The 70816-nt window shown below is 39.2% G+C and overlaps 5 protein-coding genes across 8 annotated transcripts in view; all 5 read right to left on the bottom strand.

Moving 5' to 3' along the window:
* LOC136665553 (H-2 class II histocompatibility antigen, A-Q alpha chain-like) overlaps nt 1-2727 on the bottom strand; it is a 3204-nt gene extending 477 nt beyond the window's left edge. Inside the window, exons 1-4 of the mRNA XM_066643176.1 lie at nt 2646-2727; nt 2141-2383; nt 571-852; nt 1-174 (exon numbers count right to left, since the gene is read on the bottom strand). The exon at nt 1-174 is cut by the window's left edge and continues 477 nt beyond it. Coding sequence (XP_066499273.1) covers nt 53-174; nt 571-852; nt 2141-2383; nt 2646-2709 — 711 coding nt within the window. The 5' untranslated portion in view covers nt 2710-2727 and the 3' untranslated portion in view covers nt 1-52. The remainder of the gene's footprint in view (nt 175-570; nt 853-2140; nt 2384-2645) is intronic.
* Nucleotides 2728-11557: 8830 nt separating this feature from the next.
* LOC136665549 (H-2 class II histocompatibility antigen, E-S beta chain-like) lies at nt 11558-16880 on the bottom strand. The gene is made up of 6 exons (XM_066643171.1): nt 16760-16880; nt 16152-16430; nt 15566-15847; nt 13714-13827; nt 13593-13621; nt 11558-11945 (listed from the first exon to the last, which is right to left on the bottom strand). Exons 1-5 carry the CDS (start codon nt 16809-16811, stop codon nt 13599-13601), a joined length of 750 nt encoding a protein of 249 aa, XP_066499268.1. The 5' UTR covers nt 16812-16880; the 3' UTR covers nt 11558-11945; nt 13593-13598.
* Nucleotides 16881-19097: 2217 nt separating this feature from the next.
* Nucleotides 19098-24012, bottom strand: LOC136665551 (H-2 class II histocompatibility antigen, A-U alpha chain-like). The gene is made up of 4 exons (XM_066643174.1): nt 23898-24012; nt 22462-22701; nt 20015-20296; nt 19098-19470 (listed from the first exon to the last, which is right to left on the bottom strand). Exons 1-4 carry the CDS (start codon nt 23959-23961, stop codon nt 19349-19351), a joined length of 708 nt encoding a protein of 235 aa, XP_066499271.1. The 5' UTR covers nt 23962-24012; the 3' UTR covers nt 19098-19348.
* Nucleotides 24013-40156: 16144 nt separating this feature from the next.
* Nucleotides 40157-50337, bottom strand: LOC136666641 (H-2 class II histocompatibility antigen, I-E beta chain-like). 3 transcript variants are annotated; one of them, XM_066644955.1, is made up of 6 exons: nt 50259-50337; nt 48721-48999; nt 43223-43504; nt 41151-41264; nt 41029-41057; nt 40157-40938 (listed from the first exon to the last, which is right to left on the bottom strand). In XM_066644955.1, the coding sequence occupies exons 1-5, from the start codon at nt 50308-50310 to the stop codon at nt 41035-41037; spliced, it is 750 nt and encodes a 249-aa protein (XP_066501052.1). In that variant the 5' UTR covers nt 50311-50337; the 3' UTR covers nt 40157-40938; nt 41029-41034. The 3 variants fall into 3 exon arrangements, with proteins under 3 accessions (XP_066501052.1, XP_066501053.1, XP_066501054.1); XM_066644956.1 differs by having other exon boundaries at nt 48721-48875; nt 50259-50321; XM_066644957.1 differs by lacking the exon at nt 48721-48999 and having other exon boundaries at nt 50259-50321.
* A 2056-nt stretch (nt 50338-52393) lies between these two features.
* Nucleotides 52394-67476, bottom strand: LOC136665550 (H-2 class II histocompatibility antigen, A-U alpha chain-like). 2 transcript variants are annotated; one of them, XM_066643173.1, is made up of 5 exons: nt 67352-67476; nt 56256-56504; nt 55060-55344; nt 54326-54423; nt 53200-53322 (listed from the first exon to the last, which is right to left on the bottom strand). In XM_066643173.1, exons 1-4 carry the CDS (start codon nt 67404-67406, stop codon nt 54332-54334), a joined length of 681 nt encoding a protein of 226 aa, XP_066499270.1. In that variant the 5' UTR covers nt 67407-67476; the 3' UTR covers nt 53200-53322; nt 54326-54331. The 2 variants fall into 2 exon arrangements, with proteins under 2 accessions (XP_066499269.1, XP_066499270.1); XM_066643172.1 differs by lacking the exon at nt 54326-54423 and having other exon boundaries at nt 52394-53322.
* Between the last annotated feature and the right edge of the window lie 3340 nt (nt 67477-70816).

The following is a 70816-nucleotide window of genomic DNA, read 5'->3' as shown; positions in this document are numbered from 1 at the left end:
ACTGAGCAGAATGTAACAGCAGGCCACAGGTGTGGAGTCATTTATCAGATTATCAGTTACAGTTGTTTCCTTTGATGAGGAAGAAAGTTCCCACAGCGACTCCCAGCAGTCCTCCAGCCAACCCCACTCCACAGAACACAGACGCTCCAACACCGGGCAGCTCTACATCAACCTCTGTGAAACACACACACACACACACACAGTATAGTAGTCAGTCCTCAGTCATTCACATCTGATTACTGAGTTAACGAAAGTGCCCTTCACACGTTTTGCTGAAGGTAACAATGAGAGCATATTCTTCCAGCTATGATATGATTTCATTGACTTTAACCAAGTTACCCCCAAGTTATGGTATTGCTTTTGAGTGAGAGCAAGGCCAACGTGTTACAAAAACTTACCTTGTTTAAGTAATCGATTAAAAAACAAACAAAAATTGACATTTTGCAGAAACAGGTTCCGAGTGTTCAGTCTTTGTGAACGGATAAAACCTTTTCTGTGCTATAAAGAATATTCACTCTCGATCCAAAAGAGTCACTAATGATCAGATACAGGTTAATAATCAGGTCTCACCCCATGTTCTGGGCAGGGGTCTGTCCAGGGCTGTGTGCTCCACACTGCAGGAGTAGACGTCTCCCAGCTTTGGGATTAAGCTCAGATGAGAAAACAGACTGAAGGTTCCATCATCATTTGGGTAATATCTGCTGAGACTGACTCCATCCGTCACATTCACATTGTTCCTGGTCCAGGTCACTTCCACATGTGGAGGGTAGAATCCAGTGATGTGACAGATGAGGGTGTTTTTAGAGTCCAACTCCGCATCATCCTCAGAGTAGATTGAGCTTTGAGGAGCATCTATTAATAAAGATCTTTGCAATTAATCACAAACAATACAAAAACATTTAAACTGGGGGTGATCAGATACAGGTTAGAAAGCTGTTGAGACAGGAATTGGTCATTTTATACAATAATTAACTCAAGTATGGAGGAGAAAGAGGAGGAGGGAAATGGTCTGAAGCTTTAGTTCCTGTGATGGGGTATGCTAATTCTAAATTATAAGACATTTCAGACAATTAAATGCTTCCAAATTTGTAGTCACAGTGGGTATTTGGCTCTTTCCTGTTTCAGAACGACTGTGCCCCTGTGCACAATGCAAGCCAGATAAAGAAGTAACTTGATGTTGGTGTGGAGAGACTGGAATAAGATGCTAACATTTACCAGTTTTGAAACAGTAAATAAATTCAAGTATATCTTTTTTATTTGGACTAGACATGTCTCACCTCTCGTCTTTTATCTACTGTCATTTCTCGTGGGGAATTTATGAAAGACTCACCATTAAATCTATCAGTGTGTAACATTTTTGAGCAGGCTTTGTGCTCTGGGTTAACTGTTCCCTTAGAGCTAACAGTGTCACTTTCCCTCTTTACTTTCACTTTATTCTGAAATACAGTGGAATCAGTGGAATTCAGTCAGTGGTGAATTCGACATGAACAGAGATTCTTTCTCAGATGTTGGGTAATGTGTGATATGTAGTTTATATTTACATTTAACATTAAATCACTGAAGTAACTGCAATCAAATGTGATGTATATTGCAATGTTTCTATGCAACAAAATAGGGCACAGTAGCATATGCAACTTTTATGGATAATAGGCTGTTTATTAAATACAATGATTATTGTAGGTGGGACTTTTGAGCTTTTGAGTCTGCAACAATATGTACAAAAACAACAAGGTCAACAGTGTGTGTGTGTGTGTGTGTGTGTAATATATATATATATATATATATATATATATATATATATATATATATATATATATATATATATATATATATATATATAAGGCTCTGACCGCAGTCAGTGGGTCAGAACATAGACTTCCCTAAAGATAAACATTAACACAGAGCTATGTGAAGGTGAGTTAATGAGTCCAGAGAAATGGCTGCAGGTGTGAAGTTAATACTGAGTAGCAACTGGAGCAGAAAGGAAACAATGTGAACAGGAAGAGTGCATAGACTCCCCATTGGCCTTTTAAGTGTTTATTGGTTTACTGTGTGGGTAAAGACACTATCTGTAAAGGAGGACGACTGTGGCTTGTATTTGTTTATTTGTAACCGTGTAATGAGGTGATGTTAGTCTTACCCCGTGGCTCAGGTTTACTGTGTCCTCCTGTGTAACTCTTCAAACGGTCTTTGCAGATGTCCATTCCAACAACACTCCTCTCATATGCTCTGGGATAAGAGAGAGGGTCTGAAAACGGTGGCAGTGTAAACACTCCTTTCCCTGTGCTAAAGTCAACATGGTACATCTCATCTCCGTTACTTCCGTACATCACCTCTCCATCTGTGTCAGAGCACAGAGTCACACCAATCACCCTGTGGCGAGCTGAGGCTGAGAGGAAGAGAAAAGCAAGAGTCACATGATGATTCTGTTCACATCCAATTTTTAATTCAAGCCTAAGCTTTTGGAGTTCAGTACATACTCTAAACTGTGGTGTATGGATCAAACCACACAAAGAACTGCCAATTATTCTATTATATTCAAACGGTCACTGCACAATAAAATGTAACAATGTAAATACAATAATATAAAAAAGTATAGTCCAGCAGTTCAGCTCAGCTGAACACTGAAGTATTAATGTACTCACATTTAGCTTCAGTGTGGAGCCAAGCTGTGCAAATGAGGATTAAACACAGCTTCATTCTGATCATTTCTGTAGAAACACACTCCTACAGGAGAGAGTCCAAACTGAACAGTCTCTTGGTCTCTGAGACGCCTGAGGAGAACTCAGCTGTTATGTTATTAATTCACTCTGACCCTGCAGTTTCTGGGTGAAGTATTTTCAGTCTTTGCTATTCTAAGAAATGAAACTAAGATAAGAACACTTTATTGATCCCGAAGGAAACTGTAGTGTCACAGTACTGTACATAGTGCACAAGAGAAGATGTACACAAAGAAATAACAAATAGTGCAGGGATATAGTGGGTTACAGCAGTAAAACATAAGTGATAAGATATTACAACACATAGTTGTGAAAAATGTCTATATACATCATTGACAATGTATATGTTAAACATTCATTAATTGTCTGTAACCCTTAAGCCTGGAGGGAACACACCCTGGACACATTTGAGTCTCCAATCCACCTACCAATGTGTGTTTTTGGAGCGTGGGAGGAAACCGGAGCACTCTGAGGAAACCCACGCAGACACAGAGAGAACACACCACACTCCTCACAGACAGTCACCCGGAGCGGTACTCAAACCCACAACCTCCAGGACCCTGGAGCTGTGACAGAAACACTACCACGGTGCCACAGAGACAAAAGTGGTCAGTCCAGAGAGCGGAATAATAGTGTGGGCTAGTAACAAGTCAGATAAAATAACTGTGACAGTGAGTGCATCATGGTAGCATAACTGACAGTACGGACTGGACATGTAACAGTACAGTGTAGTTCAGCACAGTTCAGACAGCAGGCGATCAGTCGTGTCTCCGCAGTAACAAGTGACTTATAAAGCCTTATTACTGTGGGAAGAAAAGACCATCCACTGTAGTGTGCAGGGGGTGTGAAGCATTGTCCATAATGGCCAGCAGCTGGTTAAGTGTCTGTTTTTCTGCCACAATCTCCAGTGTCTCCAGTTTGACTCCAACAACAGAGCCAGCCTTGATCAGTTTGTTCAGTGCACTTTTGTTGATGCTGTTGCCACAGCACAGAATAAAGCACTAAAAATTATCGACTGGTAGAATGTTCAAAGGAGTTTAGTGGACACTCAGAAGGACCTCAGTTTACTCAAAGTACAGACGTCTCTGTTCTTTATTGAACACAGCACAGGTGTTAGAGCTCAAGTCCAGTCTGGCGTCCAGGTTACATTCTGTCTACAGGTTTTATTTGTTAATTGCTCTGTTCCTAATTTAAGCAATGGTTATTTCTTCAGTCCTGAGGCAGATGTATTGTGAAGGTCACTGGAAGTAAATTGTCACCTTTTAATGTGATGTTTTTAACACTAGGTGGCAGTCTTGTATAATAGTTATGAACTTGTATTAAATGTGTGTATCTTTTTCTTTTTAGGGCAGACTTTAAAACGAGAGCTGAAAGATTGTGTTATTGAGAAAAACAAATATTGCATTTATAATTGATATTAGTTTTTACTGAATGTTAGTCTAGTGTTTGAGCAGAGATCAGTGAACTGAGCTGAGAACTGACCCCTGCATAGTTACATTTATATTACATCATTCGATTTTATGGAGAATTGAATTAGAATAGAATTACTAAGAGTCATGATCATAAAGACGTTTGCAAATGCACTGTAATGACTCATATATTGAGGATGGTACTGTTACCTGAGCTGGGAGTCAAACTCCTATGGTGTTTGTTAAACTATCTCCACTGAGATGTGATCTATATTTGGAATGTTGAACAAATTGGTCTTCCCAGTTAGAAGTCCTATCTGTGGTACCTTTCACACACCCATGGTCACTTGACAAATGTTTTGGGGGAAAAAATCCAGGCTGGTGATTTTGAGTGAAGGAAATATGTTGTGTAAAGAGGTTTTGTGCTGAGTGTTTAAGGAAGAAAGAGAAGTACAGGAGAGAATGAAAGAAGATGTAAGAAGGGAAAGAGTTTCTTTCACCCACTATGTTGCTGGAAACCTCACAAAGTTAGCTGTTCGCTGTTTATTGCAGGGGGTCAGTGCTTATCTGGGGTCACTTTCTGTGCAACCAGCACATCTTTGTGGAGTCCATAAGAGTTCAACATGGGCTCCCTGGGTTCAGGTCGAACATGGACTGAGATACTGATACTGAGATACACATGGGCTGCATATACCAGGTTTATGTAGGTAACAATGTTACTTTATATTGAGAGAAACTATGTCTCATCATACACCTCCCCTCACACCTCTTGTTCCTTATTTCCTTGACTGTCACCCTTATCACACCTACCCCTCCTCTCACCCCTATTCTTCCTCCTATCCCTCCCCTTATTTCCATTTTCTCTCACCTTTCCCCCCTGGACCAGGAATGAACTGGCTATAGACTGAACTGGTGACAAACTGATGACCAAGCTGTGCCCGTGCTTTTCTGCATGCACGTGAAGGAAACCTCTGAACCTCCAGTTTCTAAACTTCAGATCATCCTGAGATCATCTAGCTGTACTCATACATTATCCGGTGTATGTGTAAATAAACTCCAGTCAACGCCGAACTCCAGTCTCCTGACTCTTCAATGCCGAATTTCTAACAATATATAGGGTCCATTGGGCCCATATACTTCCCAAATGGACTCTATATTTAACTCATCCTGATCCCATCAATATCTTTGACCCTGGATTGCATTTATATGGAGAGCCTACATTTAACCTATGGTCAAACACAGCTGCCCCTATTGGCCCGAAAGTTTTAAATATGTTGGCTTTGTTTGTGGAGATTTGTGTGTTCTCCCTGTATCTAAAGCCCAGCCTTTGACAGCACTATAAATAAGATCAGACAGATAAAACACATTTTAACTTGAGAAATAATGAATGTTTTGGATTTGATTTAATAAAATACAAACGTTAGTTTTGAAATTTCTTTAAATCTTCAGCTGTCCTCAGTTCTGAGTGAACAATATTCTGCTTTGACTAAAGTTCGGTGACAGGGCGGCCCTGACTTGGAAAAGGTATGGCACCAGGATCCACTATGGGACAAAGGTGAGCTATGATATGTATCACCTGCCTAACACTGCACCCCTTCATAGTGACAGTATGTTTAACTGCAGTGGACTCAGCTTTATGCCTATTATGGTCTGCCATATAGTGATAATTTATTCAGGAACGGTTTGAGGAGCAGGACAAAGAGTTCAAGTTGTTGACATTGCCACCAAATTCCCTAGATCTCAGTCGACTGATCATCTGAGAGATGTGCTGCAATGGTCCATGGAGGCACCACCTCACAAATGACAAGACTTAAAGGATGTGCTGCTAACACTGTGGGGCCAGACAATAGAGGACGCTGGAGGATGCCTCAGTGGCTCATAGCAGGTTTGGCAGCACAATGGGAATCTATACAATATTCAGCAGGTAGTTTTAATTTTACGACTGACCAGTGTCAAAGGGCTCGAGTGGGCCTCAGTGCCTCAGAGTGATTCTATCTTTGACCTCTTAGAGTTCAGCTGATCTGGTGAAGGTGAGTATTGCCTTCAGATTACTTACTACTTAGCACAAAAAATTACCACCCTCAGAATCTCCCCAAAATGAGCCAGTTACTGAACACAACAGTTTAAAAAGTAGATCATTGCTCTAGGATGCAAAGTGGTCCCAAAGATTCTGCCACCAGTATTTACAGTGGGACTTCTTAGTTTTACTCTAGTCTCGTTTTAACATGAATTTCAGCAGAGGGTGTGTATATAAATCATCATATAACACACTCTCTCTTGTTTTATATCAGGCTAGTGTTGTCTAGGCTTCTCTAAAAGTTAAGACAGAGGAAAATGCATCAGCACCACAGTGTAAAGCATTAGAAACTAACAAAAAAATCCAAGCAGCAATTAAAGGAAATGAAAGCAATAAGGAGTTTCACTTGTGTGGTGCGGCCCGGTACACTGAGCATGGTTAAACCAATTCTGGAAAATCCTGAGACATTCTCCAGATATTATGACTATCTCAATGTTCTGTTAAGGTCAGAGTCGTGTCAAATTGGTGTCAACCTGAACAGTCAAACACAGAGTCTCCAGGAGACAGTGTCCAGAGGGAAACCCTCACACTTGTTCCATTACATTGCACAATGCACCGCTCACTCTGAATGTTATTCTCTTCATCCCTGTGGGGTCTTAATGTAATGAATGTTTAAAATATTTCTGGTTTCTCTGCAGATTTGGGGTTGAGTGTTGGTCTGGAGCTTGTGCCCTGGCTGCAGGCCTTTTTATTATTATTATTATTTTTTTTTTTTCAAAGCATGAATAACTCCATCACTTATCACCTGACTGGTATGTTGTGTGTTGTGTTTCTACTGAAAAAAACGAATGCAATGAGGAACTTGAGAGATCAAAAACCCATTGCATCTGTGTGTGTTTCTGCATGGTTAACTGGGCACAGTGAGATACAAACAGATTTGGAAAACCCCTAAAAACTCCCTGGTGATCAGATTGCCAAACCTGGGTAATTTCAAACATGTTTGTCTTCATACCAGAACACTGGAGGAGCAAGGAGAAAATGATGTGTTTCTCCACAAAGCTAGCCCTAATGAATGAGTGTTAATATATAGTTCACTAAAACTGTGCCTCTGAAAAGACCTCAAAAATAAAGGAACATGTTGTTAACAGAATTTGAGCTTGAGGCCCGTGACACCCAAAAAATGTGCTGGTGTGAGACAAAAGAGGATAACTGCTCTACTGTTTTGAAGCAGTCCACTACAAGCAGGTGAATGTTATAAAAATGTATGAAAGGAGTGTCCACCAAAGGGTCTGTCTCTGCAGTGAAGCAGTGGGCATGGTCACCTCTTTTTTGAGGCAAACATCATGAAAGATTAAGAGTTCAGCACCTACTGTCCATAACATTGTGAAAGATTCTGGAACCCTGCAGAAATTTTGGAAAACCACTGACGATGTACAAGCCTTCAGACAACACCATGAGAAACCGAAATTGAAAAATCCATAGTCATTAAACACAACCTGCTGCTGCATCAAAAAACGCAATCTGAGGCCCCATCCACACTGATCCATTTTTTTGCATAAAACAAGCATTACACGGTTTTAAGTGCTAGCAGTAAGTTTTTGTACACTGATGTATGTGAACATTGTAAATGGTTCATTTTTGAGTTTTGGAGTCCCTTATATGCATTTCAGGGAAGCAGGTGACCTGCTTGTCTGAGAGAGAGCAGCATAAAAGTTCACACCAGATTTACTGCAGAGCTTTAACAGTGTCATGCATGTATTTATACAAAATAAAGAAAGCAACCAGTTGTTGTCATAGACAGAGTCCTTCCTTTATGCAGCACAGCACTCAAACAACACAATGCAGAATACTTACCTGCTAATGGATGAACAGTTGTTTTGCATGAGCAACACTGAAGCAGTAAATGTACACCCGTTAAATACTTCACTATAGAGGGAGCGAGGAGCTATTTGGGTTTCAGACAGAGACTGGCATGCTGTGTGACGTCAGCGTTTCAGAAAATATTGCTGTGTTCGGGTGCTCAGTGGAAGGTTGTAGATACCAGGTAGTGGTTAAGCCATTCATGCAATTGGCTGAAGATCCACCCACTGTACACATGTCCCCAAAAAGGGATTAATCTTTAAAGAACAACTAAGCATTTTTTGAGTATTATCAAATCTGATCATATAATTTTACTTTTATCTACAGAAAACGGCACAATGAGACAATTCAGACGCCAATTTGCCGTTTTTCTCAGGGGAAGATTTAAAAAGTTGCGATATGTCCAGCTTCGTAAACTCGTGCGTCATCTAGAATCCTGAGTTTTCCAGTGGGACATACAAATTTGTCTGCTGTTCGGATGCAATATAAAAGTAGGAAAATTGGTATCTTACATCACTTGAACATAGCATGTATATTTCCCTTCACCCACAAGAGAACAGTGAAAACACAGATTTCCTCCATATTCAGTGACCTAAAACACTGTTCATGTGGAAGGGAGGCCAAAACATAGACTATAAAATAAACACGGAAACACAGAAAATAAACTCATTCATGCGAATGGGGCCAGAGACTCTGTTACACAAGGACAATGATACAAACTCTCTGCAGAAACACTACTGAGTTCTGGATCCAAGCTCATTTCAGATGGTCCAATAGACATTAGAAACTTGTATTGTAATCAGATGAGTCTGAGCTGTCCAAATCTGTCAATGACTCTGATTCTAGTTAAAGTAGAATCAGTACAAAGTACATATTGTAAGGGAATTTTTGCAGTACAAAATAAGTACAAAATCTTTATGGTAAATCTATATATAGAAACATATGAATACTCAAGCTTGGTGATAGCAAGTGTACAATATATTTAATATAGTGTCAATTAAATTATATATTCAGTATTAAATCAATCAATCTGACTTGATTGGAGTTAGCCCGGCACACTGACTAATGGTTGAAGATGCTGACAGGTTTAATTATTTCATAGTGCAAGGCGTAAAAATAAATACAGTATATAAATAGTTAAATAAGAAATATTAAAAATGCAGATATAGTTCATTAAATAAATCACAAACATTTACGCTTTTATTTAAAATTCTAATTAAATTAATTAATTAATTCATTCATTATTTGTAACCCTTATCCAGTTCAGGGTCGTGGTGGGTCCAGAGTCTACCTGGAATCATTGGGCGCAAGGCGGGAATACACCCTGGAGGGGGCGCCAGTCCTTCACAGGGCAACACACACACACACACACATTCACTCACACCTACGGACAATTTTGAGTCGCCAATCCACCTACCAACGTGTGTTTTTGGACTGTGGGAGGAAATTGGAGCACCTGGAGGAAACCCATGAGGACACGGGGAGAACACACCAACTCCTCACAGACAGTCACCTAGAGCGGGAATCAAACCCACAACCTCCAGGTCCCTGGAGCTGTGTGACAGTACCTGCTGCGCCACCGTGCTGACCCCTTTTAATAATTAAATGAAACATTTAATTGTCTCCTTTTAATTATTTCTTTTTCATTTAATTATATATTATTGTCACAAAAACCTTCCAAAAAACACACGCCAACTCACAAAATGAGTTAATGACAACAGTCAAACTTAGAACATGCCAAAATATATTTCTTGTGCTATACTTACTAATGTAATCAGTGTATTATTCATTAAATTATACAACTGACATTTGTCTTTTTTTAAAGTAACTTTAACAAGGTGGCCAGTAACTGTGGACATGATGTTATACTAATTAATGCTTATATAACATTAGAGAATCAAGCTTTGTTTTCTGAAATGGATATCATTAGCACCCACCATGTTTTCATGTGGTGTATCGTGGACTACTTTTTTAAATTTTATTTTATTTTTTCATTTTGTATGTGTGATTTATAATCTTTCTCCCTCTCACCAAAACTGGTATCTGTGATTGACAGCTGCAGCTAAACATACAAGCCGGCATTAACAAAATATGACACTTCCTGGTTCTAATTTTGTAGAGTTGGCAAGAACAAAGTGACACAATCCTATCAGACCAGTTTGGGACAATACCTGACGAGTCTAGCCATTTATTGTGATGAAAGCTGATATATGGGAGCTTCATGGCATACGATTCAAGGGCCTGCCTGAATCTGGGTTTGGCAAATGCCAGGAAAATGTTACCTGCCTGACTGAAACTCTTAATGTTTGGGGGAGGAGGGATAATGCTATGGGGCCCTTTGTGAGGGGTTGACTTGGAGCCCTTAGTTCAAGTGAAGAGAATTCTTTATGCTTCAGCAGAATACCAGCGCTCACACATACCATTTGTATGCTTTCAGATTTGTGGGAACATTTTGGGGAAGGCCTGTTTAAGGTAAAACATGACTATGCGGAGCTCCACTATTGCGTGAACTTAGTGTAAGGAACACAGTGGGACAGTATAGAATAGAGAGTGCAGGCCAACAGTCTCGCATCCAACATCAAAATTTCTGACCTCCCAAATGCTCTTCTGAGTGAAGGGCAAATAATTCCTATAGAATTTCCTATTCCTTAGGAAAAGTGGAAGCCATTAAAGCTGAAAAGGAAGTACCAATTCCATATTAATGCATGATATAATCTATGTTCAAGAGATGTAAGCTGTGATTTACACATTGTTTTACATTGCACTAAACTACTTTCAAAATAATGAATTGCTGTTTAGGTCAGACCTTGTCGTTAAACAAAGTTCCAAATATCTGGGGAAACTGGAGAAGGATGATCCTGTGTTTTACATTTTGTAGCTGGAAAAGCATCATTCTGTGCCAAACTGCAATGATATAATGTGAGCAGTAGCTATATACAGGATTTCTGTAAACAATGCCTTGATGATAATGTCCAGTTTGGTGGTCATCTGTGTTTGTTTACACTGGGAAAAAGGCCACACTAGTTTCCTGTTAGGGTTGGACTCAGTCAGGGCTCATTATCACATATTTTGTTCACAACCTTTATAGACTTTATTTCTCTGCCTAGCCAAGTGATGGACAGTGTCTAGTTTGGTGGTCTCAGGATGCCATAGATGATGAGGTCCTGTTGGCTTCATTGAGCCAGGATCTCTAAATAATTTCACCTATTTTTTGGAAGTCTACCATTTGCTTTCACATTACTGATTCTACAACCTATCCACAATCATTGATAAAAGGTCTGAGGCTCTGTTCACACCTAAACAAACAAAAAGGTTTTAGTTTTAACTGTAGATAGACCTTTGCTTATGGTTCTATTGTCAAAGAATTTTTTTTTGTTCATTGGCCACCTGTATTTTGCAAATAAATTGCATCTTCATAAATCATGTAATGAGTTTTCAAAAGATAGTTTTTCACACTATTTTTAATCCCTTCACTACATACATGATTGACATAAGTGGCTAATTATACTGTCCTGTATATATAAACTTGTTTAAATTTCACTGTAAGACCCCATGACTGGACATCACAGGTTTCAGAGACACAAAAATGTTGAAACATTGTTTCAGATCAATAAACACACACCTTCTGATATGAGAAAACATGTCTCAGTTGATATGCATTTACTGTGAAAAAGCATTACAATGAGAAATGAAACATAGTCATTTCATTGTTTTTAAATCTTTGGTATAATCATAATAAAATTTTGTTTGTGCTAATATACATAATACACTTTACATACTCTGTTGAGTAAAATAAAGGAGCTGGTTATGCATGATCTAAAGTACCACAGGATCAAACTAAAGCTGGTGTACTGTAAAAATAAATTGATATCTATTTTTGTTAAGGATTCACAGAGATAAAACTCCTGTGCTTTATCATCAGCCCAAGCAGCCAAAGACCTGCAGGAATTCAGAGAAATGTGTAATGTTTTAGTTTTCTGAACAACAGTAACATCACTGTCTGTGTTACACTGAGTTTATCAGTATGTAAGAGTCATTCAAGAAATAAGTTATGAAGGTATTTACTATTAAACAATTAGTAAACATATATTATTAAGCAGGGTATAGGTGATATATTAAGATCTATAAAGTTAACATAGTTATCATTAAATAACCTAATAATTAAATAATTGTAACTTTTTTAATATATATATATATATATTATTTGATCTATTTGTGTAGCGCTTCAACAATACATATAGAAAATTGTCTGTACACCAAGTGTGCTGTATAACACTGTATAAATGTTGAATTTCAGAATTAATTAAAACAACAGCAACAATCACAAGACTGCCATGTAAATATAAGGGTTACTTACACAGTAGCACTAAATAAATACAATAAGATGGAACTATAAATCAACACTAGTGTTTTAGAAGCCTGTGCATTAAGTGGGAAATTGTGACAAAAAAAAAAAAAACATGTTGAATTAATTAATCAAGGTCATGGTGTGTCTGGGGCCCGGAATCAGTGGGCGCAAAGCAGGAACACACCCTGGAGGGGGCGCCAGTCCTTCACAGGGCGACAAACACTCACAAATTCACTCACACACTCACACCTACGGACACTTTTGAGTCTTCAATCCACCTACCAACATGTGTTTTTGGAACAGAGCACCTGGAGGAAACCCACACAGACACAGAGAGAACACACCACACTCCTCACAGACAGTCACCTGCAGGAAACCCACGCGGACACAGAGAGACCACACCACACTCCTCACAGACAGTCACCTGCAGGAAACCCACGCAGACACAGAGAGACCACACCACACTCCTCACAGACCGTCACCCAGAGGAAACCCATACAGACACAGAGAGAATACACCACACTTCTCACAGACAGCCACCTGGAGGAAACCCACGCAGACACAGGAAGAACACACCACTCTCCTCACAGACAGTCACCTGGAGCGGGACTCAAATCCACAACCTCCAGGACCCTGGAGCTGTGACAGAGACACTACCTGCTGCTCCACCGTGCCACCCTGCTATAAAGTTATAAATGTCTTCATTACTGTTATCATTATACATTAGTAAATTTACTACAATGATATTCTCATTAGGCGGCACGGTGGCGCAGCAGGTAGTGTCGCAGTCACACAGCTCCAGGAACCTGGAGGTTGTGGGTTCACTTCCCGCTCCAGGTGACTGTCTGTGAGGAGTTGGTGTGTTGTCCGCGTGGGTTTCCTCCGGGTGCTCCGGTTTCCTCCCACAGTCCAAAAACACACGTTGCAGGTGGATTGGTGACTCGAAAGTGTCCGTGAGTGTGTGAGTGAGTGTGTGTGTGTCTGTGTTGCCCTGTGAAGGACTGGCGTCCCCTCCAGGGTGTATTCCCGCCTTGCGCCCGATGATTCCAGGTAGGCTCTGGACCCCCCGCGACCCTAAATTGGATAAGCGGTTACAGATAATGGATGGATGGATGGATATTCTCATTAATTATTCATTAATGAATGCCTTAATTGATGTAAATCCGTGTACTTTACCTACAGAGTGTTATTTAAAAGATTTTCACCAAAAACAAAAGAATAAAGACTATGAGTCTTACCAGAGCTTAGGTGGGTATTTGGAGTTTCCCTGTAAAAGTAAAGGAACAGCTGTGTTGTAAATCACATGTTAAAACATCAGAGGGTTCAGTGATGATTAAATCTTCTTGTTTTACCACTGACCAAGCGTTTTCTTCTTGTAGTAGAGGACTCCAACGACAATCATGACAAAGCCCAGCATCAGCCCTGAAGCTCCAGCAGCAATCATTCCCTGTTGAATCTCAGGAAGAGAAGGGTCTGAGGATGATAAATGGTTATTATATTTTTAAGTAACAAATAAAATTTGTTTGTATTATTGTAATTATAAATGTGTTTAAGAAGAAAACTGAACGAACAAGCAAGAGACAAGTTTAAGAACTTGGACCGTAATCAACATCTTTACACAGAAAAGTGCTCATTCGCTAAAATCTACCTACGCAAGAGAAAGGCAAAAAAAGTTAAATATTTAGATTAGACAAGGCTGGTGTTACCTATTATTTTTTTCTTTATTATTATTATTTCTCCTACACCATAAATGTCGTGTAGGAGGCAGATCTTATCCACAATCTTCATAGTCAGACATTTCGTTCCACCTTACATGTGTCCGTTTACGAGTCTTATTGGCCTTTTTTTTACCAGGTTCTTGAATTCTCTTTTCCACCCTAAGAGCTGAAGCTAGCGCTATACCTTTTGAAACTTTTTGAAGCAACTGTTATTCCACTTTATCTGTTTAAACACACAAACCATGTGTATGTGATGTCACTAAACATTTACCTACTTAAGCAAAAGGTAAAAATATAAAGAGCCACTGCCATCTTCCTTGCAAAAATTCCCTTACAATATGTACTGTCTAAACCACCTCAACATTTTAGACTTATTTAGGTCTTATTTTCCCTTCAACCATAAATGTCATTTTAGGAGGCAAATCCTTGCTTCCTATTCACAATTTCTACATTCAAGCATTTAGTTCCATCTTAAATGAGTCAGTTCAAGGGTCTTATTTGCGTTATTCTCCAGCTACTTATTAAACAAAATAAACAGAACCACCTTAAACAGCTATATGAAGCTAAAGCTAGTGCTAGGTTTTATAAACAAAAACTTATTTTGAAACACTTCTTATTTCCCATCTTATCCATTTAAAACACCAGACCAAGTATAGATCATGTCACTAAAACATCTACCTTCTAGTGAAATGCTTATATTTGCTGTGTACTACCTGTTTCACCTTAAATAGATGAATATGTGGCTTTTCAAACACAATTATTACTCCTTAATTTAGTTAAACACACAAACACACCATCAATTTCTTTAAAACAAACAAACAATGGTATTTGCACTTTTCCTGTTGTTATTCACCTTCTTTGTATAAAACACACAAAATACAGTCCTAACACCTTTCAAACTTTGCTATGCCTCACTTTCTTTATATAAAACACACAACCTATGGCTTTTACTCCTTTTAATCTATACATAGGCGTCTGTACTTATATATTTTTTCCAGAAATGATTGCTGTTGCCTGTTCATGAGGAAATTAGAGCAGTGGGGCATTTTGGGTCAGATAAAATATAACTTTAGCTACGTTCATTTGGTCATTTCAAGGCTGCAAGACACTTTGTAGACCTGGCTACATGGTGGACTGTAAAATGATTGGACAGAGGGCAGGACACAGGAGCTCCACAGTTCTCCTTTAGCAATGCTGTGAGAGGCAGCAGTTTTAGCTTTGACTGTTTCCTTAATTTATGATGACACACCCTGTACATTTTATGTCCAGGTACAGTAAATATCCTACAGACTGCTGCTTTAATTAACATATTTCATCCTTCTAAATTTTTCTGAGCCATATAGCCTGTTAATGTTGATATATTGCTGGTGCTATGTTTACGCTGAGCTTTTGAACAACACACTGTTACTGTTACGGTTCAAAGAGTCCATGAAGCATGCAGTGGTCCAGTGTAAACAGACTAAAGGTGTATAATAATCAGACTCTATCCTCACCCCAGTCGTAGATCATGGGTTCTGTGAAGTTGGAATGCTCCACCACACAGGAGATTGTCTCTCCAGATCTGGGGGTGTACTCCAGGTGAGAGTGGACCTGGTAGTACCAGTCTCCATTAGCCAGCTCCACAAGGTAAACTGGGTCACTGGTCACCTTTTTATTGTTTCTGAGCCAGTACACATCAATGACTGGAGGGTAGAAGTCATAAGCGCTGCACACCAATATCGCCAAATTACCAGGGCTGAACTCCTGCTCTGAACTGAGCTTGACTTTTGGCTGTGCTGCAAATATTAGTAAAATCATTTTATTTATATATATATACAACCAGAAAAAAACACAATCAACAATCAATAATTATTGTTTTTGTATATAACATGAGATGTTTTTAGAAGCTAATGCTTTCTAGAGTCACTTAAATATGTGCTTTGTTGTCTACCCAGAAAATGCCTCTTGGTCTGTGATATACTAATTAACTGTTTAATTAGTAACTGATTAATTGTTTAGTAATTAGTAATTGAGTGCACTGTAAAGTGAGCTCATCTCTCTCCTGCTTTTCCAGTGTCAAGTGTTTTTATGAGAGATCACCTGTTTTATCAAGAATGGTAGAGTAGTCTTTTTGTAGATTGGGTATGCAGTATCTATCCAGTTCTCCTCTCAGCTGCTGTAAATAAGTACCACTGTTCCATCTTTTTGAAATGTTCACTCCAAGCTCAGTGAATCCTACAAACTCTCCTACAGTGCTTTTAAACTGCACAAGCACATCCTTATTATAATAATAGGTATATATTAATTGCACATCAGACAGATCTGGTGAACTGGTGGTACATTCTTCCACTATGGCCAAATAATTTCCAGCAGTAATATCTGGCAATGAAAAAAAAAAACAATGTAAATCATTCATATATATATATATAACTGCATTTTTTATACATTTAAAAATGTTTATGTGATTTAAAAAATGTATATAGTTTTTGTTTTCACAGATTTCTTTTTACAGATTTTAAGCTCAAATTCAAGTCTAAGTCAAACTAACACAATAAAAACATAAGTGATTCAAGTGAATGTGTACAAACCTTTGTGTGTACTCTATAGAACTGTTAACTATATCATATATATTAAATATTTATTTGTATGTATTTTTTAAAAACCCATTAAAATATGAATCCTAAAATAATAATTAAATATAAACCTACCAGTTCTTATAGTCAGAGTCAGCAGGATCAGCAGCTGCAGATTCAGGAACATTTTTTATCTTGACGTGTCCAATAACAACTGAGAGTGTTTCAGAGTGTTCCAGTTCACCTAAATTACTCGTCTGACTGAGGAGAACCAGCTACACCACTCCATCACAAGTTACTAGGCAGAGGAATATGTTCCATTTAAGAGAGTTTATGAGATTAAAGTTAACAAAATGTAAGGAATTCTGTGTTTGTCTATAGTAATATATACAATCCCTTTCCAGTGTAGGTTTTACAGGTATTATGTGTAAATGGTCTTCCATTTTCATTAGCTTCACTTCATTCACTTTATTCGCAAACAGCTTTCCTCATGAAACCAGGTAAAATATTGAAACAATAAAAGGTGTTAGAAAAACAGCATCACTATAAATAATGAGGGAAAAAAATCTAGCCTAAACAAATATGTTGTATTTGTTGTATTTTGTATTTGAAATGTATACATTTCAAACTTTCAGTTTTAAAATTCACTGGAAAGATTTTCCTTGATTTAAGAGATTTATTAGAAAATTATTTTCCACTAACTGGGCTGTAAATGAAATTGTAGTCAGCCAACATAAGCTGAACAAATTGAACTATTCACAAGATATGTCTTGAAGCCCATGAAGGGCCTTTTTTTTTTTTTTTGGCCGGGGGTGGGTGTTTAAGTTCATCATTTGAAGTTAGAGCTGAATACATTAGCCCATAGTCATTAAAGTCACATTCTTTGCAAGTCTGTTTGTACTCAGTGTATGGTTAAGGAAACTCTTACAATGCTTTTAATATTAACCTTGGTTTTATCGACCACTGCCCTATCAGATGCTTTAGGAATACAAGCATGAAACCCAGAACCCCCAAACAGTTTAATAAATGTTTTTTTATTTTTTATTTTTATTTTTTTTCTAAATAACCATCTATCCTTATTTATTAACCCTCAGTGATATTTGCTTTCATTTCACATCTGAAACACAAGATATCCACTTCCTACTAAAAACTGTAATTCATTCATTTATTGTCTGTGACACTTATCCAGTTCAGGGTCGCGGTGGGTCCGGAGCCTACCCGGAATCACTGGGTGGAAGGGGGAACACACCCTGGAGGGGACGCCAGTCCTTCACAGGCCCCTAATAATTTAAATGTAATAATATATTAATATAAATAAAAGTAAACCTACAAAATTCAGAAAAGATATTGTCCCTGGATCATTAAATTTCTTCATTGCTGAAGTGAGAAACAAAGCATGGATCCTTTCAGACAAAGAGACAACACTGATCACTGACTTGCATCATGTGCTACATGCCTCTTAAAATACCCATTTAACACCTGTTGACAGGTGTGTTGCCATGACATTGCCATGCCTCACTTCATCGCTTCACCTTGTTTGGGCCTTTTTGACAGTGTGTGTTTTGAAAAACAAAACCAAAATTCCAAAATGTTGGGAAGTATGCGAAATGAAAACAATAACAGAGCAAAGTGATAGTATGTTTTCAACAGCGTGAAATTAAAAACAGTAGAAAGAAATGTTTTACATAATGAAATGTATTGTTTTTCTTGTAAACAATCTTTGCAGTTTAATGCCTGTGTTTCATTTAAATGGAACATATTCTCCCTCATCTCCAGTTCAGCTTCTTAGTGAAACATTTGTGTCCTGCTTTGGTCAAAACGAGCCCCACAGCAGCATTCTTCCCCTGTTCCTTTAAATGATAATGAGCCGCTCGCTGTTCACTCTGACCCCGAGCGCACAGCAGTGAGGAGCAAGGAGCAGAAACTGTGTTTTTTAGCTGTTTTCGCTCAGTTCTCTTTCTCATCTGTTCTTATTTTCTTAGTTTTTACTCAGAGCTCTTATTTCTCTGCACTCGTTGCATCTGTTTTGCTGGGTTTAACCTCGTCTTTATGCTCTCACATAAACGCGGGTCAAGTGCTGTGATTGGACAGACTTGGATGAGGGGGCAGGGCAATTCTAACGTCTCTGTACTTAAAGTCAGAAGCGGAGCAGAATCAGAACGACTCGTTTTATTCCATGTTTTCTGACTAAGGCAGCACACAGAAAACTGACTGGGTGGTGTTGTTTCACAGTGTGTGGGTTGGTTGGCTTCAGATTCACACATTAATGTGAACATGACCCGAACATGGAATTTCTACATAATGCTTGTCTTTTAAAGGAAGTTGAGACAGGAGCATATTGTTTGAGTTTAAGGAAGTGTGGCAGGTCTGTCTGGCCAACTATTAGATTTTTATTTAAATTGTGACAAGCTATATTTCAAAATAAGAACACACAAACAGAAACATATATTTAATTGTTACAATTTAATAAAATTAAGAAAATATTACTTTTAAGCTCTTGATGCAAAAGTAGTGGGAAAAGAAGAGCTGGCTCCATTCAGTGTGCACGGGCGCTGCTGTGAGTGACACTACACTCAGGTGCTGCAGGGCCTGCAAAATTACATTATCTGTGGCTCTGGACAAAGGGGCTACACAGTTAATGACTTGTTACATACAGCTCACAATCAGTAGAAAAAGCATTGTTAGTTAAACCAAATTAATTTTATAATGTTTACAGTCAGATCCTCAGCTGAACTTTCTTCCTTTGATGAGAAGGACAATTCCAATGATGACACCGATCAATCCCACACCCAAACCCACTCCACAGAACACAGCCGGACCAATACGGGGAAGAGCAACCTGCACATCTGTACCCCACACACACACACACACACACACACACACACACACACACACACACACACACACACACACACACAGAGATTAAACCTGTTTATGGAAATAACTATATTAACTTATATTAATGTATACCTTGTTTAAACACTGATATAACATGTACTCTGTAAAAAATAATGTTATGTATTGTACTCTAAAGTAATGTACTCTATACAATACTGCCTGCTGCGGTTGCCAGAATTTCACAGTAAAATATATGGCTGTGGTGTATAAGATATTGTTATATCCTTTCTCTGTTAAACATGCATTTTATATTTAGTTTACATCACTGCGAAAAAGCATAGTGCAGATAGGAGCAAGGAAACAAGAAGGGAATCTCTCTGCAGATGTACAGATTTTTTCAGTAAAATACAGATATATTCAGATGTGAAAAGTACAGCATGTAAAATGGGACTAAACCGTGAATCACAAAACAACAACAACAAAAAGAACAAATAGGTAGTGTTGATGATGGAAAACACAAGTTTAAATCTTATAAGCAGATGTAAATCTCACCAAATACTTTAATCAGGGGTCTGTCCAGGGCTGTGTGATTCACACTGCAGGTGTAGACATCCCCCTTCTCTGGAATGAAGCTCAGAGTAGAGACCAGTTTGTAGGTTCCATCAGCAATTGGATAAAAGTTGCTGAAGTTAGCTACATCTGTAACAATGACATTGTTCTTGGTCCATGTCACTTTAATGTGTGGAGGGTAGAATCCAGTGATGTAGCAGATGAGTGTGTTATTAGAGCCCAGCTCCACATTTTCCTTGGTGTATATTGAGCTCTGGGGTGCATCTAAAGATAAGTCAGAAGACATTTTGAAATCTGGTAAATGCATAAATAAATACAGTGTGATATTTACAGCGCTGTGTAAAAGTCTGGAACCATACTTTCATTAAAATAGTATACTCCTATTATGCCATGAGAGACAGCTGTATTTTCCATTAAACTACATATGTACAGTACTGTGCAAAGGTTTTAGGCTCTAGAGATGTTTTTCTGAGCAGTAAGTTTTTATTTGCTAATAAAAAACAACAATAAATTACAAATAACAGCCAACATTAGAATAAACCCAATCCCATTACTCCAGTGTGATCCTCTGTGTGTGAATGTATTTAACTTTGCCCAAGTCTCTCCTCGTGGAGTCTGTATTATTTGAGGTTACCACCCAGTACCTAGTTTTAATGGTGAATAAAAAATTAGATTAAATAATGTGTGCTGTATATTTAACAAATTCATCCAAATCAAGGAGAATCTGAACAAAACATTGTTCTTCAAACTCACTTTCACCCACTGCTTTATATAAAAAAAAGATCTTATATTTCTGATTTTATATTATTATTTATTTGTGTTTACTGTGATTATATATAACTTTATACCAGCCCCACACTCACTGAGAGGGCATTTTAAATATGTATCATTTTCTTAGGGGCCTAAGACTCCTGCGCAGTACTGTAGATATACATACCACAAAGGATTTACATGTAAGTATTAAAAATAATCATTACATTTAAAATTACATTTGCTTAATTGTCCAATTATTTTGAGATTGTGAAAATTGAGGGACTATGTAAAAGTGAAGTCTGTCCATTGTGTCAAATCCTTTGTGAAGTCTGAAGCCATACATGCTTGGCATTTTAACACCACTGTCATATACCAGCTTGACAACATTTGTGAGTCAGAAGGGGCATCTGTCAGCACGTATGTGACACACCAGGGTATAAAATGGCAGTGGAGCCTAAAAATGCCACCCTATTTAGCCTCTTTCTCTCAGCCCCATCTCAAAACCTGCTCCTCCACTCCACTCTGCGGAAATACTTTGCGAAAGCATCTCTCTGTTGCTTCTCAAAATGATTTCTTTATTAAATTATGTTAGCCACCTTCTTGAGGTATAGTTTTTATTGCTTTACCAGCTTCTTTTCCTATATTGTTTTCTTGATGCTTGGTTATTTTCTTACGGAGCCTGGTAGGGGCCGTGCATAAAATAATAATAATAATAATAATAATAATAAATAAAAAATTGGACTCACACATTTTAATTAAAATATATTTTCTTAATCGGTTTATTTTTTATTTTTTTGAAGGTTGTTTCAGTTCATTTCTAACTAAGCCTACATATTGTTCTTTATTTATTACTAATATTTATTTATTACTAATAATGATCATTTTACTTCATGTGCAATGACTGTAGTCATTAGTACCAGGGAACACACATTATTAGAATTCTGGCAAAAGGCTGCTGCCTTCTATGCAGCCCCCAGTGAATTAATTAGTTACTCATTCACTCAAATTATTTATTTTCTTTTCACCCCAGGGCCCCTCCCTGGCTCTGTATTTGTCTTGATTTCTTTATTTCAGTTAAACTTTGTTAAATCCTCCCAGTCTTTGGTTTCCTCCAACTCTCTGTGTGAGTCTTGCCCTGTGTTTATGATTCCAGTCAAACACTGATCAGCATCCTCCTTGTTTCTACACTCACTGCTGGATGTTTTGGTCGGTGGACTGTTCTCAGTCCAGACACTGAGGGGTTAAAAAACTCCAGCAGCACTGCTGTGTCTAAACCACTCTACACCAGCACAACACACACTCACACACAACCACCACGTCAGTGTCACTGCAGCGCTGAGAATGATCCACCACCACATCACACCTGCTCTGTGGGGGTCCTGAGCGCTGAGGAACAGGGGGGAAGGGGGCAAACCCATGAATCCTGCTTTGGTCTACAAGCCCCTTGGAGTGCCTCAACATTTGTACAAAACTATACATTTACTGCTTTTCTTTTAATGGCCATTTTGAGTGCAAATGAAATAAATTATAGGGTGGTCTCTGACATCTGCACGGTCAATATTTTCACAGATTAATACTTTTCATGAAATATAAATTTGAACTTTAAACAGGATTAATATTATTCTGCATCACTGCTGAATATAACTGTGAATGTGTTGCTGTAATGATGGTCTTACCTGCTGGTTCTGTGACAGCTGGTGTAAGTACAGTCAAGCATTGTTTGCAGTTTTCAATATTAAAAACACTAGTGTCATAGGTTCCATCTACATAGTCCACAGGAACTGCAAACATTGGTAGTGTCAACATTCCTATGTTCTGACTGAAATCAGCGTGCCACTTTTCTTCTCCATCAAGTCCAATTATTACCTCTTCATCTGTATCAGAGCAAAGGGTTAGGTAGATATCGCTGTGCAAAACTGTGAAGTAGAGAAGGGGAAAAGAACATCAATGCACAATTTCAAACATGTTTTTTAAACACTTTGTTGGGGGGTGGTATGTGCTGTGATTTTGTTGGGGATGTGCTACCAGTAGAGAGAGGTTGTGTTTTTTTTATTGTGCTATCAGCAGAGTGTGCACAGGACATTGAATTCAATGAAACAAAAAGAACTTGGGGGAGGGTTTGCACAGCTCACATACTGTGGCTCACATTAAACAATTCCCACCCCCCTCAAACACACACACACACACAAACACACCGTTTACCCCACACTGTGATTCTTCATCATGTTCATAACAGACACATTTTAGGGATTTAGCCGAGCAGAGATTAGGGGACAGTGTCTCTTTGACACAAATTTCTAGAGAAACTCAAGAGTATCGGCTTCAGAGATGTCCCAGAGCGATCATTCACACGTGTACGTCACAGCAGGAGATTTTCAGTGTCAGGAGCTCCCACAGCAGAAAATGAAACACAAAAGGCTTGCTGGAAATGAACTGTGCTTCGCCTTGGTGGTCAGCGGGGAGGGTAGAAGCTGGTATTAGATTACTTATCAATATATTTAATGGAATATATGTTTTCATTGTAGAGGTTATTTTGTGCTTGCATTCAGAGTAGCTTCTGGTTCTGAAACAATGATGAGATCCTGAGAATGCTATAACCCTAACCCTAGAAAATAATGATCTACACATAACACACAGCTTCACACCTGGTTTTGTGCAAGTAACTGGGCGCTCTTGAATCCAAATAAGTCTAAAGTAATTTATTGCTGATATGCGGTTTTGTCAGTTAATCGATAATTAAATGCAAGGTACATATGAATATGGACATTCATTAATTCATTCATTGTCTGTAACCCTTATCCAGTTCAGGGTGGCGGTGGGTCTGGAGCCTACCCAAAATCACTGGGCGCAAGGTGGGAACACACCGTGGAGGGGGCGCTAGTCCTTCACAGGGCCTTTTTTTAAACTTGAGACCCAATATCCAATAAACAATTTAAAAAGTTAATAAATTAAGAAATGCTTTGTTCTGACAGCAAGAGTAAAGGGCCATCCCAAATATTAAACTCATATCTATGCACCAGATTATTTTTGTATATATTAAACGCATCTGGTATTGGTATTTCTCTCTGTCGCACAGATCAATACTTAATTTAATAAAAATTACTTTACTCACTGCTTGTTACAGTGGGAAGAGTGGGAAGCAGAGCTGCGCAGACGAGGATTAAACCCAGCTTCATTGTGATCAGTGCAGAGGACACACACTCACACAGGAGAGAGTCCAAACTCAACACAGTCTCTCTGTGTGTGTGTCATCACACCTGAATACTCTCAGGTAAACTGTCCAATATGAATTTTACTGCTCTGACACTGCAGTATCTGGGTAGAGTTTAGTTTCAGCTTCATCAGTGGTGTATCAGTACTTCAGTGACAGTACAGAGACAGTGCAGAGTCAGTACAGTACATTCCAATATCACTCGTTTTACATTGGGATTCTTGAACACAAAACCTAGTATTTTGATCTACAGATCTCTGGATTGTATCACTCAGTTGCATTTCCAAAGCATGACTTTAGTGATATGGGATAAACATGATGACTTTGCTCATTAGGAGCTGTTTATTCCATTAAGGGTTTCAGTGCAGGTTTTTTGAGTGTAACATCAAATCTGTCAAAGATTAAATTAAAAATAAAGTTCTAATATATATTCAAATATACCTTGCACAGTTAATTCCCCAACTCAAAGTCCAGGGAATTTGTGCAATGACAGATTCACAATATCAAATATCATATATCAAGGAAAGGAAAGAAAAATATGTCTCTTCAATTTGCAAATAAGCCCCTTGCCACACATTTTTGTGGTTGATAAGTTAGAAATAATAATTTATTTGGCTTGTCCTTCGGTGTTGTATAAAGCAGTGGCTCTCAAACTGGCATGTGTACCATTGGTGGTACGTGAAGCAGCAAGTGGTGCCAGGCGACCTCAGAAAAATTACTTTTTCCTTAAAATACTAATTAATAATTAAATATCTGAACCTGAAAAATGTTCATGTGTGTAGTGTATGTTGGTTTTTTTATCATACACCGTGATAAATAATTAAATATATTTGAAATATATATTTATATATTGTGTTTATAGCGTTGACCTTATTCAAACCCTTATAGTTACTGATATTTAACTAATGATAGCAATTAAAGTTTATAATTGGCTTAAGCAATTAAAACGTTAATAATTAGTTTGAGAATAAATAATAGTCAAGCTAAGTGAGATCTTCAGGATTTTCAGAAATTTAATGAATAGACTGTACACACTGTAATTTCAAATAATGAAAGTTTTATTGACAAAGAAGAAGGATATTTAATTAACATAGCATAATCTTGAAATCTCACGGCATCAACGCAGGGGAAACCGATTCGACTTTAAAGATAAGCTAGGCACTATGACTTGTGACTAAAATGTTGCTAACTGAGGCTTGATTATGTATAAATTTATAAAGGGACTTAATTAGGCATCAGCTTCTGGAGAATGTGAGAATTTAGCTGGCTTACTTGTTTGCCGTTTCACCGACCCGTCGCGTCCTGCTGTTTTAACCTCCGTGCTTTAGGGGTTGTTTCTCGTCCTTCCCGCGTCGTGAAAGACAGGCCCGCTTGTGAAGGAGATTCCCTTCCGGTTGAGTCAGGCACTCTCGGCCTCAGGCAGGGCGGCGTCGATCGAGAGTTCTCCTTTTCGGAGAATTGCAGGCGTGGCTGGTTTCTCCCCGGAGTGGAGTGGCTTCTTCAGAGTGTTAGCTCGTCGCTCGATTCTCCAGAAGAAGTGCCCTCAGAAGTCAGCTTATAACGCTAATATATCCGCTATCAACTAATCTAAAAGGGTGATATCTTATTCTGGCCACGAATAAGTTTCACCTGCTTTGATAACTCGTGAGATCAAACTTCGATGGGCGATAAAACAAAAACACAATTAAAAGAAAAGAAGGCATTCAAATCATTCGACGTACTCGTAGATTTTCTCACACTAGCTAACTCAAGACGTCTCCTGGGAGCTTTAGTGAGATTTCTTCAAAAGTCTTTTGTTCGTCGTCGTGAGGAGGAGAAAACTTCTCGCTTGGAGAGGTTCGAGCTTGAAGAGATAAAACAAAGAGAACGCGTGCAGGCATTCAGAGCGGAAACGAAGTTAAGAGTCAGAGAGAGAGCTTAGAGAAAATACGTAAGAGCGGAAGTTAAGAGCGAGGGTTTCAGAAAAGAAAAAAGAAGCGAGTTGAGCTGAGCTTCCACTGTTGAGCTTCTGATCTTCTGAGCTGCTGTTGTGCTGAGCTGAATTGAACTGCATTGTCTTTTCAAAGGCAGCGCGGTCACGCCATATTGGGAGGTGTACTTCTTTTGATTGGATGCGAGTCCGAGGCTCACGTGACTCGCCTCCCGAAAGAGAAAAGAGGGGGAAGGTTTAGACCAGAGATTCACACAGAAAAGGTAGAAATTTCTTATACATGTTAGTAACATATCACAATGAATGTCCTGGATTATTAATATCAAACATTTACATAAGATTTTATCTTGGGTACGTCGTGTTTACATCCCATTTACAATATTGTTGGAAGATATTAATTCGTTTTTCTAATCAGAGACAGAAACTTCCTTTCATGATAGAAACAGTAATACACATCATTCCATTAGAAGGTGGACGTTCATCTGAGGACACAGAGAGTGACATTCATACATTTTGCATAAAAATACTTATTAAAATTTCATTAAGTCCATTATGTATTTGGACGGCCTTAGGCGAGACGTGATTTCGCAAACGTCCACCTGGGGTCGCTGTTGGTCCATGCTGTTCGTCCGGTGCGGATGGTTAACGGGAGGTCAACCCGAGTTCAATCAGTTTGACCATCTGGGCTGTCTGTTTAGTGGGCTCGAGATAAGGACGAGACATTTAGGTGCCATTGTCATAAAACAGAATTATAACTCCCCTTTGTTTGATGTCCTTTTGGTCGAAGAGCATCATAAAGTGGATTTGTTATATTTACGTTTCTGAAGGGAGGAAGGGTGTCGTAGCCGGGTCCTGGTCAACCCTTTGATGAAGACCTTATGTGTGTGCGTGTGTGTGGGGGGTGGGGGGGGACTGCAAGGTCTTTGCACCCCCGCGGTCTGTGGAATGTGGATTCTGTCACAGACGAAAATCCTTGCCAGGGTGAAACAGTTTTAATTCAAAACTTTTCATTTCTTTATTTCTTCATTTGATTTTTCATCTCTTTACCCGGTCCATACTCCACTACATGTGTAAACTAAATAATGTTTCACAGTTTTCATAATTAAGTTTAGTTTGTGTAAATGCAATTTGTGTAAAATAAATAAATAAATAAACAATAAAGGTCAAAGTGGAAACTACAAAAACAAACCAAGGCAAACCTCACGAAACACTCCTAAGCCCAGAAGAACTCAATCTAGAGGCATAAATAGATATAATTAACTGAAGGAAAATGATGTGGCTGATCTTATTTATCGCTTCACTTATCTGGGTACACACATTGACTCACACACATACAGACATTCATTCACAGACACACTCATTCACTCACACACCAGGACACCTCCTTCACCTACTGCTACAAGTGCTGAGAGCTGCTGTGACCTGCTCCAGGCGCCGCGCTGTTTTCATCTATAGTCTGTTAAAGCACCTGCAAAATTCTCTCTTCAGGTTTTTATTTTTTTCAAAATGTTTATTTCCCCAAAATTGTATATATTCTTATAAATGTGTAATTGTGTTTAAAACGTTCACGTGGTATGGGAGACTCATAGTTGATGAAGACAATTCTATAAATGCCCTGAGTTTCACTGTGAATTGATGTTCATTGTACACTGCACAAATGTCTGCAGACACCACATAATTACACATTCAGTTATTCTAAGGTGCAGCTATTGGCTATTTCTTGTGTAAAATGTAAATAAATGTAAACAAGAACAAAATGCAATGATTTGCAAATCTCAGATTACAGACAACTGACCGCAAATCAAACCAGTCTCCAGTGCCTATAATTCTGAAAAGTCTTTACTAGCTGTTAGATCATTGCTGTGGGGATTTGATTGAAAGAGAGAGTAATGTGAGACATTGATGTTGGATAATAGTTCCAGCTCATCCGAAAGGAAAGCTTGCAAGCCTCCTGGCATATCTGGAAGCTTTTGTGAAGGTGAAGGTGGCCACCCAGGCCGCTCCTGTCCCCGTGAAGGCGGCTTCCACAGCTGCTCCTGTCTCCGTGAACGCGGCACCCGCTGCTCCTGTCTCCAAGAAGGCGGCGCCTCCAGCCGCACCTGTCCCCGTGAAAGCGGCGCCTCCAGCCGCTCCTGTCCCCGTGAAAGCGGCGCCTACAGCCGCTCCTGTCCCCGTGAAAGCGGCGCCTTCAGCTGCTCCTGTCTCCATGAACGAGGCACCAGCCGCTCCTGTCTCCGTGAACGCGGCTTCCTCAGCCGCTCCTGTCCCTGAGAAGGCGGCTTCCTCAGCCGCTCCTGTCCCTGAGAAGGCGGCTTCCTCAGCCGCTCCTGTCCCTGAGAAGGTGGCTTCCTCAGCCGCTCCTGTCCCTGCGAAGGCGGCTTCCTCAGCCGCTCCTGTCCCTGCGAAGGCGGCTTCCTCAGCCGCTCCTGTCTCTGAGAAGGCGGCTTCCTCAGCCGCTCCTGTCCCCGTGAAAGCGGCGCCTTCAGCCGCTCCTGTCTCCGTGAATGCGGCTTCCTCAGCCGCTCCTGTCCCTGAGAAGGCGGCTTCCTCAGCCGCTCCTGTCCCTGAGAAGGTGGCTTCCTCAGCCGCTCCTGTCCCTGAGAAGGCGGCTTCCTCAGCCGCTCCTGTCCCTGCGAAGGCGGCTTCCTCAGCCGCTCCTGTCCCTGCGAAGGCGGCTTCCTCAGCCGCTCCTGTCCCTGCGAAGGCGGCTTCCTCAGCCGCTCCTGTCCTTGCGAAGGCGGCTTCCTCAGCCGCTCCTGTCCCTGCGAAGGCGGTATCCTCAGCTGCTCCTGTCCCTGCGAAGGCGGCTTCCTCAGCCGCCTCTGCACCCGTGACTGTGGCCCCGGCCGCCTCTGTACCCGTGACTGTGGCTCCGGCCGCTTCTGCACCCGTGACTGTGGCCCCGGCCGCTCCTGGTCGTGTCCGTAGGTCGGCCACAAGGACTTTAGGGCCGATCCCTAGAATTGTGCCCAGGCTTCCCCACAGACATTTGCCAGTCCTGGGCATCCTCCTGTTTTGATTCCCATGACTGTTCCTGCCCTGGTTCCTGTCTCTGTCCTCGTCCTGGTACTGTGTCTGCCTTTGTCTCTGTTCCCGTCCCTGTCACTGTGTTTGTGTCTGTCCCTGTAAACGTCCTGGTCCCTGTTCCCCAGCCAAGTCCTGTCCAGTCCCCTGTTAATAATCCAGTCCAGTCCATGTTTCAGTCTAGTGTCTTGTCACCAGTCTCTTCTTCTGTCCAGTCTCCAGTCCAGTCCCCATTTCACCCCCATTGTCCAGTCTCTAGTCCAGTCCCCATTTCAACCCTCTGTCCAGTCTCTAGTCCAGTCCCCATTTCAACCCTCTGTCCAGTCTCTAGTCCAGTCCCCTTTTCAACCCTCTGTCCAGTCTCTAGTCCAGTCCCCTTTTCAACTCTCTGTCCGGTCTTCTGTCCAGTCCCAGCACCCAGCCTCTGTCCAGTCACATACACCTGTCCAGTCCTCCGTCTCGGGTCCTGTCCTGTCCTCAGTCTCATCTCAGTTCCTGTCCAATGTGCAACCCCAGTCTCCTGTTAAGTCTTGTGTTTCCACTCCTGTCCTGTCTAGTCCATTCCAGTCCCTAGTTCCATCTCCTGTTTCATTTTGTAAGTTACCTGTCCAGTCTCTTGTTTAGTCTCCTGTCCTGTCCTGAGTCCTGTCTCCTAATGGTTCCTTGTCTTGTCTCAATCTGTCTTGTTTTACGTGCTCTCTCTCAGGAGTTGCGTGTTCTGGAGGGGGCATCTGTCATGCCCTCATCCTGTCAGGTCTATTTTCCCCACCATGTGCTCTATCTGCACATGGCTTTGTCTGTTATTGTCCTTGTCTCCGCCCTAGTCCCGCCTTTGTTCCACCTCCTCGTCTGTGTCTCATTTGTTACCCTGCCTCCTCGTTATCTGTCTCAGGTGCATCTCGTCTGTGTTTTGTATTTAAGTTCCCTTGTCTAGTTCCTGTTGGTCAGTCATTCGTCTCATGCCCCAAGTCATTAGTGTTCCATCCAGTTTTGCTGTGTCGTGTTACTCAGTCTGGTCTGTCTGTTTCTGTCTTTTCCTAGGTCATGTTATTAAGTCTGTCTGTCATGTTTGCTATAACCCTCTGTGTTTAGTTTTGGATTTAGCACTGTGTTTATGTTTAGCTTTAGCTTCTGTGTTTGTTTAGATTTCTAGGTCTCTGTTAAGTATTTCTGTCTAGTTCTTTTCTTAGCTTACTATCTTTAGCTCTTTCTGTTTAGGTTTCTGTTTAGCTCTGTGTCCAGGTTTATCTATTTAGTTCTATGTCTAGGTTGAGTCTGTTTAGCTGTTTCTCTGTCCTGCTCCCTCTCTATCTGTCAAAGTCTCTCTGTCTTATATTTTGTCTAGTTATCTAAGTCTGTCTCTGGTTTATTATTATCTTGTGTTTCAATAAAGTCACTGTGATTTAGTAAGTGCGTCCGCCTTCGTCAGTCCACCCCGTGATACGTGACACCCACAACCTCCAGGCCCCTGGAGCTGTGTGACTGTGACACTACCTGCTGCGCCACCGTGCCGCCCTATTTCCAAGTTGTAAATAAAAAACAATTTAAAAATACAATATTAAGGTTATTACCCAAAAAACAATGAATGAATGAATTACTTTTGCTACAGTTCCTGATATTATTATTATTATTATATTTTTTTTTAAATATTGTTTCTGCTTTGTTTTTGGCCTGTGCAGTGATACAGCATCATTTAAGTAGAACTACTGGCCTGTGTTTGGGGCATGCCCTAATATTACACACTTCTCTACCGCTACACTTAAGGCTTAAAAGATTATTACTGCACTGATTCAGATTTTTCATTAACATGCCATTATATTTACCGTCTACTTCCTATTCTACTTCCTATAGTCTACAGTCTATTTCCAGTTTAACCACAGGTACTCGATATTCTCCACCTCAGTGTTTACCTATTTACCTCTAGAAAACATGAAGGTCCATCAGAACGTTTCAACGCCGGTGTTTGAGGGTCTATCCCTGCATTATGCCACTTATAAAAAAATAAAAATAGATTCAGTATTTATCCCAGGAACCGGATGGAATGCTAACTAAACTTTGTATATTTGAAATTATTTGCTCATGAATGAACTAGTGAAGCTTTGTAAGCTTTCTAGAGACAAAGTGACAATAAAGAGACAAACCTGCTTTGAGCATCACTGAACAGCATCTGGGTGGAGTTTACATGTTCTCCCTGTGTCTGTGTAAATAAATAAAACAGCTGACCTTAGACCATTACGGACCTCCAGAGATTATTCAAGTGTGAGAAACCCCTTCTTGAAGCACTTCCTGGACTTTATTATGTATTCAGCAATTTTTTACAAGCACCTCCTGGATGAATTGCTGCTCAATAAGCTCATGAACATGAAGTGGTTCAGTATTAAACAGGTTTTAAAGGTGTGTAATAATCTCATTCTGTCCTCACCCCCAGTCGTAGATCATAATCCTGTGAGGCTAGCATGCTCCACCACACAGGAGATCTTCTCTCCAGATCTGGGGGTATACTTCAGGTGAGAGTGGACCTGGTAGTACCAGTCTCCATCAGCCAGCTCCTCAGTGGTGGTCACATCAGTGGTAACTTTTTTTACCGTCTCTCTGCCAGTACACATCGATGTCTGGAGGGTAGAAGTCATATGCACTGCACATCAACATAGACATGTGACCGCCTCTGGGCTGCTGTTCTGCCCTGAGTTCCACCCACGGCCTCAGTGCAAAACACCAGAGGTATGACCAATACTTTAAGAAGATACTCATATTTGTGTGTTATTATTAGTGCAATCAAACAGAATAGGATTAAATAGACATGTATTTTCAGCAAGGTGTATTCTCAGATGTCTTTCGTAATCTTTCATAATATATCCACTTTGCACAGTTCACATTCAGAAAGTGTTCTGAGTGTGTGTTCACATTATATATGTCAGGAACGAGGGGCGGATTGAGGGAGGCGGACGCACTCGCTAAAACACAGTATATTTAATAAAGGCTTATAACAACACAACGAGACTTAAACAGAACGAAAACAAACGGAGCAAAGCAGGCTAAATTAAACACGGGTAACCAGACAGGGTAAGCGTGACAGACGGACAAAAAGCGAAAACAACGACAAATGAAAAGAGACGGGGAGAAGCTGTGGAGACAGACGGACAGACAAGAAAACACGACCGACTAGACATGGGAGAAATGAGAAATGTACGACAAACAGGACGTGACACAAGAGGGCTTAAATACAGACACAAACGAGACACACCTGGACAGATAACGAGGACGGGTTAACACATGACACGGACGAGGAGGCGGGACGAGGGCGGAGACAAGGATATAAACAAAACATAGCCATGTGCTAAAAGCACATGACCGGGGACAACAGACATGACAAGACGAAGGCGTGACAATATAACTGTGTAAATTAACCCAAAATACTTGCATTTCTTACAAATTGTCACTAGATTATTCTGATACATGAACATATCTGATACATTTAATATTTTACACATAAAATGTGTAAACATTTTTTTAAAGTGACACATGATATCATTAATGACTCTGACCGTCTCCTGCTCTATAGGCTTTAGTTAGCATTTTAACTCTTCTGATCATTCCTAATTACAGACTGTAACATGCAATCCCAGAACTAACATCCATGAAGGTCTAATGGGTTAATTAAAGGCATTGTCCATTCAAATTTAAAATAAAACAAAACTTTTAAAAAATGTGTTAAATATAAAATTGTGCCACAGAGTAAATGCTTATAACAATGTTATATTCAATAAATATTTACACAGCACAGTACTTTATTGGAGTTTAAGAGCTCTTAAGGATTCATTATAAAAGTCTTAAATAATATAAGTTACTTTGCTCTAAAATGACTGAACAATCAATTGTGTCATAAACAGATCATTTGTCATTTAGTGTGATTTCATAAATATTTTGAAGAGAGAAAGGCCAGCTTTGTTATTAATAACATAAAATTCTGTAAATTCTTTACTCTTGAAGTAATTTTACTAGTGATCTTTCAAGGTCTGACGGTGTAGTTGAATTTAAACACATGTTCTTGGATAACTGACCAGGGGTGCATTTCCCATACAATGACGGAGCCTTGCATTGAACTAATGTGGTAGGATGCATCATTAAACCAACCAACATCTGAAGTCTGAAGTTTTTCCCAAAACCATCATACTTTGTTAACCACAGTGGTTTGCACCCTCTTGGTTTACACCACCATAGTCCAAACTACAATGGTTCCAGATGTATTTGGTCTGGCTTTCACAGCGGGAAACTTGCAAAAACTCACTCATTTTGTAAAATTATGCGAAAATATGAGAGTTGTGACCGCAATTATTCATATTGTAATCATATATAATCAGCAGCCAAAAGAAAAAAAACATTACTTGAATTAAAAATAAATACATATGTCAAAATAAAACAAAATAAATAACAGTGACAATAGACAAAGATTTTTTTGTAACAAAAAAAAAAAATATGACAACGAGAACTCTCAGCAGTGTTCCTCAGTGGCGCAGTGGGCTCCATGTGAAAACCCCGTCTTTCTGTGTTGCACAGAGGTGAGTTCGAGACCCGAGAGCGTTCACTCTGTTGTTTTAAGAACAGCAGCTGAAGCTCTCAGTGAAACAGTGATTCACTAAAGTATTGTAAAGTAATCTATGTTGCCTCTTCTGATATATATTTGTAGTATATACCAACTTGATAACATTTTTTTATATGCACACACACACACACACACACACACACACACACACACACACACACACAAATCATACAGTTAAAGTGGTAGTTGTACTCGTAGTTTTTGTACTTGTAGTTTTTTTTTTTTCATGCTTTGTTTGACTTTTTTACCTCTGAGTGAGTCCTGTAGTAATTAAACAATTTAGAGCAGGTGGGAAATCTGTGAAAAAACAACTGCTATATGTTTATGCCCTAATCTCACACTTAAATATGATGGTTCTACATGGGTTCTTTAGTAAAGAAAAAGGTTCTGTACAGAACCTTGAACACTTGAAGAACCTTTGTATGATTAAAGGTTCCTTTGCAACATGAAAGTGTTCTTCAGATTGATGTAGAATGTGCTATAGAGGGTTCTATAGAGCACCTTGTAGAAAATACTTCTGTTGCCATAAACGGTTCCTTGAAATCATAGTTGTAAGCTTGAAATTATAGTAATAGAAGAACACTTTTTTGTGCCATGTAGAATCCTTTTCTAAATGTTGCCATATAGAACCATCTACAGCACGTTCTCCATCAGTCTGAAGAACACTTTCATAATACAAAGAAAACTTTAATCTCACTAAGGTTCTTCAAGTGTTTAGAGTTCTATAGAGAGGATCCTAGAATTCTGGGAACCCCAGAATCCCTTCAGTCTGGAACTCATCTGCCCACCCTGCTGCCTCAGGCCCTCACACCCAGACCCACTGGCTTTGGAGCATCTGCAGCCAGTGCAGCAAATAGCTCCTCACATCCCCAGTGTCCCCCACCCACCAGAGAGTAACTATGTTGAGCCTGCTACTTTAAGCAGCGGCGCAATATATTTTTCTTCTAATTATTCTTATTATTCGTTTCCTTGTCCGCTTTTCGAGTTTTCGAGCTATCAACTCCATTCCACCTGCAAATCGTGCGTCTTATAGCGATGATGTGGGCTTGTATACAGCTTTCCGATACCCGCACCCATTTGCACGCTACACTCGTTTTTCGCTCCGTTTTCTCCCAGTCATTTCTATAGAATTAATTTTCAAAGTGCTCTAACTCTGACAATTTTCAAGCTACGGACACAAGACCTCAGACGGTCGGACCCGGATACACCGGGACCCGTCACTTCCGTTTTCAGACCTCTTGCACTCATCCTTCCCTTTCTATCCTTCCTTCAAAATCCCTCCCTTCATTTGAATGGGTGATAGCTAGGGTGCGTGATGTCACCGCACACTAGCTTCTCTGCACGAAAACCATTTTTTTTCACTTTTTAGCTGAACAATTCACCATAACTTCCTCATAGAAACACCTTTTAAATTTGAACATTTTTGAAAATATAGTTTTTAAGTTATGATTTTTTGTTTTTAGTTTACTCACCATTACCCCCCACCATCAATTACACTGAAGTAGAAATGGACTCAGATTAGCATCACTCAGATGTTGCTATTATTATTATTATTATTATTATTATTATTATTGTTGTCTTAATACCCATTATATCCATCACTTTTACATCAGTACTATACTACTTAAAATATAGATTATTTATCTCAGTAGTTTGATCAGAGGAGGTTTCTTCCTCCAGCTTCGAGGGAGTTTTTCCTGCTGCTGTTGCCTTCCGTTGTTCACATGGAGCTTTTTGATTCACTTTGTAAAAGTTCACAGCATAAAAAGCGTTATATAAATAAATTTTGATTTTATTTGACTTTATTCTGCTCTTGTAACCACTGTGTTTTCTTTCACTGCATGCATGAGTGGATGACAAAACCTTTCTGCCTATCAAAATTTTCTTGTGAATCAGCTGTACTAAGAGAGGTATTGTCCCTGATTTTTTGCAATAACTGCTTTTACTAGATGTTAGACCATTTTTGTTAGGATTTGAGTGAAATCAGCCACAAAAAAAGTAACATGAGACACTGATGTTGGTTAATTATTCCAGCTCATCCTAAAGGTACTGAAGGAAGTTCCATCACTTTAGATAACACAGTTCCACTGCTCAACAGCACAATTATTCATTTAACGGACACAGTGACCTTAGGCGCACCTGCAGCTGCTATACAAAATCTGTCACAAACCACTGAGGGCGCCAGTGTATCATCAACGAAGCTTGAGTCCCCATGAAATCAAGTAATGCCATCTAGTGTTGAAATGGTGTTATATTTCTCATTTGCTGAATGTGATTAATTTTCTTAAAATGACTCTTGCTATATTTTAACTTGAAATGTGCAGCATCATACATTTAAATAGGGATCCTCTTCTTCCACCAGATTAGACTTTTTTTACGTTTAATTTGATTAACTTGAGCGGCATTTGCAGCGTTTTTATATCTATAAAGTGTAATATTCATCATGAGCCACTAGATGTCACACATTAGCTTTGCTGCAGCTGCAGCGGAAATAGAGGTCTTTCATTTTAGATTTATTAAAACATTTAGATTCCCCAGTTATTAATTTTAGAAGGAGATTAGAGCACAAAGCTGGTTTCTGTAAATTAATAACTTAACTGGATACCTAGATAATTTATTGAGCATTAAAAACTTGTTTTTTCTTGATTACCATCAAAGTGGAAACACAAAGGGAATCATTCGGGCAGCTCACTGAATGGTTTAAATATCTTGTAGAGTTTGAATATTGGCTGTAGGCCTCAGTTTGGGCAGCACAGCTTTAATAAAATTAAACCCCAAAACCATTAAAGAATAAAGGTTATGTATAAATTTGGTGGTCACTTGTGATTATTGCAAAAGACACCACCAAATCTTTTTTGCATAATTATTGTGAACTTATTATTTTCAGTGAAAACAGCACAGACCTTTTTTATCCTCAGGCTGCAGTGACAGAACTGAAACTGGAGAATTATGAGCAAATTGAGAGGTTTCCACACAGAGACAAACTCAGCAAGACACCTGTAAAAAATATTCATCCACATGTGACCTGAATGCAAACAGCTCTGAACCCACACTCCTGCATCCAGCCTTGGATATTACACATTACACCTGTGATAATGATGAAGTCATGTTAAAGTGTAGATAGGGCTTTACATCGTCCTGAAACAGAAGTACTGTTCAAATCAAATTAATATAAAAAAAAACAACCAAATATTTTACACAGTGCTAAAGTAAATCAGAAAGCATTCCTCATTTTTAATGGTATACTTTTATATACTTTATCTTTACAGCCCTCAGGATAAAGCAGGATTTAGCAAAGGATTAAACAGGATTTAAACCTTGCCCAGTGTTTAATGTCTATCTTTTCCGTTGCGGGTCTCAATACTGCAGCGTTTCACACAACACCATCACACCATTTCACCAGAAAAAGGAAGCTCATTAAAAGTCATCTATTACAGATGGCCCTTGGTCACAGAATATCTTCAAAATGGTGATGTCAACTAAGTTCACATCTGGTTTAAATCATCTGTCTTTGACTGATACATTGTTGTAATAAGCTAAGCACAGTTTGGAAACCTACAGTCTGAACCTGTCCCAGGGTCACAGCGCCAACACAAGAGGGCATCAAGGACAATAATAGCCTTCTATAGGTTTATAGTAGAACACTTGATAAACATTAGAGATCCTTAACCCTTTCAGTACTCTGGATATTAGCAGTTAGCATACACCATGTGGCCAAAATACTTTTTGTTCTGAAATGAAGGGAAGATACAGGATGTTGGCACATTGCTGTGAGGATTTGATGGAGTAAGGTCAGGTGCAGATGTTAATAGATTAGAGAACACTGTTCCACTGCTCCACAGCCCAGTGCTGCAGAACATTATACGGCTCCAGGCCTAAGCTCAGAGGTACACTTTCCCAGGCACATGGTTTATAATAAGGAATGTTTACACTGATATCGAGTTATTTCTCTTTTTCTCTGATATGATATTACAGGCCCTCAGCAAAAACTGGAAGCTTCAAACTTTCAGAAGCGCTGTGCTTGCCAGCTGCGGCTAACAAACCAAACACCACTCTATTTCGGTTCTGGTTGAAGAAGTCAACACAAACTAAAGGAAACCACAAACTGAGTCAATCAGATGAGTCTGAGAAAGCCCCTGCACTTCCACCAAGGACCTGTGAAGTAGCAGTGATAGAGTTACATCATCAGTCTCTGGATAAATCTAATATTAAAGTTGTTGAGCTGTAGAGAGTTATGAGATCAATAAACAGTCTATTCACAGCTGGTGGACTCCAAATCCATGTCTTGTTTTCTGGCCAGTTTATTCCATAATCAGAGACATTGGATACTGAAATTCCTAATCAGAGATATGGATTCCAAGACTGTCAGTGACTTTAAATAATAAAATGCAATAAACTGAGCACAGCCTGGAAACGTCTGAAAGTGACAGACCAGATAAATCCTCCAGACAGGCTTTCTGTCTTTCTCTCTCTTTATCACTAACTCACTCACTCAGACTTACACAGATGTCAATCCAGCATGGCTTTAATAATAAAGTTCACAAAAACACATCATACTTTTACTTTAAAAGTGACATTGTCTGCATCTGGAGCCCATTCTGCTCAAGGGATCTTTTTATTACGCTCTCAAAAGGGCATAGTGAACAAGGTAGCAGAGCAGGGATTGGCAGAGATCTGGAGGAACCTCAGTCTGCTGCACATTCTTCACAGTTATGGTAGATTCCCTCAGACATGAGCATGTGAACTAGAGAGCAAGTTGCAAAGGGAGCTAAGTCATGCTGTGAACCCCCCCAACCTCCAGTGTTTCCAGGCCCCTCTTCAGTTCATGGCCTACACTACACTAGAAGAACACACTCCAGACCGGGCGACAGTCCGTCACACACTCACACAGTCCCACAACAAACTCTTCACACACAGTGACCTGAGGAGAGGATTGTACCCAAGACCCTTACGCTTAGACCCCAAAGCTGTGCAGCAGTGACACCCCCCCAGCAGAGTGACCCCCATCCAGTGAACATTCAGATGTTAACATTACAACCTGCAGCTGAAGATCAGGGCTGAACCATTCCTGAGGTTTATGAAGTTAATCTGGAGCTCAGTTACAGACTCAGGCCAGACTCAGCTGCGCCACCGTGCCGCCCAAAACAATGAACTTGAATTGAAAAATCTGTGTGTGTGTTTGTGGTGTTGGTAAACTGAGCACACTCGGGTAAAACCAGTTTATAAAAGCCCTGAGAGGCCCACTGTAATCAAAATGCCAAAACAACACGTCTTTGAACAAGTTCACCTTCAAACCAGAGCCCAGAGGAACCAGGAAACAAAGCTGTGCTTCTCATCATTGTTTTCATCATTTAATCAAATACAAATCTGAAAAGTGTGACGTACAAAAGTATTCAGCTCCTTTATCAATACTTTGTAAACCCAACTTTCGCTGCGATTACAGCTGCAAGTCTTTTGAAGTATGTCTCTACCAGCTTTTCGCATCTAGAGACTGAGATTTTTGCCATTCCTACTTTGCAAAATAGCTCAAGCTCAGCCAGGTTGGATGGAGAGCGTCTGTGAACAGCAGTGTTCATGTCTTCCCACAGATGCTCAATGGGATGTAGGTTGGGACTTTGACTGGGCCCATTCTAACACATGAATAGTCTTTGATCTAAACCATTCCACTCTAGCTCTGGCTATATGTTTAGAGTCATTGTCTCCTTCCCTGCCTCAAGTCTTTTGCAGCCTCCAACAGGTTTTCTTCCAGGATTAACCTGTATTTAGCTCCATCTATCTCCCCATCAACTTTGACCAGCTTCCCTCTCCCTGCTGAAGAACAGCATCCTCACTGCATGATGCTACCACCACCGTGTTTCACAGTGGGGATGGTGTGTTTCTCCACCACACATAGTGCTTTGTATTTAGGCCAAAAATTTCAACTTTGGTCTCATGACCAGAGCACCTTCTTCCAGGTGTTTTTCCAGGCTTATGGCACGTTTTATGTCTTTCTTTCAACAATGGTTTTCTTCTTGCCACTCTTCCATAAAGGCCAGATTTGTGGAGTGCTTGACTTATAGTTGTCCTGTGGACAGATTCTCCCACCTGAGCTATGGATTTCTGCAGCTCCTCCAGATTGACCATGGGCCTCTTGTCTGCTTCTCTGACCAGTGCTCTCCTTGCTTAATCTGTCAGTTTGGGTGGACGACCATGTCTTGGTAGGTTTGCGGTTGTAGAATACTTTTTCCATTTTTTTAATGATGGATTGAACTGTGCTCCTTGGGATGCTCAAAATTTGGGATATGTTTTTATAACCTAACCCTGCTTTAAACTTTTCCACAACTTTATCTCTGACCTGTCTGGTGAGTTCCTTGGTCGTCATGATGCTGTTGTTCACTAGTGTTCTCTAACAAACCACTGAGGCCTTCACAGCGCAGGTGTATTATACTGAGACTAAATTACAAACAGCTGGACACTATTAACTGAGTAAGTGACTTCTGAAGGCAGTTGATTGCACTGGGTTTTATTTAGGGGAATCAGAGTAAAGGGGCTGAATACTTTTGTCACACTTTTCAGATTTTTATTTAAATCAAAATTTGAAAACCATGTATCATTTTCGTCCACTTCACAATTATGTGCTACTTCGTGTTGGTGTATCACTTAAAATCTCAATAAAATACATTTAGGTTTGTGGTTGTAAGGTGAAAAAATTTGAAAATGTTGAAGAGGTATGAATAATTTTGCAAGCCACTGTATATACTGTATATAGATAAACCATATATCAAGCAAATTCTAGGACAAAGGAAGAGTCATAGTGTATGTAGACCATGCACAGTGTATTTTCAACATTTCAATATAAGCTTCAGAGTTGTTATGGAATTCTGTGAAACCAAATCCATGGCTGCATGCTGAAAGGGGTAAGTCCAGAGGAGCAGAGGGAACAGAGAGATATGTCTGCTGACCCTGAAAAGAAGTAAAAGTGACATTTCTTTCTTTCACTTCTCTTCTCAGATTACTGCCATAGAGCCACGAGTTCACCTCAGCTGATGTCCAGAAATCAATGAGAGTTTACAGTTGACTACACTGGTGAAAGACAGAAGTAAGTCATGTGTCTCAAGTATAATTTTTCCCCCTAAATTCACTAATTACCAGCATCTCTTTCAGTTTCATGATGCTGCTGCTGTGAGTGTGAAGACAGACTTAAGAGTCATTTGTATTGAGCCACCCCCAAAACACACTCACCATTACATAAAAAGAAAGAAAATCAAACCCAGACAGAAAAGTGTATTTTTTTTATGGTTTCATAGCAATAACAGAGTTGATATTATCTCTCTGATACAGGTGATTAAAGCTGTGTAATGGACTCCACTGCTCCTCCACCTTAGTCTCCAGCTCAGCTCCAGAACCTGCAGCAGTTCAGAGAAAACAGCTCAGTGTTACACTCACTTTAACTGATCACTTCAAACTGAAGATTAAAACCACAGTGCAGCTCTTACCAGCTCTTAACTCGGCACCAGAATCCGCCCTGAAACACATTAATAATCACACAGTGAATTATATTAATACATTAAACCTCCAGATCAATGAATATCAGTTAAACTCTGTGATCTCCACTCACCTGAGGATTTCTTCTTGTAGTAGATGAACCCAGCAGCTGAGAGGATGAGCCCCAGCACCAGCCCCGACGCTCCGATAGCCATCTTACTCCTCTCAGACTCAGGAAGAGAAGGATCTGAGAGACACAGATGTTTAATATTTGTATTTAATCTAAACTACTTCTGAAGAAATTAAGATACACAATTCGTAGTATTCGCTCGTCTGTCTTCACACGCATATAAAGTTGAGTGACATCCCATTCTTAATCCACAGGGTTTAAATTGATGTTGGCCCACCCTCTATATAACAGCTATAACAGTTTCAACTCTCCTGGAAAGACTTTCCACAAGGTTTAGGAGCGTGTTTATGAGAATCTTTGACCATTTTTCCAGAAGCTCATTAGTGAGGTCACACACATGTTGGAAGAGGCCTGGCCCTCAGTTTCCACTCTGATTTATCCCAAAGCTGTTCTGTCAGGGTGAGGTCAGGACACATCAGTCAAGTTCTTCCACAACAAACCCACTCATCCATGTCTTTATGGACCTTGCTTTGTGCACTGGTGCACAGTCATGTTGGAACAGGAAGGGGCTGTCCCCAAACAGTTCTCATAAAGTTGGGAGGATGAAATCATCCTGAATCTCTTGGTTTTGTGAGGCATTAAGAGTTCCTTTCACTGGAACTAAGGGGCAGAGCCCAAGTCCTGAAAAACAACCCCACACCATAGTCCCCTGCCCTCCACCAAACTTTACACTCAGCACAGTGGTGGTCCAGTGGCGGTGTGCTTCCATCCGAAGTTTTGAATTGCACTTGGTAATGTAAGGCTTGGTTGCAGCTGCCTTGGAAACCCATTTCATGAAGCTCTCCATGCACTGTTCTTGAGTGAATCTGAAGGCCATATGAAGTTTGGAGGTCTGTTGTGATTGACTACAGAAAGTTTAAGACCTCTGAGCACTATGCCCCTCAGCATCCACTGACCCCCCTCTGTCATTTTATGTGGCCTACCACTTAATGGCTGAGTTGCTGTGGTTTCAAATTTCTTCCACTTTGTTATAAAACAAAGTTTTATAAAACAAAGTTTCTTCCACTGACTGTGAAATATTAAGTATCAAGAAAATTTCATGAATTTTCTGGTGCAGAAAATTCTGTACCATGCTGGAATTCACTAAGCTCCTGAGAGTGACCCAATCTTTCACAAATATTTATAGAAGCAGTCTGCATGCCTAGGTGCTTGATTTTATTCACCTGTGGCTATGGAAGTGATTGGAACTGAAGATGTGGAATACTTTTGGCAATATAGTGTAGCACTATGCAGATCATTAATAAGTGTGTAATCACGTTTTTGTGATTGTATGATTGTAACAATTTGAATTTACCCCTGAATGAAAAGGCTATTTCCAAGTTGTGAGTGACTAATAATTCAATAGCTGTAGCTGTAGAGAAGTGTGTAATATTAGGGAAATGCCACAAACACAGGCCAGTATTTGTACTTAAATGATGCTGTATCACTGCACAGGCCAAAAACAAAGCAGAAACAAGATTTTAAATCAATAATATCAGGAAATGCAGCAAAAGTCATTCATTCATTCAGTGTTTTTGGGTAATAACCTTAATATTGCATTTTTAAGCCTTAAAAAATTATTACTGCTCTGGTTCAGATTTTTCATTAACATGCAGTTATATTTACAGTCTACTTCTCACCCAAGCTTTATTTCCAGTTTAACCCTTAAACCACAGGTATTCAATATTCTCCACCTCAGTGATCACCTATTTATCTCTAGAAAACATGACGGTCCATCAGAACTTTTAAATGCCGGTGTTTGCGGGCCTATCCCTGCGTTATGCCACTTATATAAAATAAAAATAGATTCAGTATTCATCCCAGGAACCGTATGGAATGCTAAATAAGCTTTATATTTTGAAATTATTCGCTTGAAGTCGAGTGAAGCTTTGTGAGAATGTTTTGTTTCCAGAGACAAAGTGACAATAAAGACAAGCACATCATGGATGAATTGCTGCTCAAACAGCTCATGAACATGAAGTGGTTCAGTATTAAACAGGTTTTAATGGTGTGTAATAATCTCATTCTGTCCTCACCCCAGTCGTAGACCATAGGTTCTGAGAAGCTGGCGTGCTCCACCACACAGGAGATCTTCTCTCCAGATCTGGGGGTGTACTCCAGGTGAGAGTGGACCTGGTAGTACCAGTCTCCATCAGCCAGCTCATCAGTGGCGGTCACATCAGTGGTAACCTTTTTACCGTCTCTCTGCCAGTACACATCGATGGCTGGAGGGTAGAAGTCATATGCGCTGCACATCAACATGGACATGTGAGCGCCTCTGGGCTGCTGTTCTGCCTTGAGTTCCACCCTCGGGCTCACTGCAAAACACCAGAGATATGACCAATATTTTAAGAAGATATTCATATCTGTGTGTTATTATTAGTGCAATCAAAGAGAACAGGACTAAATAGACAGGTATTTTCAGCAAGGCGTATTCTCAGATGTCTTTCGTAATCTCAGTGAACCAACTGATGATGTGATTCCTAAAATATATCCACTTTGCACAGTTCACATTCAGACAGTGTTCTGGGTGTGTGTTCACGTTACAGAACTGTGTAAATTAACCCAAAATGCCTGTATTTCTTACAAATTTTCACTAGATTGTTCTGATACATGAACATATCTGATACAATACATTATCCCTTACATTTAATATTTTACACATAATCACTTTTTTTAATGTGACAAATTATATCATTAATAACTCTATGACTGTCTCCTGCTTTATAGGCTTTAGTTAGCATTTTAACTTTTCTGATCATTCCTAATTACAGACTGTAACCTGAAATCCAAGAACTAACATCCATGAAGGTCTAATGGGTTAATTAAAGGCATTGTCCATTAATTTTTAAAATCTAAAACTAAACTTTTATAAAATTACATTTTAAAATCGTGCCACAGAGTAAGTACCACAGTGTTATATTCAAGAGATATTTACACAGTACAGAACTTTAATACAGTTTAAGAGCTCTTAAGAGTTCATTATAAAAGTCTTATATTAAGTTACGTTGTGTCATAAACAGTTCATTTTTCATTTAGTCTGCTTTCATAAATATTTTGAAGAGGGAAAGACCAGCTTTATTATTAATCATTTAAAATTCTGTAAAGTCTTTATTCTTGCTGTAATTTGACTAGTAATCTTTCAAGGTCTGATGGTGTAATTGAATGATGACAGTGATGAGCTAATCAGACACTATAAATAACTATTTAAAAATTGTTCTTGTGTTTCCTTGTTGTGTGCCATGCACACCTAAGCACATGGCTTTTTTGTTTGTTTGTACTTTTCTCCTCCCTTGTCTCTCATGTCCATGCCCCTCCTATTCCTGTTCCCACCTATGACTACTTTGTGGACCTGCTCTGTCGTTATGCTACTTAGGTGTTCTTTGTCTGTGTATTTACTCCTGTATTTTCCCTGTGTCAGGTCTTATATGTGCGTGTTTGTCTCCACAGATCAGTGCACGGCTGGTTCATATCTAGTTCATTAAGGTTTGTTATAGTATTCTGTGTCCTGTTTGTGTTTATCTTCAGATTATGCTTTGTGTTTGCTTTTAGTTAGAGTTTAAACTCTGCAACTGTTTTCTACTCCCATGCGTCTTCTACTACTCATCTTCCCCTCTGTAACTGTCCCCTCTTGTTTTATCAAGATACATGGAAGCTACTGACACCCAGAAGCTGTTTTCAACCTTCAACATCTCCTCCAATTGAATTTTTCCAAAACTGAACTACTGGTCCTCCCAGCCAAGCAAGCTATTCTCCACAACATCAGCATCAAGCTAGAGTCCCTATCAGTGGAACGAGCTTCCAAGCACCATCAGAGCAACAGGAACCCTCTCCGCATTCAAGAAATCCTTGAAAACCCAGCTCTTCCGAGAGTATCTCTTGCACTGAATGTCTTTCTTTAATGCACTTATTACTTCCTGCATATTGCACTCAGTGTAAGGTATTTTGTATAAATCGTGCTGTAGTTTGAATGTTAGATCCTCTTTTGTAAGTCGCTTTGGATAAAAGCGTCTGCCAAATGCATAAATGTAAATGTAAATGTTATCGTTTTCTGTAATGTTGATTTTTCCTTTAATGCTGTTATCATAACATCTTCCAAGCCCACAACATCCACTCCCAAACAAACTTAACCAAATCATGTTTCCCAGTTCTAGTCCCTCATTTTACAATTCTTATTAATCATTCTCTAATTCTTGATCATAGCTTCCTTCTATGTACGAGATAGCTGCTATTACTCCTATACTTAATAAAACCCTAGTTTAGACCCATCTGATTTAAATAACTAATAGCCCTATATCTAACCTTCCTTTACTGTCTAAGGTTACTAAGCAAACACTGTTGCCAGCCAGCTATACATTTTTTTTGGAGATAAACAATCTCTTTGAACCTTTTAAGTCTGGCTTCAGACCATTACACAGAACTGTAATAGCACCAGTTAATGCTCTCCTTGTATCTGCAGATGCTGGTGGACACAGCACCCTCCTGCAACAAGACCCGAGCACAGGCTTTGATGCAGTGGATCATTCCATTATTCGGTCACCGCCTCATGAGCTTAGCATTAATGGCACTGTCCTGGACTGGTTTCGATCATTCTTAAGACATAGAAAGCAGTTTGTTAGTCTCTCTGCCCGCAACTCCTTTTCCTCTGTGACTCAAGGGGTCCCACAAAGGTCTGTCTTAGGACACCTCTTGTTTATTGTATACATTCTTCCCCTTGGTTGCAAAAGACATTTTATGTAATTTCAAAGTACCACAGTACTAGTGAACTCCACTAGAGTACCAGCATCTCAGATTGAAACAAATACTTCTTATTTAGCAAAACCCTTCTCTTCAGTCTCACCTACACCTTCCTTTGTGTTTTCATCAGCTCAGAGCAAAACCTGTACCTACTCGGCACAGTTGGAACCATAAACAAGTAGGGACTAAAGTACCAGGTTCCAGGGACCAGGACCAGATTTGGCCAGTGGAAAAGCAAAAGAGCCGAGCTGAGCCTAGTCATGTAGGTTACATGTAATAGAAAAGCCCCATTAGTGTTCTCCGTGTGGGAAAAGCCAGTCCATTGTTAGTTTGTTGGTTTTGCTGAAGAGTGTGTGTGAAGTTTGGGAGCTGTCACTGTCCCATCTCTTGGGGAGGGCAAAACAAATGTATAGAGGGCTAAAGATTCCACAGGGCAGGACTAACGTGCATGCATGGCTGTCCCGAGAGTGAAGACAAGGAGCTGAGGATAAAAAATACACTGTGGGTATGTGGCCTCTTTCTCTGCTCAGTACACCTTTACTCCAATATATATTTACATTGAAATTAGTGCTGTTATTGCTGTTATTATAACATTTGTTTACAATCCTCATTGTTGGTGTTGCTGTCTCTCTTTCCCCACTGATCAAAAATGGTGTGTCATCCTTGACCCAACACTCTTGCTTAGTACTCACATCAATTCTGTAGTTCATCTCTGTAACATCAATAAAATTATATAATCTCTCTCTCTCACGCTGCTGAGAAAATGTTTATTTTTTTTAGATGGTCCAAAATCCAGATTGTCCAAAACTCTCAACATTTCTACATTTGCTCTGGAAGTCACTTCCTCCTTCAATTAAGCTGTATCTCTCTATGTATTTATTCAAATATAATCTAAAAACACATCTCTTAATGCCTGCATACAATCTTTCAAGAGCCTGAGTTGTTCCATCAAGATATTTGTTTATATCCAGGACTGCCCTTCTGTATTACTTACAGTAATTCCTGTTGTGTGTAATCCTACATGTAACAGCAAGTGTAAATGTTTTGGGTCCTTGAAAAGTTCTGTATCAGTATTATCATTATATTATTATTAATTATTAAGTTTTACAGCCTAAATATAACAGTCTAATATCAGTCTGAATGGAGAGACACAGACACAGCTTGTTTAACCAATGTCCTGGTATAACACTGTGGTAGGATGTACACTTAAAAATTAAGGCGCTACAAAGGGTTCTTTGAGAAATGCCATAGAAGAGCCACTTAAGAATGTGTTTGCTTAAGAGCTGTGTTAGTGTGAAGAACATTTTAAAAGTTATAAACGCATCTCTCAATGTTAAAGCTCTTTACCCTTTTAAACGTATTAGACAATGATTCTTTATGGATACATTTTTATACCTTTTCTCCTGGTTTTGGAGTAGGGACACAGGGTAACTATTATAATTTAGTTTTTTGAAATAGATTTTGTTTATTTAGTTGTTTTGGAATTTTGTTTTGTCTCACCCCTGAAATTATTACTTCTTCTCAAACTGTCATCAGAAAATCAGTTTTATTCAACATGGTGATATCAAATGAGTAAAATAAATAAATAACATAATTTTGCCATGTACATTGAGTCTGTGTTTTGGTCTGTACACAAGCTTGAGATCATTACTTTCCTGAAAATCTCACAAATCCCACGCTGTCTCAGACATAAATATCTGTGCACACTACTGAGCCTAAATATGCACATTATAGTTCAAAGTCCTGTTTATTTGGGATATTTTTAACATTTAGGCTAAGAAATTTCAGAACTATGTTATATTGGCCTGTATTATTAAATCCACACTGTAACTGTAGTATTCTAATTAAACTAACTGACACAGTAAGCATGAGATTGGAAAAATGACAGCATTAAGGATGTGACACATTTATATTAGCTTTGACAGTATATTTAATTAAATTAAAATGGCTTCCTGAGGCCTACAACAACATTATAACATATTAACATAGTATAATTACCATCCTCTGTAAAACAGCGTCTCAGATTCAAAACAAGCTTTAGTTTTATTTCCACTGATACTGCAGGGTATTTAATTTACCACAGCTGGGTTTAGTCTTGTTTAGTTTAATTTAAAGCACAGTAGTGTCATTCAGATTAACGTTAATTTACTGAACTCTACTGAACTGACAGTGCTATTGCCTCATTAGATTTTTCTACATATTTAATTTAGTTTTACTTTATTATTATAAGGTTAGTGTACAAAATTAAGAAGTTCATCTAAGACTGGAAATGTATAAACATATAATATTTACAGATAAATGATGTTAAAACTAATTATGTGATCTGTTATGTACTGATGTAAAGAAAACATTCTGAAGAGAATGGATAGAAATCTTTTAAGCCACAGAACCAATGATAGCATTTAGTGTTATTTGTTTATAAAATTAAAATGTTTTTGTCTGTAATCACATTTCATATTAATCTAATCAATCTTATCAACCATCTGTATTTACACAAGTCAAACTGAAAGAGAAGGTATCATCATTAAAAAGTGAAATTTTACACTAATCTTAAGCTCTATTTCGTAAGATTAAGGAGGAGCAGAGTGGTGTTAAAGTGTGTGTTAAAGCTGAGTGTAAATGAACAGGTCAGTGGTGGTTTAGTTGTTTCTGAGCTGCACTGATTCACACTCACCTGCCTTCTCCAGAACAGCAGAGAAATCAATCTCCAGGTTTTTTCTGCAGCAACTCTCCAGTACTCTCATCTGTTACAGTGTTCTCGAATCTTTTAATAAGAACAGACTGCAGTGTCACTCACCTGTTTTATCCAGTATATTAGAGTAGAATATTGGTAGGTTGTGTTTGCAGTATCTCTCCAGTTCACCTCTCATCCTCAGGACATAATCACCGCGGTTATAGTACTCTGCAGTCTTTACTCCGTACTCAGTGAAGCCGACAAACTCCCCCACAGTGCTGTTAAACCGTGCATATGGAACCTTATTGAAATATTCAGTTCTAATAAATTCCACATCGGTCAGTGCTGATGAACTGGTGAGACATTCATCAACTCTAAATACATAATATCCATGTGTCCTCACTAGAGTGGAAAAAAAGAAATATTTACAATAACAATTAAGTCTGTGTAAGAAAAAAAAAAACATGAAAAAAATTAAAGCAAAATCTACGATTGTGGGAAAACGCTGTTCTCTGGTTTATGTTCAGAAGCACCACGTCATTTAAGGTGGAATGTTGTGTTTGAGGAGAAAAACGAAAAAAAGTGTAAATTGTCTGTAAGTGTTTATTCACTGTTTATTCCCACAGAAACTCATGTGTAACTCGAGCTGTTTAGTTTTGTAGCACTTTCGCTCTGTGTTTACTTTCATGCAATTAGCGCTCTCCCGACTTTAGAGTCAGTTCCACCTTAAGTAATGTAACTGTAACAGCAAAAATAAGTCAGTGTCATCCCCCTATGGAGCAGGAATAGAGCAACATCCTCATCTCTTTTTTATGATTTTCAACATTTATATTTGCTGTTTCTCCGCAGAGAGAGAGAGAGAGAGAGAGAGAGAGAGAGAGAGAGAGAGAGAGAGAGAGAGAGGAAACCTAGCATGTCTGACAATGACACTTTTTACCCATTTACAGTCACTGGGGCTTCGTAAACAGATTAGACCGTTTTCCAGCATAAGCAGGGAGCAGCACATGGAGAAGAGATGACCTCAGAATTTTACAAAAAGTAGTTTTGGATTAAAATCAACAAATCATATTTTGCAGATGAATTTGCTCCCTTTGTGATTTAGAGAACTCTGGGATACTTCACTCAGTCATAAGTAATAGCTACGATTAGCATGATTCTTGCATTTGTTTTGACTTTCTATTAAATAAAAAATTCTATAAAAATATAACACATGTTAAACTAATTTAAATTAAACTCTTTTACATCAACACAGTTCCACCTTTCAGACTCATTACACAGTAAATTCACCAGTGTTAAATCAACACAATTAGTGTTAATTTAACACTGAGAGTGTTATATTATTACACTAACAGTGTTAATTTAACACTGGTGAATTTACTGTGTACATTTGTCAGAAATTACTTCTTGAAATATATAATGCATAAATACACATTTTAAATCCAGTCTTCACCTGTTCACTTCAGTGTGTTCTTCCAGATGCCTCTCCACACACTGATAACTTCACTGATAACAAACCGTTACAACCGTATTCATGTTTATTTTATATGAAGTCTATAAAAGTTCAGATTCACATCAAATCAGCAAATCACATTTACACTCCAGATAAAAGTCTGTGTGTTACACGCATAAAACTACTCAGATAAGGGTAAATATAAACACACCTGTTCTGACGGTCAGAGTCAGGAGGAGCAGCAGCTGCAGACTCAGGTTCATTTTCACCTCGATCTGTGTCCAACAACTGAGAGAGTTTCAGAGAGAGAGAGGGTTCCAGTTCATACACACAGATCTGTTCACCAATCAGTCACAATCACATACACCACTTCATCACCTGTTACTAGGCAGAGGCAGAAATGCATCTTTCCTGGTGACTTCATAGTAATGACAACTGCCAAAGCTGTGCACAAATCAGTGTAATATTGAAAATAAAAAAATCTTGTTATATTAGCGTTAACTTAAATGTGTCAATTGTGATATCAGTTATGTTCATGCATGTGTTTAACATTTTTAGAGCTGTTGACTGTGACTGAGTGATAAACTAATGTAAGGCTGTTTCATTATTCAAATGACACTTAGAGTTAGGAGTCTAGAAATCACAGCATCAACACGGTACTAAATCATCAAAGAAAATATTTTTATGGCAAAGCTAGTTTTCAGTGTAGTTGACTAATTAGTTCGGCCTTTATTTCACAACACAGAGCTCAAAGTGAGTGGTAAAAAATGTTTTTTTCAGCCTCAGATTGTCTGGATTTACTGTGAAGAACATTTTCTTTAAATATTTTAAAAGCTCTCAGTCAATTCTGGTACAACACATGACGTCAGTGAATGTCTAGCCACTTGGTCAGTTGATCAGTTTTACGTTCATTTTGTTATGTTGAGGCCTTGTGTCAAATAATGGAAAAAATAGTATGTTTTGTCTCATCAATCTGCAATCAATACCCTATATGGCAAAGTGAAAACAGAATTTGTTTGGAAATGTATTATATAGGAAATTTTTTTAAATTTTCATGGACAAGATATTTAGCTTTGGGGGCCTCCCATGTCTCCCAGGTATATATCTCAAATGAAAGAAGTCTGGAACAACCACACAGTAAATTAACCAGTGTTAAATCAACACTATTAGTGTTAAATTAAAACAGTTAGTGTAATAATTCAACACTCTCAGTGTTAAGTTAACACTAATAGTGTTGATTTAACACTGGAGAATTTGCTGTGCAGGACTCTTCCTGTTGCTGGCCGCCCCTCCAAACTAAAGTAATCAGGGGAGTGACAAAGGTGACCAAAAACCCAGTGGTCACTCTGGCTGAGCTCCAAAGATCCTGTGTGCAGGAGAAGCTTCCAGAAGGTCAACCATCATTGAAGCACTACACCAATTTGGGTATTATTCCAGAGTGGCCAGACAGAATTCTCTCCTCAGAATAAAACGCATGAAAGTACCTAAAGGATTCTAAAAACATTTTGTCCTCAGTTCTAAGCATTATTTCTGGAGGAAACCAAGCACTGCTAATCACCTGTGGCAGTGGCAGTATCATGCTGTGGGGGTGTTGTTCTGTGGCTGGGACAAGTCAGGGTTGAGGGAAAGTTGAATGGGGCAAAGTGCAGAGATATTCTTAATGAAAACATGATTCAGAGAATTCTAGACTTCAGTCTGGGCCGAAGATTCACCTTCCAACAAGACAATGTCCCTAAGCATACAGCCAAGACAACACAGGAGCGGCTTAGGGACAACTCTGTGAATGCTTTTGATGAATATCAATGAATGTCAAACATATCTGGAGAGACCTCTGAAAATTACTGTCCACGGACGGTTCTCATCCAACCTGAGGTTTTATTAGTTAATTGCTTTTCACTGTATTTGCAAATATTTCTAAAATTTGGTTTTCACTTTGTCATTATGGGGTACTCAGTGCAGGTTGAATGGGGAAAACTTGGAAGGCTTCCTGAAAGCATTGTATTTCTCACATTATTTAATGTTATTGAAAGTTTAACAAATATATGATGAAGAAATCCCTAACAGTTTCACATCACAATGACTGAAAGCGGGCGTTCTGAACAGGGCTGTTTACGCAGGGGGAGAACACTACTGTGGGGCTCGTGGGGTTTGGAACAAAGCAGGTCACAGAGGCTTCATTAAGAAACAGAACTGTGTTCCACTGTCAGAGAGAGGGAAAATATGTTCCCTTTGAAGACAAGGCTGGTCAGAAACAAATCATTCACATTTAGTTATACTGTGTACCCCCGTACTTATATAATGACAATAAAGTTGAAGTTGAATCATTAACTCACAAGAAAACTGCCATTTTATTTTACACAATGAATAGTGTATTGCTTTATAATTGCACACATTTACTATTTACAAATGAAATGTTCCACAGTGTAAGTGATGAAATAAGACATCCATAAAACAGGAAAGCAAATTTGGCTCCAACTCAAAGTATTTTAAATAGAACAAAATTTCTGAATTAAAAATCTGTTTTTAAATGGGTTATATATAATATTCTAAGAATTTTATATTTTCTGAGATAATGACTTTTGGGTTTTCATTGGCTGTGAGCCATCCATGAGCTGTGAGCTCCATGGTTCGAGTCCCGCTCCGGGTGACTGTCTGTGAGGAGTGTGGTGTGTTCTCCCTGTGTCTGTGTGGGTTTCCTCCAGGTGACTGTCTGTGAGGAGTGTGGTGTGTTCTCCCTGTGTCTGTGTGGGTTTCCTCCAGGTGACTGTCTGTGAGGAGTGTGGTGTGTTCTCCCTGTGTCTGTGTGGGTTTCCTCCAGGTGACTGTCTGTGAGGAGTGTGAACTGAAGATTTCTTTCCAATCATCGACTTACACAAAAAAAACCATTTGTTTACTAAGATTAATTTAACATAGTGTGTCTATTAGTCTTTATAATTTAGTTTAAAAAAAAATAATAATAATTTTAGCTCATCATCATATAGCATTAAAATTTGTAACAGAAAAACATCATTTAAGTCTGTTTACTTTAGATATTTGTAGATGTTTTAGAACATAAAACAGAATAAAGATTAATTACAGAACGTTTATCAAACTGCAGGGTTTCAGAGAAACACACAATCACATCACTGACAGTTTACAGTTAGAGTCTGATTCTCAGTTACAGTTGTTTCCTTTGATGAGGAAGAAAGTTCCCACAGCGACTCCCAGCACTCCTCCAACCAACCCCACTCCACAGAACACAGACCCTCCAACACCGGGCATCTCTACGTCAACCTCTGTAATACACACACACACACACACACACACACACACACAGTTCAGTTGCAGGAAAGATGATTTCTGGGTGGGTTCAGAGCACCAATCAGTGACCAATGGAAATTCAAGGTAAACACCTTCCTTTCAGAATTCAGAAGCAAAAAAAAAAAAAAATAAACAGAGGCAAAGAGACTCCAGAAGGAAAATTTCAAAAAACAAACAATGAAAGCAAATGTGACGCGGCCTACCTCTTACCTATTAAATCCCCAACCCCTAATGGTCATAAGAGGGATAATAACCACTAACAGAATGGGTTATATATAAAAAAAAAAATAAAAAAAACCCTGTGAATATAGTCCGACTACGCCACCTGAGGAATTTCATTTCAGGAAATAAGACTAGTAAAACTAGCCAGGGAACCCAGGTTCATTTGTTAGAGACAGAGACCCGTTGTCCACACTCAATTTTATTCTCACAATAAGATGATTTTATTTCAACACACATTCAAACATTGACCTAAAACACTAAAAGACTTTAGCTGCAGCTTTTAAATTAATACATCAACATTCATTAAAAATCAGTCAAAATTACTATATTTTAAATGACAACAAGGTGCCATAAACTAGCTGTCACAACGAGAGAGAGAGAGAGAGAGAGAGAGAGAGAGAGAGAGAGAGAGAGAGAGAGAGAGAGAGAGAGACTCTAACAGAAAAAAAATAACAAACTGACAAACTCAAGAAATAACCAATCAAAACAAAACCAAAATAAACACATGAAATCAATAAGGACATTATACACTTAAAGACCACAAAAAAAAAAAAAAAGAGCGAGCCCAAAATTGGGATATAACCCGCTAACTAAACCCAGAAATTGACACAAATATAATCTAACAAAATAGAAACGAAAACTTAACACAAAAGAAAAGCAACAATTACCCAAAAAAATAAAAATAAAACTAAAAAAAAGTCCCAGAAACTGCGCTTTGAAAACGGAAATATTCCTAGAGAGAGGAAACATGCCTACCTGGAATTAAACTGTGAAGCAGCAAAATAGTGAAGATGCAAAGCACAGAACAGCAACGATGGTCGCAGACCACGGCACAACACCCACAGCAATCACTACTAAATACACACAAATCACCCCGTTACTCCACACACTGTAAACCCACACAAATAGGGAAAAATATACCGACACCCATGGTCAAACCTAAAATAAGTAAAACACACAAATCGTTGCAGTTGTACCTGAATCCACCACCGCCAAACCACACGCCAAGCCAACAACAGGAGGGTCAAGTTCACTGGAAAGGGGGGGGGGGGGGGGGGGGGGGCAGGTCAAACGAATCACTAAGTCCTTCTACTCCCCCTTCTTATAGGGCTACAGTGACATCCCCCAATTAACCCTTGACATTACCCTTACATCAGTATTGACTGGAAATAAATAAAACACAATCTGCCACACAAAGTCTGGGCAAATACAAACGAAAATCAGAATCAAATAACTTGAGCAAAAAGGTAACCAAGTATCTTTTAAATATACTGCATTCACAACATATACTTTCTGCTCCTGATTCTAGGAATTGTGCTTTCAGATTTATATTTGCTTTTATAGAACTTTTAACACAAATTTCACTGCATAAAACACCGTCCCAGCTTTATTCCCAGGACAGGTTTGTGGTCCGTTTCAACACCTGGCTATGGGCACCATCACTGAAATCCACTAACAGACACAGGTTAATAATCAGGTGTAACTCTCACCCCATGTTTTGGTCAGTGCTCTGTCCAGGGCTGTGTGCTGCACACTGCAGGAGTAGATGTCCCCCTCCTCTGGAGTGAAGCTCAGGGTGGAGATCAGTTTAAAGGTGATATCTTCAGTGTTAATGTAATATCTGCTGAGACTGGCTTCATCCGTCACATTCACATTGTTCCTGGTCCAGGACACTTCCACATGTGGAGGGTAGAATCCAGTGATGTGACAGATGAGGGTGTTTTTAGAGCCCAGCTTTGCACTGCTCTTGGTGTAGACTGAACTCTGAGGGGCAACTAGGAGTAAAGTTATTCATATAATTATTTACAGAAGTTTAGAATTCCAAATGAATTCAAATAAAAACAAGTTCAATAAAATATAGGCAGCAAAGAATACATCATGCTTGTATTTCAAATAATATTTTTGTAATATCATTTGCATTTGGGGGCGGCAAAGTGGAGCAGCAGGTAGTGTCTCTGTCACACTGGAGAGACCTGGAGGGTGTAGGTTTGCGCTCTGCTTCGGTGACTGTCTGTGAGGGGTGTGGTGTTACATAAGCGGTTACACACAATGAATGAATAATGTCCTGAAATCAAGGGAGATAGGAGGTGTGGGGTGGTTTCCTACCCTCCTCCAAAATTTACATAATGAAGTTTCTGCAGTGCTGAGCCTGTAGTAGCATCGACAGAGTGTCTGTTCTCTCTGTTACAGCATCACAATGATTCTGAAGATGTAATTTTATTGTAAAAATATTAAGTGTTCCGTAAAAGCTTAAAAACCTGTAAAATACAACTAACAGCTAATAGATTTTTCCTGTTACACATCACATAAATAAAATAGTGTTTGTTTAGACAGATTTGTTAAACATTACACTCTCTACACTCTATACACCACTTAAGATATGAAAACTATATGTAATGCATATTTTTTTAAAAAATCACAAAATACGTGTATTTGACCATTTAAATCATGCAAATTTATTTCTTTAGTATTTAACAGCTTAAAATACCAACAATAAAAAAATATATATTATAAAACATGAAGAAAACACCACACAGAATTACACTATGATGTATTTTTGACAGGTTTTAGTTGCTATGTTGTTGTTAGGCTGTTGCTAAGGTGTTGCTAGGTGGCACAGGGCCCCTGATATATGTCTGATTTACTTGTGAAAACATTGTGTGTTGTAGTCGTGCTCATGTCTCACCTTGTGGTATTGGGGGGTTATTATAACTTTGTATAATATGACCCAAGATGTTTCTGCAGATTTTTATATAATAAACAGCCGCCTCATAGGTTCCTTCTTCATAGGTGAACGGATCTGCGAACTGCGGCAGAGTCATGTCTCCTTTCTCCAAACTGAAATCAGCATTCCACATTTCTTCTCCATCGAGTCCATAGATACTCTCTCTTTCTGAGTCTGAGCAGAGGCCTATTGTGAGATCCTGGTGTTTCACTGGAGAGAGAGAGAGAGAGAGAGAGAGAGAGAGAGAGAGAGAGAGAGAGAGAGAGAGAGAGAGAGAGAGAGAGAGAGCGCTATGCAGGCCATTATGACACCAGGGTTCAAAACCTCATTTTTAGTGCTTTAGGACGGCATTTTTACACCGTTCTCGAGCCACTCTGACCATTTTAAAAGTAGTGTGTTTTAAAAGCCCATCAATCTGAACACCATTTACCCAAACACTGAGTGAGAAGATCAGCCCTGCTCCGTTCACTAAAGCCCTCATTCATCTGCTGATAACCCTTCTGTGGGTGGAGTCTGTTATTCTTTAAACATTTCTCTTATATATCTTTTAACTTACATGTTAGAGTGTTTAGATACAATACAAATCCTTCTCAGAGCTTTGAGTACAGGGAAGTGCCTTTAATTCATGTGGTCTTTCCTCTTTATTATTATATTACTTCACTAAACAAGTGGATCACTCTGGATCACTCTGGATCACTCCGAGGGACAGTGAGTGTAATCAGTGAATGCTCAGGTGTTTTACCTGTAATAAAGCTAGGGTAGGTGATTTGTCTTAAAATATATTTGCTATATTTCTCAAATTAATCTTAACATCCTGATAGCAGCCAGTAAGGTTAAAGATCTGATGACATAAAGAAAGAGATCTGTTGTGTGTATGAGCCAAAAAATAGCAAAAGTGTAAATATTTCATCCATTAGTTTCTTTCAGACTGAAGAAAATGATTGAATGATGAAACTGACAATATATTTCCCGGGCCAAAGTCCACAACCTCACAACGGACCTGGGGTGCATTTCTCATACAATGACGGAGCCTAGCATTGAACTAACATGGTACGATGTATTGTTAAACTAACCAACATCTGAAGTCTGACCGTTTCCTAAAACCGTCGTACTTTGTTAGTACCACAGGAGTTTGAACCCTCTTGGTTTAAACCACCGTATTCTGAACTACAATGGTTCCAGACGTGTTTGGTCTGGCTTCCACCGCGGGAAACTCACGCATTGTGAAAAGAATTATGTGAAAATTATGTGAGTTGTGACTGCAATTACTCATATTATAATCATATAGAATCAGCAGCAAAAAAAAAATACAGTTACTTGAATAAAAAATAAATGCATATTTTAAAATAAAAATAAAAGAAATAACAGTAATAATAGACAAAAATTGTTTTGTAACAAAAACATATTATTTCGGTGTATTTATTATTATAAAATATAGATATTAATTATATGAGAAAAGTTTATAAATATGACGGCGAGATGTTTCTGCAGTGTTCATCAGTCGCGCAGTGGGCTACACATGAAAACCCCACCTTTCAGTATCACACAATACAGTGTTCAATACGTCGTTTTTATATCAGCAACTGAAGCTCTCAGTGATAAAACACTGATACACTAAAGTACACTAAAGTATTCTATGTTGCCTCTGATATATATTTGTAGTATATACCAACTTGATAACATCTTTATACACACACACACACACACACACACACACACACATATATACAGTTAAAGTGGCAGTTGTACAGCTGTTCTTTTTTCTTGCTTTGTTTGGACTTTTTTACCTCTGAGTCGTGTAGTAATTGAACAGTTTAGAGCAGGTGTGAAATCTGTGAAAAAACAACTGCTATATGTTTATGCCCTAATCTCACACTTAAAAATGATGGTTCTACAAGGGTTCTTTAGTAAAGAAAATGGTTCTATATAGAACCCTGAACACTTGAAGAACCTGTGCCTGATTAAAGGTTCCTTTGCATATGAAAGTGTTCTTCAGATTGATGTAGAATGTGGTATAGAGGGTTCTATAGAGCACCTTGTAGAAAATGCTTCTGTGTGGCACCATAAACAGTTCCTTTATTGTAACAATCTTGAAATCATAGTACAGAAGAACACTTTTTTTGTGTCGTATAGAACCTGTTTCTAAATGTTGCTATATAGAGCCATCTACAGCACATTCTCCATCAGTCTGAAGAACACTTTCATGAAGCAAAGAATCCTTAAATCGTACAAAGTTTCTTCAAGTGTTTAGGGTTCTATAGAGAACCGCCCCCCAAGGGTTGGGCTGTCCCCTGGACCCCAGAACTCATCTGCTCCACCCTGCTGCTTCAACACAGGGGCCCTCACACCCAGACCCACTGGCTTTGGAGCATCTGCAGCCAGTGCAGTGAATAGCTCCTGGCATCCCCAGTGTCCCCCACCCACCAGAGAGTAGTTAGTATTGCTCTTTATTTGAATTAATGTACAAACCGGATTCCAAAAAAGTTGGGACACTAAACAAATTGTGAATAAAAACTGAATGCAATGATGTAGAGATGGCAAATGTCAATATTTTATTTGTAATAGAACATAGATGACAGATCAAAGGTTTAATCTGAGTAAATGTAACATTTTAAAGAAAAAATATGTTGATTCAAAATTTTACAGTGTCAACAAATCCCAAAAAAGTTGGGACAAGTAGCAAAAAGTGGCTGGAAAAAGGAAATTGAGCATATAACGAACAGCTGGAAGACCAATTAACACTAATTAGGTCAGCTTACAACATGATTGGGTATAAAAAGAGCTTCTCAGAGTGTCAGTGTCTCTCTGAAGCCAAGATGGTAAGAGGATCACCAATTCCACCATTGTTGCGTAGAAAGATAGTGCAGCAATACCAGAATGGTGTTTCCCAGCGTAAAATAGCAAAGACTTTTAAGTTATCATCATCAACCGTGCATAACATCATCAAAAGATTCAGAGAATCTGGAACAATTGCTGTGCGTAAGGGTCAAGGCCATAAAACTCTACTGGATGCTCGTGATCTCTGGGCCCTTAAACGTCACTGCACCTCAAACAGGAACGCCACTGTCAAGGAAATAACAGAATGGGCTCAGGAATACTTCCAGAAAGCATTGTCAGTGAACACAATCCACCGTGCCATCCGCTGTTGCCAGCTGAAACTCTACAGTGCAAACAGGAAGCCATTTCTAAGCACGCTCCACAAGCTCAGACGTTTGCACTGGGCCAGGGGTCTTTTAAAATGGAGTGTGGCAAAATGGAAGACTGTTCTGTGGTCAGATGAGTCACGATTTGAAGTTCTTTATGGAACACTGGGACGCCATGTCATCCGGAGCAGAGAGGACAAGGATAACCCAAGTTGTTATCAACGCTCCGTTCAGAAGCCTGCATCACTGATGGTATGGGGTTGGATAAGAAAATAAATAACTATAAATGAATTAAATGATGGCAAACCACAATAGCACCTTCAGTGAAAGGGTGTTTCATTTAGTGAACTGTGGGGAAAAAACTAGTTACAAATTACATACAGGGAATCTTTTCCCTTCCAATATAAATAATTTCTTGGCACAACTATTCAGCCAACTCTCCAACCCCCCACCCCCCCCCCCCCACACACACACTCTTCTGTACTCAAAATGAGTCCTTATCGGACTCCTATTGGCTTAACTAATTCGGTATGTACCACTCCTCCTTTTCTACATTGGGAGACAGCTACAATCAAAGAATAATATATAAAAAAAAAAAACAGTTGTACTCTGCAAAACCCTTGTTCAAAAAATGACTACTTGATTCTAACCAAACGACAAACACACAATATGAACTAGATTAATAACGGGGCAACCCGTTTGGCTGTTTCTGTACCCATTTGGAAGCTGTTTTGATCGCTCGGGTTTTCCTGTTTTCTCGTTTCCACTGTTATTTCTATATTTATATCTGTTTTTTATAACCTACTAACCATCCATAGATCTATCTTTTAGATTGTCTCCGCAGGAATATTCATTACAGAGGCACTAAAACTGCCACCGGACCCTGGAGTAACGTTCTTGGTGTATGTTACTAAAATCAACTAAAAGCAGTAAGTACCTGCAATTCCATGGCTACTACTGGCTGTTTTGCCTGCTCAGAGTGTGGCATGTTTAGTTTAACCCCCTTTACCACCTCTAGCGATAAAGATAGTGCTTGTGTTTGTACTAAGTGTCAGCTAGTTAGCTCTCTGGTGGATAAAGTGGACCAGTTAAAAGTGCGCATCCGGAGCTTATTATTGTTAAGGGATAAACAGCGAGATTCAGTGTTAGCAACTCCGGGTGCCTTAGGGAGAGTTAGCACCCCCACGACCCCGGCGTTAGAGCCCTCACAGCGGGGTGAATGGGTGACGTCTCGGCGTCATAGCCGGAAAGCTAAGGCTGATGCTAACGCTGAGGCCAAAGCTAGCCCACCGGGACACCACGCTCCTCCGATTCGCGTGTCAAACAGGTTTGCCCTGCTCAGTGAAGCACCCGCTGAGGAGCCTGTTAAGAGTGCTCTGGTTATAGGAGACTCTATTGTTCGACACGTGAAATTAGCTACTCCTTTAGGGGCGCCGGCAGTAACAGTTAGCTGTTTATCGGGAGCCAGAGCGCCGGATATTAGTGGCAACCTTAGGCTGTTAGCTAATAGGAGATATTCGAGGGTAGTCATTCATGTAGGGGCCAATGATATTCATCTGCGGCAGTCTGAGGTAACTAAGGGTAATATTACAGAGGTGATTAAACTGGCCCAGACGATGTCCGATGCCGTAATCTGCTCTGGCCCCATACCAATGCGGCGTGGCGACGAAGCTTACAGCAGACTTTGGGCGTTAAACTGCTGGATGTCCAAGTGGTGTTCCGAAAATCAAGTGGGCTTTATAGACAATTGGTTACGTTTTGAGGGCAAGCCTGGTCTTATAGGTAGGGATGGTATCCACCCCACGCGGGAGGGTGCTGCCTTACTTTCTTGCAGCATAGCACATAGTCTTTTAGTTAGTCAGCAGAGTAGTGTAGATAGCTGCTGACAATCCAGAGCCGGGACCAGGCCGCAGACAGACAGGCTAAACCGACCGTCTGCGAACTATCTTGAGGCGTCACCCAGGTTCAACTGTATTGAGACTGTGTCTTTCCCCCGAACTAAATGTAAAAGTAGAAAAACAAAATCAGCCTGTTTCAGCAACCTAATCAATATTAAATCATACACAACATCTAGCAGCAACACCTCAGAACTAAAACTAAAATTTGGGTTACTCAACATTAGATCACTAAACTCAAAAGCACTCATCGTAAATGATATTATAAGTGATCATAAATTCAATGTTTTCTGTCTCACGGAAACGTGGGTTAGACCAAATGAATATTTAGCACTAAATGAAGCCACCCCCCTAGGCTATAATGATGCACATAGCCCAAGAATATCAGGCAAAGGAGGTGGAGTATGTGTAATTTACCAAAATACCCTAGAAATTAGTCTTAAACAATGTGACACCTTCTCTTCTTTTGAGGTTCTCTCCACTATTATTACAAATCCGGTCACAAAAAAGGACGCATTTTATTATGCAACATTTACAGACCACCAGGGCCTTACTTAGAATTTCTGAAAGAATTCAGCGATTTTGCTACAAACCTAGCGGTGTGCAATCATAAAGTTATAATTGTAGGAGATTTCAATATCCATTTTGAGAAGGAAAGTGACCCACTAAAAAAGGCATTTACCTCAATCTTAGACTCTATTGGTATTACTCAAAATGTAACAGGGCCTACACACTACTGCAGCCACACTTTAGACTTAGTTCTGACACTAGGTCTTAACATTGACAAAATTAATATCTTACCGCAATCCTCAGCAATCTCCGATCATTATTTAATTTCATATGAGCTACATTTTAGCCATAATATATGTAAGAACCCTCGCTATTCTACAAGGCGTATAATAAAACCATCTACCGCCCTACAATTTATAGAAAACCTACCAGAACTATCGACCCCAGTTCCAACTCCATCAGACCCAATGGACCTAGATGTACTAAATGATTACCTAGAAAATACCTGTCGATCTACTTTAGAAAAGGTAGCACCACTTAAACATAAAAGTATAAGACAGAAAAAGCTTGCACCATGGTATAATGATAAGACCCGTACTTTAAAACAAACATTACGAAAACTAGAGCGGAAATGGCGATCAACCAAGCTTGAAGTGTTCCATTCTGCCTGGAAGGACAGCCTTATAGAGTATAGAAATGCCCTCACTAAAGCTCGCTCAGCATATCTGGCCTCGCTGATCTCCCATAATAAAAATAATCCGAGAGCACTGTTTAGTGTGTTTTCTAGAATTACAAAAAATCAAGCAGGTTCTGAACAACTAATTCCAGCAACTCTCACCAGTAAAGATTTTATGGACTTTTTTAATAATAAAATTGAGAATATTAGACAACAAACTCAAGCCACAGGATCAAATCCATCCTGGCTGCCACCCGATGTGAATGATATAAAACATAATTTAACTGTAAAAGAAAGACTTGAAACCTTTTACCCACTCCCACAATTAGAACTAGAGAAGATTATCACCTCCGCAAACTGTACAACTTGCACACTTGATGCAATTCCCACAAAGTTGCTCAAAGATGTACTACCAGCTATTATTGATCCTCTTTTAACTATAGTAAACTCATCCCTTAGTCTGGGCCATGTACCCAAAGCTTTTAAACTAGCAGTTATTAAACCTATGATCAAGAAACCAAATCTTGATGCTAATACACTGTCTAATTACAGGCCTATTTCTAATTTGCCATTTCTGTCCAAGATCTTAGAAAGAGCTGTGGCCCAACAACTTAGTTTATATCTACATAAGAATCATATATATGAAAAATTCCAATCTGGATTCAGGCAACATCATAGTACAGAGACAGCTCTAGTCAAGATAACAAATGATCTTCTTCTTGCCTCTGATCAAGGCCACGTATCCCTGTTGGTGCTTCTTGACCTAAGCGCAGCCTTCGATACAATAGACCACAATATTCTCATAGAAAGGTTAGAAAACATGGTTGGAATCACAGGGACAGCCCTATTATGGTTCAAATCTTACTTAACGGAACGTTATCAGTTCGTAAAAGTAAACAATCTAAATTCAAATTATTCTAAAGTAAGATTTGGAATTCCACAAGGCTCTATTTTAGGACCATTATTATTTACATTATACATGTTACCGCTAGGCACAGTTATAAGAAACCATGACATTAACTTTCACTGTTACGCAGACGACACACAATTGTATATTTCAGCCAAGCCCGATGACAAACACAGATTAAAGAAAATAGAGGACTGTGTAAAAGACGAGAAAGGCTGGATGTTGCGTAACTTCCTCCTTCTAAACAGCAACAAAACAGAGGTCCTGCTTTTGGGTCCAAAAGTGGCAAGAAATAAATTATCAGATTTAATTTTAAATCTCGCTGATTTTCCAGTTAAACCTGGTTCAGCAGCCAAAAATCTTGGTGTCATAATTGACCCGGATTTATCATTTGATCAACACATAGGTAGTATCACTAGGACAGCTTTTTTACATCTTCGCAATATCGCTAAGATTAGAAATGCCTTATCTCCTCAGGACGCAGAAACATTAGTACATGCCTTTATTACTTCAAGGCTTGACTACTGTAACGCACTACTGTCAGGATGCACCAGCAGCAATTTAAGAAAACTTCAACTAGTTCAAAATGCTTTAGCTAGAGTCCTCACTAAAACTAGAAAATTTGAACATATCAGCCCAGTTTTATCATCACTTCATTGGCTGCCTGTTAAATTCCGCATTGACTACAAAATTTTGTTATTAACATATAAAGCTCTACATGGGCTTGCTCCTGAATATCTTCAAGATACAATTTCCTATTATGAGCCTCCACGTTCACTCAGATCACAGAATACTAGATTTTTAATTGTTCCCAGAATTCAGAAGGCCTCAGCTGGGGGAAGAGCCTTTTCTTATAAAGCCCCTAGACTCTGGAATGATCTTCCAGAAAATGTTCGGGACTCAGACACAGTCGCAATCTTCAAATCTAGGCTAAAAACTCATTTGTTTAGTTTATCTTTTGGTAGCTAATGCTCCCCCATAGATAAAGGCGGCAGATCCGGGGGGTCCATGGACACAGGGAATTATAGTAAACTGAGACGCTGGTGCTGTCGTCCCGCCGCTTCTCGCGATCACTCAGGTTTGTTGATGGTGGAGCGGAGGGATGCCAGTGTTTCAGGATGCTCCCGTGTCTGTGTGTCCTCCTGGTTCTCTCCTTTCAGTTAAAGCTGTCATAGTCAGATCTGCCGGAGTCATTAGCCACACTCTGGAAATTCTCATATTTTCTACTTTACAAACACAAAACAGTTCAAAACTAATTCCATCCCTTTACATCTTTCCGAGTAAACAACTGCCCACCTGTCTGTCTGGACACTGATGGATGACTGTCGAGATCCTCCTCCACGCTTCAGACCAGCTGCCCATGCTCCAGCAACCACCAAGTGCCTTGAAGCTGTCCCTTCACTGAAGTTCTCACGGACTACTAACTATTATCACCAGTAGATTGACCAGAGGAGGATGGGTCACCCCTTGTGAGCCTTGGTTCCTCCCAAGGTTTCTTCCTCAGCTGGGGGAGTTTTTCCTTGCCACTGTCGCCCCTGGCTTGCTCACTTGAGGGTTTTACATTTGTTTTTACATTTCATGTCAAATCTTTGTCTTACTGGAATTCTGTGAAGCTGCTTTGTGACAACATCAGTTGTGAAAAGCGCTATATAAATAAATTTGATTTGATTTGATTTGATTAATCTATAGTGAAAATAAAAGAAAAATATTTCCAATCAAACCACCCCCCCCCTCAAATAGACCAAACCAACCTGGCCCCTACAGGTATGTCTGAATTTGCTCAGGCACTATTTAAGGACACCTAAAACTCAGTTTAGGCCTTTTTTAGTGCAGTAAGTCCGGTGTAGGCATGAAATATCTCTGTTTTACAGCCCAGTAGTATATTTTAACTGAAAGGGTGAGATTGTTTACCAAGCTAGCAATATGGATGTAAAGCTAAAAAGAATAATGTGTGTGAGCTACTGGGAGATAAAACAGGGACCGAGAGGGCTATGAGGGATAAGATGGGAACAGAAATATTTAACTAGTGGTCCTGTATTGTCCATTCTGTCACAAAGGTTTAAATGATGACTGTGTATTAATACCAGGGTGTTTATATACATTTTTCAAATATTTTTATAATTGTTATAACATTAAATTAAATAAAATGAAATGAAACCTTAATAATAATAACATTTAATTTATGTATCAGCTATAATGTTTTTATTTAGAAGTTTAAAACTGTCCTCATTTCTGTATTAAATCTTAGGTAAACATTATACTATTTTATTTATGATTTACACATACACACACACACACACACACACACACACACACACACATTATACCTTACCCTAATTCTACTGAGTCTTCTGTCATCAGGAACTAAGCGTCTAACCACAGGTCTGAAACTATAGTTCCAACTACACAACTTAACGACATTGTTTGTGAATGTTCGGTGGAACTACGGTTTTGAGAAACACCTGTGTCGTTTAAGATGGTTCGGAATATGTAAGTTACCAACATAGTTACTTTGATAGTTCCAAAGACTGTTTTGAGAAACACTTGCATTGCAACTGCATCGTTCCAACTATGTAAGCTGCTAGCATGGTTAGCAACTATGCTTTTGGGAAACAAACCCCTGCACATGTATTCATTTGTGCATGCGCAACTACATACATAGATTATTTCTTTGTTGTTACAATGCTTCTTGGCATCTCTTAGACCATTGGAGGCTGTTAATTTCCCTTTTAAATGGTGCCATATTTGTAAGGAACATGCATTTGTGGGATGAGCAGTAGATCTGAGTATGTGGGGTGTGGCCATGTAAAATTTGCCAAATCTTCTCTGTCTTGGGTTTGTTTTGTGAAAAAATCAAAACATCATTGATTTCTGCACCGGTCCTCATACCACCTGACTTCTCTCAGAGATTTCGTGTGCAAACAGAAGTGAGTGAGTCTGGTCTTGGAGCAGTACTTACATAAGAAAAATATGAACAAGGAAGGGGTGATAGCTTGTGCCTCTAGATTGTTTGTTGGCACTGAGAAATCATATTCTGTTTCAGAAAAAGAATGTCTGGCTGTTGTCTGAGCAGCTGAAAAAAGCATTCAATGTTGAACAATGGTAGGCACTCAGTTTGAAGTTGAATCTGACCACTCAGCATTAACATGGGTTTTTAACTATCCAAACCCTTCCCATCTTACCAGCTGGGCCATTAGTCTACAGAGCTGTGATTTTACAGTTGTGTACAGAAAGGGCCAATGAAATATTGAAGACACAGCTGAAAAAATAGTTGTGTATAGGTGAATTCCAGTTACAGGAAAAGGAAGATAGTTCAAATTGTTCCTGTTTCTCTCATCAAACAGAAATCACGAATAAATTCTCTGATAGAAAGAATGATAATGAGGGTATGTGGAAGAGAGAGAGAGAGAGAGAGAGAGAGAGAGAGAGAGAGAGAGAGAGACTGAGAGAGAGAGAGAGAGAGAGAGAGAGAGAGAGAGAGAGAGAGAGAGAGAGAGAGAGAGAGAGAGAGACTGCACTTTCTCGCTGAATACAGAACATGGCACTATGTTATGTTTTTATGTAAGTAATATTCTATTCAGCACAGTGTTTACATGTTAATGTTTATACTTTAATCCAGGTTCCATCTTTTACTGAAAATAACGTCTATCTATTTATTTATATTAGATGCATGTTAATGTTTTCCTACTTCACTTTTATTTTTATTCTTTTGTCTCTGTTTTAATGTTTGAGTGCAGTTTTATAAGTGTCAGTCTTAATGTGATGGTGATGTACAGTAAAATACAGAAAAATAAACTTTACACTCTATAATAATTATAAATAATGAACCAAATCCAGCTCCTTCTAATTACACTCAACTACAGTAATAACACAGTAATTACACTGTAACAGTTCATTACTGAAGAGTGAAATATTAATGTTCTCACCTGCAGACACAGTGTAGAGCAGAGCTGCGCAGACGAGGATTAAACACAGCTTCATTGTGATCAGCGCAGAGGACACACACTCACACAGGAGAGAGTCCAAACTGAACACAGTCTCTCTGTGTCTCTCTCTCTAACTCACACAGCTCAGGATCATCAGCCAATAGGAGATTTACTTTCACTCTCACTCTGCAGTCTCTGGGTGAAGTTAATTATCAGCCTCGACTCTCAGCAGGAGTCGCCCTAAACATTAACTCACATGATCATGTCTATATTTCTATAGCGCTACCTTTCCCCCAGTGATACAGTAATACCCAAATAGTAACTACTAAGTGTTTTATTATTATTATTATTATTATTATTATTATTATTTTACATAATTTATCTGGGGTCACTTTCAGATAGATAGATAGATAGATAGATAGATAGATAGATAGATAGATAGATAGATAGATAGAAGTTCTATTATATTGATTGCTTGTCTGTGACAGTTCCAGGTTTATGTTTATCCAGAAGAAGCAGGAACAGGATCCACAAGCTGAGCCCAGTGAAGCCCAGTGTGTGTTCATGTTTAATGCCATTACTTGTTAATTGCTTTCTCATGACCTCTAGTGGACAACTGCTAGAATGCCCAACAAAAATGTTATTCAAAATTTCTCTGATTTAATTAATTCATAACTCTGTATAAACATACCAAAAAGAGAAGGATTTAAATAAAAGTATTGTCACGCACTTGTCCTGTCGTGTCTGTTTTCCTCACCATGTGCTCACTTAGCACATGGCTCTGTTTGTCTCCGCGATCCTGACAAGTATATCCCATGAAAGATGTTTAGTTTGTGTCATTTGCCAGTACAGATGATATAAACTGTAACAAGCAGCAGATTCTCTTCTTTCACTAAAGGATTTAGTTACATCCAGCCTCCCGTCCAATCTCCTACTGAATACTTTACTGTTTTTGCTCACAATGATTTGTAAGGAAGACAAATTTTCAAAATATCCTGTAGGATTACAATAGTCCAAAGGGTTTGTTGTCATTTGCACAGTGAGGAATCAGGTTTCTGTGTACAAATTATTTGCTTCTCACCAACAATGGCAAATATATGAATATAAGTGAACATGTGCTACAGTACAGTGACAGTGGCATGTAAACATGTTGACAGTAAAGTGCAGGGTTATTTCTGAGTTACAACATTTCTGGTCACCTCCCTCCCGTAGGCCACTTCATCTCTGCCAGTGATGCGTCCTATCACTGTTGTGTCATCAGCAAACTTCAGGATGATGTTACTTTGTTGTAGGCGACACAGTCATGGGTGAACAGGGTGTAGAGGATGGGGCTGAGGGCACATTCCTGTGGAGTCCTGGTGTAGGTGGTGATACTGGCTGAAGTCCTGTTGCCAACCCCGATGGACTTGGGCCTGCCAGTCAAAAAGTCCAAAAGCCTGTGACAGAGCGTCGGGTGCAGGCAGAGTGTGGATAGTTCGTGAGTAAGTTTGTGGGGGCTGACCGTGTTAAAGGCGGAACTATAGTCCACAAAGAACATCCTGATGTAGGAGTCTTTGTTTACAATTTAAACAGTGTGATAATTGTAAAGTACCAACAGTTCCTGAAATATCTGTTTTAATTGTAATACTGTAATACTGTAGTACTGTAATGTCATTAGTACATGTTGTACAGTTTGCTAGCCTGAAAAAGTTACCTTATAATTATTACTCACAGTCTTTTGTTATTGTTTACAGTGGCACCAAATGGAAAGTAATTAATTTGATATAATATTTGTATCATTTTTGCACATTAATACATTATTTACTTAATAATAAAGACTACAATTTAAGAGGTTTCTCAAAACTGTTCTGTTTATTAAATAAAACCAGCTTTTTTATATTTACAAAATCTTGCTATGTCAGTTTAATGGTCTAACTAACATTCTATTTTCAATAAAGTACATGAAGTTAATTTAGTTTTGGTTAATTTTAAACATCAGTCAGTATGACTTTATTCCACCTGCAAGTTAGCAATTTACCTGTCCTAACTGCAACCCAGTGATGTTTGCAGCCTCGGTTGATGGAAACCACACACAATAGAATTGCAAGTGTATAGTGTATTACATATATATATATATATATACATATATATATATATATACACGCTATATTGGGTTTATTTTGGTAAGACCAGAAGTGTGATATGTGGAAAAAGCATGTCTACCACAATACGGCGTGCCCCCAATCTGTGGTTTGATTGATCCAGTCATTCGACTGACATCAAAGACTCCTGACTTTTCTAACTGACTTGGAACACTGATTGAACTAAGAGCAACCTGTTAAAGAAGGAATTTTACCTTTCTAAAGACACTTTATTTTCCTTAGTTTTCAGGGCCCATAGGTATTATTGTATGTCATATTGTATGTTTCACTGTTCTTTATATTCTTGCAACTAAATGTTTGCAATGACTACAATTGTGTGTTGGTTAGTGCACTGCATCTCAGCTCCTGTGAAACTAGACTGTGATGTGTACATACCTTGAAGTGGGTTACATGGTAAAATGTGGCAAGCCAGCCAGGAGCATTGAGTAGACAATAACACAGAAACCTTGTGACCACTAGATTGTACTTAACCCTCTTGTTATGTTCGTTTTTCAGGAACAGCAATGATGTTTGTGAGTCAATTTGACCCGGTGCATGTTTAATTATCCAAAACATGTCTGAAACCAAAACAAATCCTAACAAGAAGTGTGAATATGTCATTACTAACTCCATCACTAATTATTCAATCAATATTTAGTGCAGTGGTGTTCCTTACTTCTAACATGTAATGGTTCAAAGTAATGGTTCAATTAGAATAATTCACTAGTTTTACATAAAAAATACAACTTTTAACATTTTTCATCACTCTATTACTTTTCAAAGACTTGCTGTCGATTCATCCTTTGACTTATAGACCACAGCCAGGATGAGGAGCCCCAAATATGCATCTAAATGTGTTTTATTTAACATTACACTTATATAGTGCTTTTCTAGAAACCCAAGGATGCTTTACAATCAACACTCAACATTCAATCCACACACACACTGGCGAGAAGCAGCAGCCAAACGCGCAGTGTACTCTTGACCAGGAACGACCGTCCACCTGGAGGACTGCATCAGGCACTAGAGTTTCACCCAGGACAGAGCACTGATCCATATCTGGGCACATTCACTCACACATACAGACATTCTGTCACATACACACTCTTTCACTCACACACCAGGACAGTTCTGAAAGAAGCCAATTCACCTAAACTCCATGTTTTTGGACTGTGGGAGAAAACCAGAGACCCTGGGGGATTTGTCATTCATTCATTGTCTGTAACCACTTATCCAATTCAGGGTTGCGGTGGGTCCGGAGCCTACTGGGAATCACTGGGCGCAAGGTGGGAACACTTAATATAAACATGTATGTAATGTATGTATATGTAATGTATGTAATATA

This window comes from Hoplias malabaricus, chromosome 14 (assembly GCF_029633855.1).
Source record: "Hoplias malabaricus isolate fHopMal1 chromosome 14, fHopMal1.hap1, whole genome shotgun sequence".
NCBI classification, from domain to species: domain Eukaryota; kingdom Metazoa; phylum Chordata; class Actinopteri; order Characiformes; family Erythrinidae; genus Hoplias; species Hoplias malabaricus.
The sequence above is the reverse complement of the archived record's forward strand: the minus strand, read 5'-3'. Positions and strand labels throughout refer to the sequence as shown.

What these genes read in the sequence shown, in the direction of transcription:
- LOC136665549 (XM_066643171.1), bottom strand. Translation starts at nt 16,811, where the DNA reads ATGTTCCTGAATCTGCAGCTGCTGATCCTGCTGACTCTGACTATAAGA. An exon ending in GACTCTGACTATAAGAACTG is followed by an intron (nt 16,431 to 16,759) that starts GTAGGTTTATAT and finishes TTTCATTGCCAG; the next exon opens with ATATTACTGCTGGAAATTAT. An exon ending in TACCATTCTTGATAAAACAG is followed by an intron (nt 15,848 to 16,151) that starts GTGATCTCTCAT and finishes TAATATTTGCAG; the next exon opens with CACAGCCAAAAGTCAAGCTC.
- LOC136665551 (XM_066643174.1), bottom strand. Translation starts at nt 23,961, where the DNA reads ATGAAGCTGGGTTTAATCCTCGTCTGCGCAGCTCTGCTTCCCACTCTT. An exon ending in AGCTGTCACAGAACCAGCAG is followed by an intron (nt 20,297 to 22,461) that starts GTAAGACCATCA and finishes ACTTATCTTTAG; the next exon opens with ATGCACCCCAGAGCTCAATA. An exon ending in ACCCCTGATTAAAGTATTTG is followed by an intron (nt 19,471 to 20,014) that starts GTGAGATTTACA and finishes TGTGGGGTACAG; the next exon opens with ATGTGCAGGTTGCTCTTCCC.
- LOC136666641 (XM_066644955.1), bottom strand. Translation starts at nt 50,310, where the DNA reads ATGAACCTGAGTCTGCAGCTGCTGCTCCTCCTGACTCTGACCGTCAGA. An exon ending in GACTCTGACCGTCAGAACAG is followed by an intron (nt 49,000 to 50,258) that starts GTGTGTTTATAT and finishes TTTCCACTCTAG; the next exon opens with TGAGGACACATGGATATTAT. An exon ending in TAATATACTGGATAAAACAG is followed by an intron (nt 43,505 to 48,720) that starts GTGAGTGACACT and finishes GGTGTTTTGCAG; the next exon opens with TGAGCCCGAGGGTGGAACTC.
- LOC136665550 (XM_066643172.1), bottom strand. Translation starts at nt 67,406, where the DNA reads ATGAAGCTGTGTTTAATCCTCGTCTGCGCAGCTCTGCTCTACACTGTG. An exon ending in GCTCTACACTGTGTCTGCAG is followed by an intron (nt 56,505 to 67,351) that starts GTGAGAACATTA and finishes CTCTCTCTCCAG; the next exon opens with TGAAACACCAGGATCTCACA. An exon ending in TAACCCCCCAATACCACAAG is followed by an intron (nt 55,345 to 56,255) that starts GTGAGACATGAG and finishes CTTTACTCCTAG; the next exon opens with TTGCCCCTCAGAGTTCAGTC.